Raw genomic sequence first — 60948 nt, 5'->3', positions numbered from 1 at the left:
GACAATCCATCATTTTCTCTCTTTTGTGAGTTCAACAATTTCTTCAGTACAACAAAATTCTATAGAGGAGTTAGACAACGACATTGGGGAAAATAGATTGTTGAAATTCGTCTACCTCAAAATCGAACTCGTCTTTGGTTAGGAGGACTATGATCGTCAAGCATTCAAGTTAAGAGGAGAGAATGCACGACTCAATTTTCCTGAACTTTTTCCCAACAAAGATAAAGAAAAAGAAGAAGAAGAAATATTAGGATTATAAGTATTTTAACTTTGAAATAAAACTTGAAAAGGCAAAGAATAAAATAAATTTATGTGTAATAAATTGTAAATAACAGAATATCACTTTTCAACCAAAATAATTTCAGATCAACCAAAATAATATAATTGAATGTCACATATACACAATTTAACAATTTGTCATAAAAATTAACCAAAAGAGTCAATGTGACTAACCCAATGCATTTTAAGAGATTAAAAATAAATCTTTACTAATTAAGAGACAAAAATAAAACTTTAAATTAAGTTAAGCAACTAATTTGATATCTTTTTTTTTTTTTTTAAAAAAAAAGGGAAAATAAAAGACATTGTGTTAATCGTGCGCATACCAATTTCATTTCCGTTACATTAGCGCCATTTCCATTTACCAGTGGCACGCCTTCAATCACCGAGCACCTCACGGAGCGGATCTTGTTTCTCTAAGCACAAACCGAACGTTTTCGATCCATTTTTCGTTTTCCCGTTTCCACTCCTCAACACTTCTTTCGATTCAAACCGCAACAGAGAGTTACGTGAACCAAAAATCGAGTTCGTATTTTGATTTCCCCTTCGAAAATGGCAGCTTCTGCCGCCAATTTCCTCTCCATCTTCTTCCTGTTTTGTGTTGCACTGTTTCTCATATTTACGTAAGTTCAATTGTTGAATTTCAGCATGTTTAGTGATAGTTTTTCCGTTATTGTTATGTTTGATGCACTTGAGTTGAAGATGTATTTTGTGATTGAGTATTAGTTGTTTGAATTGGAATTTCACACGCTTAGGTTGAAATCAATTGGAATTATAAATGTGTTATTGGATTGTAGGAATTTAGATATGAGTGAAAAGTTCCAGATTAGCAACTTTCTGTTTGTTAGGAGGTTTTAGAAAAAGGTCGCGGTCGCGTAAAGGCTTTCGCGATTTCACTCAATATAGGTGTTGCAACACTGAATGCGGTCGTCGCGGTGTGAATTAACACAATTTGTTCTTTAACAGAAAAACGGTGACTATTTCTTCACGGCCGTTGTTTTCGCAGTCGCGGACCATTATGTTGCTTACATATCTTTATAGAAATATTTACTCACGGCCGTTGTTCTTTATAGAAATATTTACTCAACTAACTATAATTTAAATCAAATACATATCTTAACAGATATAAAGATCGAAGGAAAAAACCTATTAGATTAGACTATATTTTGATAACTAGTTAGCTCTATAAACACTACACATAATCCTATGCAATATGATAGGACCAATCTTTTTGATTTTGATAAGAACTTCATAATGGAGATGTTGGATAACTGCACAATTTGTACACCATGTGCATCTATTGAGATCCTACATTGACTAGACATACGACTAAATAATTCCTTATAAGGCTTGGGGATTCATGATAACAACTTGAGCTAGTTTTTGTGGCTAATTTATGACAAAAACCTAATTCTAGAATAGTTTCAAAGTCTATCTAGATATTTAATTGGACGTCTAGTCTTGGATTTGACAAAACGTGTTAAGATTTTTGTTATTAGGCCACCCACATTTGTTCACACTTTTGATGTCTAGTCGTAAGTGTAACAGATTGTGTTGTGATCCCAAGTCGACTAGAGACATAGCCAATTACCCTTTAAAAGCCTAGGGCAATCTTCACCATTTGAGCTAGGTTTTGTGGTTAATTTAGACTGAATGCCCTAATTCTAAGAGTGTCCATTGAAATCAACTTTTAGGTGTGCTAACTAAAGGATTAATTGGTGATTCATTATAAGGGATGATTTTGTCATTTACTTTGGTATTATTAGTAGTAGCCTATAAAGTGTAAACCATCTGTGTACAATTGTGCACATGTTTAACAATTGGAAAATTATTCCTTTTTCTCTATCAAGTAAACTTCTCCACTATTGCAATATGATTTGACAGAAACTGAAAGTTTAACCAATGGCGTGGGTGTGGTAGGGGGTTTAGCAATCTTGTTTGTCAAGAGAAGCATACCCAGTTGGAGTTAGTGTCCTTATGGAGGGAGATATTGCTACTTTCCAAAATCTGTTGTCAAATTAAATCCCATTGACGACTCTTCTCATTGTTTTTTTGTTCACACGGAAATGATGATAGCTGTGGAATAATTAATACAGAATCAAATGATTCTGTTTGTACAGCTCATTAAGGATTAGGATTAATGTAATTAATTAGTTATTATTTTCTGTTCTTTTCTGTAATTAGAATCAGCATTCATGGGAAATTAATTCCCTTGATTTTTAGGTCAGATTTCTCTTTCAAATTCTGCCTTATGCAGTCTATAAATACAGCATATGTAATTCTCATCAAATAGAAGAAAATATAAAATATATTTCTTTATGGTATCAGAGCACGATCTGAACCATCCCTAACCTAGTGCCGTCAAACGATGGAGGATCCCAAATCTGATGAATCACTCAAAGTGGGGACTGGGTCATTTCCGACCAGTTCACACGAAGGGCTCACTCACCTCATCACAGGCCATAAATTAAATGGTCAAAACTATACCCAATGGGTAAGGTCAGTCAAGATCTTCCTCGAAGGAAAAGGAAGGGAAGGCTACACTACAGGAGATTCTAAATGTCCCGAAAAAGGAGACAAAAAATTTCAGAAATGGAAACTTGAGAACAGCCAAGTAATGTCATGGCTGCTCAATACCATGACAAATGAAATTGGTGAAAATTTCATGTTCTATGACACTGCAAAAGAGATATGGGATGCAGTGAAAGAAACATACTCAAATGTTGACAATAAATCTGTCATATTTGAGATTAAAAGCATTCTTCATGACCTTCAACAGGGAGAATCTTCTGTTACTGAGTATTTTAATATACTTAACAAACACTGGCAGCAACTCGACGTATATGAAGAGGTTACATGGTGTTGTACAGAAGATCAAAAGAAGTATAAGGAGCTGGTGGAAAAAGATAGGATTTACAAATTTCTATTAGGGCTAAACAAGGACCTAGATGAAGTTCGTGGAAGGATCCTTGGAACCAAACCACTTCTCAAAATTCGAGAAGCCTTTTCAGAAGTGAGAAGGGAAGAAAGCAGGAAGAAAATCATGTTGGGAACACCCAACTCAGTTTCGTACAGCGAGAGCTCTGCAATGGCAGCAAGAGGGAATCAGCCTCGGCCACCACAAAAGAAAACCCGCCCCTGGTGTGATCACTGCAAGAGACCAGGCCACACAAAGGAAACATGTTGGATCATACATGGAAAACCTCCGGAGACCAAATTGTTCAAAGGCAAGGAGGGCAGAGGTAACACAACATTTAACAATCAAGAAGCTGAGGTATACTCTAACTCATCTCCTTTTAGCAAAGAACAAATGCAGGCTCTTCAAAAACTCCTTCAGCAAACCATGTTAACTGCAGAAAAAAGTGGTACTGCTGTAGTGGCTCAAAGAGGTAATTACTTACATGCTCTAAGCACTAGTAAGGAAAAAACAAAATCATGGATTGTTGACTCAGGGGCTTCAGATCACATGACTGGTGATTTTACTTTGTTTAGTAGTTATTCTCCATGTCCCTATAACTATAATGTTCGAATAGCTGATGGTACACATTCTAAGGTCATGGGTAAAGGGTCAATTGTCATTTCACCAAATATTACACTTGACTCTGTTTTGTATGTGCCTAAACTGGATTGTAACTTGCTGTCTATTAGCAAGATTACAAGAGATTTGAAATGTGTTACTAAATTCTTCCCTAACTTGTGTGAATTTCAGAATTTGGAGTCGGGGAAGACGATTGGCAATGCTGAAGAGTGTGCTGGACTCTACCTCCTTCAAGTGGAAAAATCATAAGCAAAACTCAAGAATAATTATCATGTTGCAGCTGTAGTTTCAAGTGATGATAATCCTGTAATGATGTGGCACTATAGATTAGGCCACCCAAATTTCATATACTTGGAAAAAATGTTTCCCTCTTTATTCAATAAAAACAAGGAATATTTTCAGTGTGAAATTTGCCAATTGTCTAAACATACCCGAAACCATTACCCACCCCAATCCTATAAACCCTCCAAACCTTTTTCATTAATTCATAGTGATGTATGGGGACCATCACGAGTCCGCAACATTACAGGCTCGAGATGGTTTGTCACCTTTATTGATGATCACACACGTGTTACCTGGGTGTTTCTAATGAAGGAAAAATCAGAAGTAGGGAGAATATTTGAAGTTTATCATAAGATGGTACAAACACAATTCCAAAGCAATATTCAGATACTTAGAACTGACAATGGTCGTGAGTATTGCAACCTTGCTCTAAATTCCTATCTTCAAAAGGTTGGAATTGTTCACCAAAGCTCGTGTGTGGACACTCCCCAACAAAATGGAGTAGCGGAAAGGAAGAATAGACACCTTTTGGAAGTGACTAGATCAATCATGTTAGCCACAAATGTCCCACAACACTTTTGGGGAGAAGCTGTCCTTTCCGCAACTCACCTTATAAATCGAATGCCCTCCCGTATCCTTAACTTTAAGACCCCACTCTCCACACTTCAAAACCTATTTCCAACCAGCAAAATATTTTCCTCTATTCCATTAAAAATATTTGGATGCTCAACTTTTGTCCATAACCTCAACCCTCACCGAAGCAAATTAGACCCAAAATCCATCAAATGCATTTTTCTTGGTTACTCCCCTCACCAAAAGGGATATAGGTGTTACTCTCCCCATACCAAAAAATTTTACCACACTATGGATGTAACCTTCTTTGAAAATCAACCCTATTACACCAAAAATGGTATTCAGGGGGAGCATATCGTAAATTCAGAATACCAACTTTTGCCTCTTGAACTAACCGAACATGACAAAATCTTACCAGACCAAACCGACAACACTCAATCAGCCGAACCTATGCCTAAACCAGCTGAAAAATTACCAGAACAAACCTCTAACATTCAGCCGAGTGAAAGGACAAATGAAGCTATGACGGAAACAGGACCAATTATAATCTCAACCACCTCTCAACAGGATTGTGATCCAAAAACAGGTAATTGGAAGGGTTTTTGTTATAAAAGAAGGAGGAAGGAGGTAGAGTCAAGCATATCTCCAATGCAAGGCCATGAGTCAAACCAGACTCTAGAAAATGAAGTTCCCACAGGTAATATTCTTCCTAACTCTAAACATGTTGATACAGCAGATATTGATATTCCTATTGCTATGAGAAAAAGGGGTTAGAACTTGCACTAAACACCCTATTGAAAAATATATCTCCTATGGAAAACTATCACAAAGTTACAGGTCCTTTGTAGCAGCTGTTGACAACATAGAAATTCCAAATAATATTCAAGAAGCATTGCTGAAACCTGAATGGGCAGCAACTGTAACTGAAGAAGTTCAAGCACTTGTAAGAAATGGCACATGGGAGATCACTGCTATACCAGAAGGGAAGAAAGCAGTAGGATGCAAGTGGATATTTTCAATTAAACACAATGCTGATGGGAGTATAAACAGGTACAAAGCTCGGTTGGTTGCCAAGAGATTCACACAATCATATGGGGTGGATTATGAGGAGACTTTTGCACCTGTTGCGAAGCTCAATTCTGTCCGGGTTCTACTATCTCTGGCAGCAAATCTAGATTGGCCCCTACACCAACTAGACATAAAGAATGCATTTCTAAATGGAGAGTTAGAAGAAGAGGTATATATGCAAATTCCTCCGGGACTTGAATCACCTGGAACCTCAAACATGGTGTGTCGACTTCGCAAATCTCTATATGGCCTCAAACAATCACCAAGGGCATGGTTTGATAGACTAACAAAAGTTGTCAAGCAAGATGGTTTTGTTCAATGTCAAACAGACCATACTATGTTTGTCAAGCACTCTTTGGATGGGAAGATAGCTTTGTTTATTGTCTATGTTGATGATATCGTAATTACGGGAGATGATGATACACAAGTCAACCAGTTAAAGAAAATTCTAGCAAAAGAATTTGAAGTCAAAGATTTGGGACAACTCAAGTATTTTTTAGGGATGGAAATTGCACGAACAAAGAATGGTATTTCAGTTTCTCAAAGGAAGTACACTTTGGATTTACTTCAAGAAACAGGTATGCTTGGATGCAAAGCTGCCAATACTCCCATAGAACAAGTAAAAAGGAGTGAAGACGAGGATGTACCAGCTAATAAAGATAGATATCAAAGTCTAGTAGGAAAACTAATCTATCTAACACACACCATACCAGACATTGGTTTTGCTGTAAGCATGGCTAGTCGTTATATGTCAAATCCAACTGAAAATGACATGAGAAATGTGAACAAAATTCTCCAATACCTGAAAGGTACGCCAGGCCGAGGACTTTATTTTCAAAAGAACTCAAACAGAGGTATTGAAGTCTACACCGATTCTGATTGGGCGGGATGTTTATCTGACAGGAAATCGACTACAGGCTACTGCACATTTGTATGGGGTAATATGGTAACTTGGAGAAGCAAGAAACAATCTGTTGTGGCCAGGAGTAGTGCAGAAGCAGAATTCAGAGCTATGTCACAAGGTATTTGTGAAGGAATTTGGCTTAAGCGAATGCTAGATGAGATCAAAATTCCTACCAATCACCCCATGAAGATATTATGTGATAACAAGGCTGCTATTAGCATTGCTAAGAACCCGGTACAGCATGATAGAACAAAGCATGTGGAGATAGACCGACACTTCATCAAGGAGAAAATTGATCATGAAGTTATAAGTGTTAACCATATTCCATCATGCCAGCAAACTGCAGACATTCTAACAAAAGCCCTTCCAAGGAACATATACGAGAATATCAGATCCAATCTGGGTATGATAGACATCTACTACCCAGATTGAGGGGGAGTGTGGAATAATTAATACAGAATCAAATGATTCTGTTTGTACAGCTCATTAAGGATTAGGATTAATGTAATTAATTAGCTATTATTTCCTGTTCTTTTCTGTAATTAGAATCAGCATTCATGGGAAATTAATTCCCTTGATTCTTAGGTCAGATTTCTCTTTCAAATTCTGCCTTATGCAGTCTATAAATACAGCATATGTAATTCTCATCAAATAGAAGAAAATATAAAATATATTTCTTTAATAGCATACTATGCTTTATGATAGAAAATTGAATGTTATGTTGCTTAGTGCTTTAAAGACTTGTGCTATTTGAAGTCCATGCTGGTTCTTTGTTTTTTTGGTTTAGATCCCTGGTATCCAGAAATCCAATTGGACCCCGACTAATCCTGTTACTTGACTCTGATTGCACATGTTAATTACAGATTTTCTTCTGCATTGCTGTCTTGGATTTTGAGCCGTATTTTGGGTGCATCTGTTGAATTTTGTGTTGGCGGATGTAACAGTTTACGGGATGTGACTGTGAAGTTTGTAAAGGTTTTTCTTTTCCTTCATTCACTTCTTTATTTAAAAGTTTAGGATATTGAAGGGAATCATGGTACATTCAGCCTGAAGCGGGATATACTAAAAATCACTCTTTTATTGGGTTTTATTATGGTAATTCATGTGTATTCCATGACAAAAATTTCTCCTTGAGAATAATAACTGAGTCCCTCAATAGTAGGTTGTAGGGAATAATAACTGACTTTGACTAATTACCTACTTCACTAGGGAAAAACGGACTTATTACAAGGATAAATTGTACAAACAAATAACTCTCGGGGAGAATTTAATTTGAAGTAGCCTAGTACCTTGCCACTCAAGTGGTTTTTTATCATCCTTTTTCCCTATTTATTCCTAAATGAGCTAAAGAAAAGTTTTCCTTCAGTTTCCGAAACCTATGGTATAGAAGCTTAGTTCAACTGATCTGGTTTTCTTTATACACCCAATCTGTATATCATAGTTCAAATTCTTTGCTTATATTCTAGTGAACTGTCATGTTTGTGTCTCTAGGATTCCATAGCAATATATTCTGTTGATTTATGACATGTACAGGGTGCTACTGAATCTGTATCTATTGGTGAAATTAAACTCAGCTTATTATATTCCTCTGTCGAACCTGGTGTGGGTTTTCGTTCTTGGAATCCAAAGTTGCAATTATCAATATGCAACTTAGAAGTTGTTATGAGGCCTACAAGTACAAATAAAAGCTCTGGGAAGAAGAAAACTAAGAAATCCAAAACTCGTTCTTTAGGCAAGGGAAAATGGAAGACTATTGTCAATATTGCAAGATATCTTTCTTTTTCTTTGACAGAGCTGGTTCTAAAGGTATGAATCTCTATATCATTGTAATTTTCTTCTTGTATGCGAAACATGCTGATTTTCAATACTGTTGTTTTTTGGTGTCAGTATGCTTATATGAGATGACTTGGAAGAATGTTTTACTTTGTATGATTGTATAAATACTGTTGAGATATGTTATAGAATGTAGAGATTTGTATGATATATAATTTGTATTTATTATGATAGTCTATCCTTAGTGTATAATGGTAAATAGGAAATTACCATCATATCTTCAGATTTGACTTTATTTCATCCTTATTTTCAGCCTAATCTTGTATCTATAAAATTTGAACACTCTTGTATAGAATTATTAATCAGAAATACAATTTCATCTAGTCTCAATTATTACAATTTACAAAGGTAATTTACATTATACAGACTTGGGTCAGTAGCTAATTGCCTAGAATAGGACTATATTATGGGAAGCAAAGCTGTCCTAGTTAGAGGAAATGAAGCAACAAACCTGTCACTAATGAAACATAAATACCGTTTGACAATAGTACCAATACTCAACGATATGTAATATTATATTAGAAATGATTTCAGATATTCAAATGCAATGATAATTGTGAGAAGTAAAATATAGTTTAATACAACATGTGTACTTATATTTTTAAGTTAGTTTGTATTTACTTTGTTTACTTTCCTAGTGGGACTGGGATATTACTAGAAAATCTTCTTTGGGTCCCTGAGAGTATTTTGATTGTTGCAGACACCTAAAGGTACTGTTGGGATTGGGAAGGTGAATGTTGATATATCTAAAGTTGGTGGGCCCGAATCAAAGTTGTTTGTTAGCTTACATATATTGCCCATTGTCGTTCACATTGGTGATCCTCAAGTTAGTTATGATCAATTATCTAAATTTAGTGTTGGAGGATGCAGTGTTTCTAGCCAGGCATCTGCTGCTCCTGCAGAAAAGCCTTCTGCTCCTTTTATCTGTGAAAAATTCTCCGTCTCATGTGAATTTGGTCATCATAGGTATTTTTCTTTCTTTTATACATTTTTTATAATATTAATAATGTAACTTGGTTTCCCCTTTGCAGTTTCTATCGATGTCCTTGTAGTTCAATTTTTGAAGGAAAACAATATTTTGTTCTATTATATGCCATGTTGCAGTAGGGTTACTTGACTTTAACTTGGATGCTCTAATCCTTTAATGGATTTCTTTTTTTAATTTTACTACGGCTTTTAAGTTGTGTTTTGTCTCTCCTTTTTGAACACAGGGAAGTGGGTATTGTTATTAAGAATGTGGATGTATCCATTGGAGAAGTTACTGTAAATTTGAATGAGCGACTGCTTATAAAAAAAAAGAGGTCATCAGAATCTTCATCTGGCTCTGATAGGTCAAGCGTTGATCCCATGAGCACAAAACAGTCTTCAACAAAGCAAGAAAAACTAGCACGCTTCAGTTCTTTGTTTCCTGAGAAGGTTTGAAATTTAAACATAATTAGATTTTCTAACTGTCACGTATACTTTTCGAGGCTTAGCGCACTGGTAATGTTGTTTCTCTGTGAATTGGTGGTCATGTGCTTTAAGCAATTTGTATGATACATTGGACTTTGGTGCCTTGTTGACGGTTTTAGCATTTCAAGGAGCTTTCATTTTTTCAGAACACTAGCATTTGACTTTGTGGATAGACATTCTTGTGAAATCTCTCTGAATATTATAATTGTATTCTTGGTATTTTTGGTTCTATTTGGGTTATTTAATTTGGAAACCATAATCAAAGTGTTTGCTTTCTTTGTGGTGTATAATTGGACAATCTGTTATTTTTGCGAATATATTGAACCAAAAAACTATTCAAAGATTTTTCAGTTAGATTTATTTTCAGCTGTGGAATTATACCGTGTATTGATAGGTGGCCTTCAATCTACCAAAGCTGAATGTGAGTTTTGAACATAGCGAACATGGTCTTTCTGTTGAAAATAACATCAGTGGTATTAAATTTACTAGCATCAAATCACGCTCCAATAAGGATATTGGGGAGAGTACTCGCTTTCATTTTCAACTGGAGTTCAGAGAAATTCATGTATGTAGTTTGTTTATTGATTTGTTGAGCCTTTTGTGGTATGATTTCCCCCTTTTTAATTTGCTGCTTGCTGACAAATTTTATTCGGTACCATTGACATCGTAGCTTCTTAAAGAAGCCAGCGCTTCCGTCCTGGAGATAACGAAGGTGCATTTGGTCTCCTTTGTTTATGTCCCAGTGCAGGTTAGTTGTTAGCAATCCACATATGCCACCCTTGTATCTATATATTTGTGTCTGTGTTTACCAGACCTGGGAAACTTTAATACAATTAGGAGCAAGAAAAGAGAAAAATACTATTGAGATTATTACAATAATTTTAATAGGCCTTTTATGAAAGAATTTAAGATTTTTCCGAATGCACGGGTCATCTGTTTTATTTCTCTTTGTTGTAAATACTCTTGAATCTGAATATTTTCTCATTGATATGAAAAGGTTTTAACAACTATTTGTATACATGAAAGGTATATAAACTAAATAGGAATGTAATTCTATCATAATCGCAAAGAATACTAACAAATCATACTATCATAAATATCAATATCTCTACAATAAATATCAATATCTCAACATTCCCCTCAAGGTGGAGCATAAATATCGTATGCATCCATCTTGTCACATATGAAAGTTATTCGAGGACTTCGTAGTGATTTGGTAAAGGTATCGGCAAGTTGCTCCTTAGAACTGACAAGGGACAATTTGATGACTCTAGAGAGAATCTTTTCTTGAAAGAAATGACAATCGACTTCTATATGTTTTGTTCTTTCATGAAAAACTGAATTGAAGGAGTGATGTAAAGTTGATTGGTTATCACATAAAAGTTCCGTCTGCACAAAAATGTAGCTCTTGCAGAAAATGTTTCAACCATGCAAGCTCACATGTAGCATGAGCCATAACTCAATACTCAACTTCTGTACTTGATTGAGCAACAAAATCTGCTTTTTGCTCTTCCAATAAATCAAATTTCCATCCACAAAAATACAATAACTAGAAATAGACCTCCTATTACTGTCATCTTCTGTCCAGTCGGCATCTAAATACCCAACAATATTTGAGTGACCTCTAGCAGTGAAAACAAGTTCATTTTCAAGTGCTCTTTTGATGTACTTAAGAATTTGAACAACAAAATTTCAATGAATGATACATGGAGGGTTAATAAATGACTTATGACAATAATTGAAAAAGATATGCCTGGTCTTGTCAGGGTGAGATAAATCAAAATTTTCTACTAGTCTCGGGTATCTGCCTGGATCAAAATACAACTCCCCTAGTCTGTAAGGAGCTTTACATTAGGATTCATAAGAGTATCGGCTGATATACAATCTATAGGAATCATCTCCTCCAAAATATCAAGGGCATACTTCCTCCGAGAAATAACAATACCTGCATTGACCGTGCAATCTCAATCCCAAGAAAGTAACGTAGAGGACCCAAGTCCTTCGTTTGAAAGTTTTGAAATAGGTGTTGTTTCACTGTCTTGATACCTTCATGATCATTGCTTGCAATCACGATGTCATCAACATAAATCACAAAATAGATATATTTATTTGATGATAGCACTTAAGAAAGACTGAATGAATTGATTCACAACGGATCATCCCGAGCTATTGTAGAACTTTGTTGAATCAACCAAACCGTGCGCGAGGTGATTGTTTCATGCCATATAAGGACTTTTTCAATTTGCAACACAACAATTGTAAATAGTTGACAAGATTGCTTGGGATATGTTGACCATAGTAATGTATATGATTATCTCAGAATTTGGGTTGAGCCTAACTCATCCCTACAAATCCGGCTTTAAAACCGGCTTGTAGGATGAGGATTGCCCCCACTTATAAACACAACACATGTCATATCTCTAAGCAATGTGGGACTAAATCCACCCCTTCAAAGCCAAAACAATGAAGGTGTTGGGGGCTGCAATGAGGCAAGCCAAAGTGCCGCAATTAAGGCGACTAGGGGTGGACCGCAATTAAGTCGGAAAGTCCAACTGATTATTCTCTTTTTATTATCATTGATATAGTTTCCATAGTTTTTCAAAATGTTTTTTGAGAGATTTTCTCTTGTATATAAATTTGTACAACCTCATTGTGAAATATTTGCTATTCATTCAAAATTATTCAATAGGAGAGAAGCCCGAATAAAGAATAAAGAAAGTCTGATTCCTAAGCCATTTATTTAGTTGAATTATTTTACTATATTTTCCATTTAGCATATGTTAAGGTATGTATAAATTTAAGTTATATGGTTGAGAAAATCTCTATAAAATTAGGTTTGTTAGTTTATTCATCCCTATAGTCAAGGGATTTGATTATTCATTTGAATTTCTTTCAAGCAACTCAATAATCTAATTTTACTGTCTATAGATTATTGGAATATGAATTGTTCTCTTTTGTATTGTTTATGCAAGCTTATTCTCTTTTCTTTTTCATGGGTTCTTTCCTCCAGTCAACCTCACTTGCTAGAGCTGAAACTGAAATAAAACTTGGACGTTCACAATGCAACATCATAATGAGCAGATTGAAGCCTTGGTTGCGTCTCCACTCCTCCAAAAAGAAAAAAGTGGTACTTCGAGAGGAAGCTTCGGTTGTAAAACCGAAATCAAATGAGAGCAAGACCATCACGTGGACATGTAAATTTTCAACTCCTGAGATAACAATCGTGCTTTATAATATGGCTGGTTTTCCGGTGTATCATGTAAGTATTTGTACATATATAATTTCATTGTTTTATGAACCAAAACTTGCATAACAGCCATGCTATGCCATTGCAAACTAAATTTGATTCTAGTTATATTTAGTATTGTACCGTTTGTGATTGATATAAATTTAAAAGTTCAATTGAAAATGAAAATTAAACAGTTCTGTCCTTATATGCCATATATTTTTGAACTTGTTAGATGATATGAAAGAATCTAATAATAAGTTATGTCAGAGTGTTGTTAGCAATACATAAATAAAGGAGGGGAGTACAAGAAGTGATGTTAGAGTTCCAATAGAATGCATAATAGTTTTGAAAATAAAAGTTACAAAGAAAATATATAATGAAGCATAAAAAGTTAGACTACTAATTTTGAAATATAAAAAAGCCAATGAGACAAGTCTAATAGACTAGTATCTAACATCTCCTTTTAAACCTATGATGCATTAGCAGGGAGCATTAAGATTTTGTCAATCATACAAAAAAACTCCATCCTCAAGCTAAAGCTTAAACTAAACTATAACTATGGGTGTTCGTGGTTCATGAACAACACTGAATCAAACCACATTAATGGTTTGGTTTAATTTTCATAACCACTTCAACAGAAAAACAGTTAACCGCTAAAGCGGTTTTAGTTCAGTTTTAAACCAGTGTAGAACCAATTTGTATCTATAAACCGGTTTATAATCAGTTTGCATTTATAAATCGGTTTTATATTTCGATCTCTTTTAGAACCAATTTTTTTTTTTTTGGTTTTTAGAGCTTTGGCCCACAGAGAAACATAGTTTATAATCTTGGACAATCCTCACCTTACAAGTGAATTTTTTGGATGAGAAATGGAAGGTAATTAATAAAATTAGCGTCAAAATTTATAATTAACATAACTAAGTAATATATAAATGAGGCACACAGTTGCCACTGGTGCTGTTCACTTAAGAATAAAAGGAATAGAGTGAAAGAGGATAAATACAAAACCTAAACGACTAATACCATGTAAGAAAAGTACATTTGAACTAATGTCCAAACGTCAGTCTTATTTATAATAAAGTATTATGGTACAGTAGGATCAATCATTAATACATATAAGAATCAATCAAATCCCTAATTTTTAGTTGTTAAAAAATAATAATAGGATCTTTGTATTTATTGTATAGGCATATCATATCATGTCATGTAAAGAGAATGCTATCTCCTATATACTTATATTTTATGCATTTCCTAGAGTCTATATAATACCGATTCCATGGTGTGGTTGAAACATAGTTTCACCATCTCACTCATCTCATGTTCTCTCTTATTCAACACTAGTAATTTTTATTTACACATTAAATATGTAGACATGTTTTAAATATGCTATATCTAAAACTCTCCAATAGGTGGTTTGTTTGGTACATTCGCTAGACACAATTCTTTTTTTGAAGCCATTATATCTCTAACAGATGACTCTTATTTCTGTTGTTTTGGATCAAGTTATCCTTCTTGTGATTCTTTTTAATGTTAATTTAAATGATTTGAGTAAAGGCATTTACTGCAAAGCATCCATGTACTGCTTTCCAACTCTAGGGTTGCTTACAATCACCGCATCTATTTGCAAACAACATTTCAAATATGGGGACTTCAGTACACATTGAACTTGGTGAGTTCAATCTCCAGTTGGCTGATGAAAATAAAGAATGGTTGAAAGAAAGCATTTTTGGTGTGGAATCAGATTCTGGCTCTATTATGCAGATTACAAAGGTTAGTTTGGACTGGGGTAAAAAGGACATGAAATCCTCTGAAGAAGATGGTGCAATGTCTATGCTAGGTTTATCAATTGATGTTACTAGCATGGGAATTTATCTAACTATCAAGCGTTTAGAAACATTAATATCAACAGCAATATCCGTTCAAGCTTTAATGAAAAGTCTATCTTCAAAGAAAAAATCAACTCAAAGTCGAGCGCGTTCATCAAAATCTTCGGGTAAGGGAACTCAAATACTAAAATGCAATCTTGTACAGTGTTCAGTATATGTATTGGGGGAGACTGGATTGGAAAATACAGACGTTCTAGATCCCAAGCGAGTTAATTATGGTTCACAGGGTGGCAGAGTTATAATAGATGTGTCGGAAGATGGTACCCCGCGCAGTGCAAAGATAGTGTCCACTGTTTCTGCTAACTGCCAAAAACTAAAGTACTGTATCTCTCTTGAAGTTGTTCAAACCAAGTTATGTATAAACAAGATGAAACAATCCACACAGATAGAACTTGAAAGGGCCAGATCTATCTATAAGGAATATGTGGAGGAAAGTATGCCGATGACAAAGGTGGCATTATTTGATATACAAAATACTAAATTTGTAAAACGCTTAGGTGGCCTCAAAGAAAAAGCAGCTTGTTCTCTTTTCAGTGCTACTGGCATTACAATAAGGTGGGAGCCTGATGTTCATCTATCACTAATTGAACTTGTTCTCCAGCTGAAACTAGTTGTACACAATAAGAAGCTCGAGGAATATGGTAATGAATGCATGGGAGACTCATCTAAAGTAAAAGATGCAAATTGCAAAAATGAAGCTACCATGGAATCAAGGAATCTTGAAAAGAAGAAAGGTTCTATTTTTGCTGTTGATGTGGAAATGTTGAATATATCTGCTGAGCTAGGAGATGGAGTGGATGCTATGGTTCAAGTTCATTCAATTTTCTCTGAGAATGCTAGTATAGGAGTGCTCTTTGAAGAATTATTGATTAATTTTAATCAGGCCAGAATCTTGAAGAGCAGTAGGATGCAAATTTCACGAATTCCTAGTATATCTGCTAGTGCATCTGATGCAAAAGGATCCGTAACCACAACATGGGACTGGGTAATTCAAGGTCTTGATGTTCAAATTTGTTTGCCATTCAGATTGGAATTGCGTGCTATTGATGATGTTCTTGAGGACATGTTACGAGCTTTAAAGCTTATCGTGGCAGCAAAGACTAATTTGATTTTTCCTGTGAAAAAAGATAATTCTAAAGTAAAAAAACCCAGTTCAACAAAATTTGGATGTATAAAATTTTTCTTACGCAAATTAACTGCTGACATTGAAGAGGAATCAATTCAGGGATGGCTTGATGAACACTACCAAATGTTGAAGAAGGAAGTTGGTGAGTTAGTTGTCAGGTTAGACTTTCTAGATGAGTTTGTATCGAAGGCCAAGCAAGATCCAAATACTTCTGATGACTTGAATAATTCTTCTCAAGAGGGAAAAATTTATTTTAATGATGTTGAAGTTGATGTAAATGATTCTTCAATTATTGAGTCTATGCGAGAAGACATTTATAAACGATCATTTCGATCATATTACGAGGCATGCCAGAAGTTAGTGTTATCTGAAGGCTCAGGTGCTTGTAAGGATGGCTTTCAAGCTGGTTTCAAACCCAGTGCTTCAAGGTCTTCTCTTTTTACGATATCTGTGTTAGACTTAGATGTAAGCTTGACGAAAATTGATGGTGGAGATGATGGGATGATTGAGTTTCTGAGGAAACTTGACCCTGTTTGTCTTGAATGTGATATACCATTTTCCCGACTGTATGGGGCAAATATTCTTTTGAATGCAGGTTCTCTTGTGGCTCAGATTCGAAATTACACATTTCCTCTTTTTTCTGGAAATTCTGGCAAATGTAAAGGTTGTCTTGTGTTGGCTCAGCAGGTAATTTAGAAAATTATAATTTCTTTTCCCGTTCTATATGTCCACACTAGTTTATTTTGATTGCTTACTGATAGATACTGGTTTAGATATTAGAAGAAAATTCACAAATATATATTTGTTTACTAATTCTTCAGTTAAAATTAATAAGCCGCTGTTACTCAAACTGAACTTCACATTTGTTTGTTTTACCTTATATAGGGGATTGATTAACTGCATGATCATCAACCTGATAATATTTCTTGGTCATTATTCTTCTATTTATTTCAACTAGGCAACTAGCTTTCAACCTCAAATACTTCAAGATGTCTATGTTGGGCGATGGAGAAAGGTGTGCTTGCTTCGATCAGCTAGTGGTACAACTCCACCCATGAAGACATTCTTAGATTTACCATTACATTTTCAGAGGGGCGAAGTGTCATTTGGGGTGGGTTATGAACCAGTTTTTGCTGATCTTAGTTATGCTTTCACCGTGGTGCTACGGAGGGCTAATCTAAGTATTAGGAATCCTGGCCCACTTATATTGCCACCAAAAAAGGAGAAGAGTTTGCCATGGTGGGATGACATGAGAAATTACATTCATGGAAAAATTTCCTTATTATTTTCTGAAACTAGATGGTATATTTTGGCATCTACAGATCCTTATGAAAAGCATGATAACCTTCAAATTGTGACTAGTTCTTTGGAAATTCACCAGTCAGATGGTCGTATTTTCGTTTTTTCCAAAGATTTCAAGATTTTTTTGAGTAGTTTGGAAAGTTTGGCAAACAAACGTGGATCTAAAATTCCAGATCATGTCAATAGTCCATTTTTGGAAGCCCCAACCCTTACAACTGAAGTTACAATGGACTGGGGTTGTGATTCTGGACAACCCTTGAATCATTATTTATTTGCACTTCCAGTTGAAGGAAAGACTCGTGAAATAATATTTGATCCCTTCAGATCCACTTCTCTTTCCATTCGATGGACCCTATCTTTTGGATCTGTTCTTCCTTTGTCAGAAAAGAAACATCCATCTTCCATAGCAGTAAATAGTACCGAAGCAGATGCTAATGTATCTCATCCTACTAACATTTGTCAGAATGTTTCACCTGTTTCCCCAACAATAAAACTCGGTGCTCATGATCTAGCATGGATTGTAAGATTCTGGAACTTGAACTACCTTCCTCCACATAAACTGCGCATGTTCTCACGATGGCCTCGTTTTGGAGTTCCTAGAATTATCAGATCAGGTAATCTTTCACTTGATAAAGTGATGACTGAATTTATGATGCGTATAGATTCCACTCCAATCTGCATAAAGAACATGCCTTTACATGATGATGATCCAGCTAAAGGACTGACCTTCATGATGACAAAGCTAAAGCTTGAATTATATTTTAGCCGGGGACAGGAACATTACACTTTTGAATGCAAACGCGAACTTCTTGATCTTGTTTACCAAAGTATTGACCTTCATAGGCCCAAGTGTTTCCTAAATAAAGAAGAGTGCGGAGCTCTTGCTAAATCAGTTAACGTACCAAAAAGCTCACAATCTGCATCCGAGGAAAAAACTCCCTCTGAAAAGGGTTATCTGGCACAGAAAAACCATGATGATGGATTTCTGTTATCTTGTGATTACTTTACCATACGAAAACAGTCTCCAAAGGCTGATCCCGCTACGTTATTAGCCTGGCAAGAAGCCGGAAGAAGAAATGTTGAGAAGACCTATGTACAGTCTAACTGTGAAAAACAGAGCGAAACAGATGATCATATGCAATCAGACCCAAGCGATGATGATGAGTACAATGTGGTGATAGAGGATGATGGGTATAATGTGGTAATAGCTGACAATTGTCGACGTGTGTTTGTCTATGGTCTAAAGCTTTTGTGGAATATTGAAAACAGAAATGCAGTTTGTTTTTGGGCTGGCGGTCTAGCCAAAGCTGCAGCACCTGCCAAGCCTTCTCCTTCCCGGCAGTATGCACAGAGAAAATTACACGAGAACAACAACCAGCAAGATGGAACTGAAACTCGTCAAGAGGATGCATGTGAAACCCATGAAAAAGACGAAACTGAAATGCAAAGAGATGATGGAGCTGAAACCCATAAAGATGAAGAAGTTGAAACCCATAAAGATGAAGGAGTTGAAACCCATCAAGATGAAGTTGGTAAGTCCCTTCCCACCGGTAACAACTTAGATTCGCCCTCTTCTCTGGCTGCCCGGACGTCTGAATTCCCTTCATTCCCATCCAGTTCACTTAAGATGGACAGCTTACCATCAGGTATGTCATATGGTTCAAGAAATCTTGTAGAGTTTTATCAATTTGGATATGCAGATTAGATTAGTAATACACACCAAAATAAAACATTGTAAACATGCTTTCTGTCATAACAAATATTTTCACTACTTTCCTTTTCTTGTAACGCTAAATTTATTGTTTAGTACTTTTAAGGATAAGTTTGTTCAACCTCTTTTTTCTGTTTGTTTATTTGCCAGCCAAATATGAAAATACAGACGAGGAGGGGACTCGGCACTTCATGGTTAATGTTATTGAACCACAATTTAATCTTCACTCAGAGGGTGCAAATGTAAGCTTAAAAATTAATTTTTCTTTTCATTTTCGGTAGAGCTTACAATACTAAGTAACACGTGTGTTTTAATTATAGTGCTTACCTTTGAGGCGGAAACCTAAACCTAGATAATCAATTCCCTTTGATGCTGGATCTTTTTTAATTATGGGTAAAGTACTCATTAAATGACTTGGGCAGTATTCATATTTGGTAGAATAAAACTTAGAAGAGTGCTTTCGAAATTTTATTTCCTTGAAATACAATTATATAGCAGTTTTCTGAGAATTTGACGATTAGAGCTTGCTTCCATCCACAACTCTGGCTTTTTTGTTTTGTTTGCTCTCTGCTTATGGCCTTGTAATGGTTAGTTTACAGTGTAACAGCTTTTCTATAGATTGAACTTTCTGTTTGTTAGGAATTTCACCTTTCTATTTTTAACTAACCATTGGGACTGGTCTTGTGTTTCCTCTGCTATATATATATATGTATATATATATATATATATATATATATATATATATATATATATATATATATATATATATATATATATATATATATATATATATATATCAGAGAACAGTATCAATCAAATATAACATTCACTCTGAAAAATATGATTTGAAGTTCTTTCTCATTCTGATATTTTCTATCGTACATAATATTCACTATTGAACAATCTGATCAGATAAGAAATTTATAAAACAATGTTTCAATTATGCATGTATACATACATTTACAGGGTAGGTTTTTGCTTGCTGCTGTAAGTGGACGTGTTTTAGCCCAGTCATTTCATTCAATTCTTCATGTTGGCCATGACATGATTGAGCAAGCACGTGGTACAACAGATGAAAATATTAGTGAATACCAGCCTGAAATTGCATGGAAAAGAATGGAGTTGTCTGTTATGTTGGAGCATGTTCAAGCGCATGTAGCCCCAACAGATGTTGATCTAGGGGCTGGGGTGCAGTGGCTACCAAAAATTATTAAAGGCTCTCCAAAAGTAATGCGTACAGGTGCACTTCTTGAGAGAGTTTTTATGCCTTGTGACATGTACTTTCAGTACACAAGGCACAAAGGGGGCACTCCAGAAGTGAAGGTAAGCTCTTTTTTTCCCAATAACAGTAATAGCTAATATAAAATCATAATAATTATAATAACTAATATAAAATTAGATACTAAGACATACTCTAAGATACTCTAAATTAATATAAAAGATATTAAGAGATTTTATAATATTAATAGACTCTGATATCATATTAGAATTTGGGTTGGACATAACTCAACCCTATAAAATCGGCTTATAAGGTGAGGATCACCTCTACTTACAAACATATTTTCAAACCACATTTCATCCAATGTAGGACTCTTAAGACATGTATTTTCAGGTATGCATATCTTTAAAGAGTTTGTATATAGGATTTATATGTCCTTTTTCAATACTATGGTAGTCAATAGTCTGGTTCAAAATCCAAACGTTACATCTGCAGGTAAAGCCCTTGAAGGAGCTCAAGTTCAATTCTCATAATATTACAGCCGCAATGACATCTCGCCAGTTTCAAGTCATGCTGGACGTGTTAAACAATCTTCTATTAGCACGGCTTCCAAAGTATGGATCTCTTGCTTTGTGCACATTATAAATCTACTATTATCAGTTTTCCTTTAGCAAACACACATGTATGTTTACACCATTTAGTACTCTATCAAATTTAACAAGACTATGTAAGTTTAGTCATTCTATGACAAAAGATTATAGTCAAGATCACTATGATTTGTTCACAAGGAATAGAGTCCACTTTAGGGGTTATATTCGGATGGATCAAGCCGGTTATTTGGCATAATCAAAGCATGTAGTCAGCAATAACTGTTATTTGCTATTATTAGAATTTGGGCTGAATTTAACTCAATTCCACAACTGGATTGTAAGGTAATGGATGTCCACTTCTTATAAACACTTTTTTAAAGTTCTGTCACATCTAATGTGAGACTTTCAATACACTTTTCTCACGCCAATAACTGAATATCTATAGTGTGATTCAGTTGGCCTGATAACGAGTGCCCAATGAATCTTGGATAGATAGACTCTGTTTCAGTCTTAAAATTTGGATCGTGCTTAACTCAATTAGATAGATTTGGCTTGTAATGTGAGGATGCCCACCAACTGTAAACACTTTTCTAGACTGTATCCAGGGCCGGTCCTTTGAATTTAGGTGCCTTGGGCGAATCAAATGAGTGGTGCCCCTATAATTTTTTTTAACAATAAATACATAAGGATAAAAAAAATAATTAGATAAAAATACATTTTTATTTGACATTATGCAAAAAGAATACAAGTATGAATCTTTGAATCATTGTTTATACAACATGAAAACATAAACCAGTATAAAGAGACTTATTCTTCTTTTTCTCCTTCTACTTCTTGATCCGATCTTTTTTCCTATAAAAAAATTGACCAAACTTTTAAAATTCTTTAAATATCATCCTCTAGCATTTTTTGTCGCAAAATTATTAATAATTTATTCATAATCAATGTTCTTCAAAAATTATTTTCAACTAAAATCAACGCAAGACTATTTAAATCTATCTCGTGGTATAGTATATCTCAAATAAGATTTTAATAATTTTTAATTTAGAAAAACTTCTTTCAGCAGATGTAACACTGATAGAAATAGACAATATTATTCTATAAGCTATGCATGCAATAGAAAAACAATTAAAAGTCTTTAAAGAAATCAGTATCATATAGCTTGATTTTGATTCAGTTGTTAAAACTTCTAGAATAACTTTCAATTCGTCATGTTTTAAACAAGTTTCTAGATGTTTATAACATGCTTTCAAGTCCCTATCAGATAATGATCTAAGTCTTTCAATACTAAACAAGAATCCAAAAATATTTTTATATGTGCTATACTGCTAAAATCTTTTATCAAGTGAGTCAATTGTTTGATCTACAATATATAAGAAATAGTGTTTTCGAAAAGACTCTTCAGCAGACTCTAGATTCAGTTGTGTGGGTTTAGATGATTTTTCATCAGTGTTGTTTTCTACGAATTTGACGTTTTTGAATACACACACATTCAATCTCCATTTCATTCTCAATCTTTTCAGTACTAGCCTTAACATTTACAAATCCAGATTCTCTTTTAATATATATAGATGTTAAAAAAATATTTTTTTTGGTGCCCCTAAGATTATGGGGCCCTGGGCTCCCGCCCCGCGAGCCCGTGCTCAGGGCCACCCCTGACTGTATCACATCTATTGTGGACCTCTCAACAACTATAAACATCTAAACTATTTTTTATTGTGGATGCCTTCTTGATGCATTGGTAGATACTTGTTAACACTGCAACAGTTTTCTATTTAAATTTATCTTTGTCAGATAAATTTAGATAGTCCAGGTTGATAAATCAGGAGTATTAGCTACCTCATGCAGTCAGTTTCTTTTTTTCTCTTAAAGAAACTTAAATCTAGGACTTTTTGTTCTATATGAAGAGTTCTTCAAATTGACCAAGTATATATCATTTACAACTTAGGCCTCCAAAAAGTAGCCTGACACTTCCAAATGAAGATGATGAAAATGTCGAAGAGGAAGCTGATGAGGTGGTTCCTGATGGTATTGAAGAGGTGGAACTTGCAAAAATCAACCTCGAAAAGAAAGAAAGGGAACAAGAGTTGCTTCTTAATGATATTAAAAAGTTGTCTTTTTTGTGTGACCCTTCCCAAGATCAACATCCAGAAAAGGAACCGGACTTGTGGATGATAGATGGTGGAATAGCCATGCTGGTAAGGAATGAATCTTGTTAACTATCCTTTAAATGTTGTAACTGGATATTGCTGCTTATTCTTCGAATTTAGATGATTCTATCTGCCAAAAACTAATCAGGCTAGTAGTTTACTTAGCCATACTGGCATGGCCGTGTTTCTTAAATTTTTTGTATCACTTGAATGTGAATATTTCTCATCATTGATGAAATATTTCTCATCATTGATGAAATATTTCATACAACTATTTATATAGTATCACTCGGCCTCTCACTTCTTGCTACCACTCCTTGTTTCTTGTTTCTCCAAGTTACAAGATTACCCCAAAACATAGGTACAATGTCCAGAGGTAGATCTTCGATTTATTATTGATCCTGCCTAATTAGCATCCGTGAATATAGGTACATTCCTTTCATTATTCTTCTTAGAAAATAAGCTCTTACCTGGATTAGTTTTTAGATACCTAAGGATTCTGCAAACAACCTCAAGATGTTCTTCAAAAAGAGAATACATAGATTCACGAGCGTTATCACTTTGAATTGAAAATATTTTAATTTATGAACCAAATTGTATGTATATTTCTTAACATAAGGTTTGAAAGATTGAGAAAACATCTGAATAGTTCTCTATCGCCAGACTAACTATTGAACAATCCTTTTTTACTATGAAGATTAGATTGCATAATCAAATGGGAGATGAATGAATGAACGGTTGTCTGATGACTTCTATTGAGAGAGATGTATTCAAGAACATTGACAATGAGTTGATTATCAAAGATTTTAAAACATGAAATCGCTGTAGAGGACAATTATAGATTATGTATATGACTTCTTGAATATGAGTAAATTGAGTACAATGTAATAGATTTTATATATATTTTAGTATGACAAATTTTCATTTGTAATCAAAGTAGTCCAACACTGGCAGGTCCAAGGATTGAAGAGAGAACTTGTAAGTGCTAAAAAATCCAGGAAGGAAGCATATGCATCATTAAGAATGGCCATGCAAAAAGCTGCACAGGCGCGGCTAATGGAGAAGGAGAAGAACAAAAGTCCTTCCCATGCTATGCGCATATTTTTGCAAATTAACAAAGTTGTTTGGAGCATGCTTCTTGATGGTAAATCCTTTGCTGAAGCCGAAATTAATGACATGGTAAGCACTATGTAGCAAGCCTAAATCCTTCTACCCTTTCACCATTTTTCCTTCCAAAACTCATTTAGTCCTCTAATAAAGCTGTTTTCACAAAGTATAAATTGCTATCTCAACATCAAATATTCTTAATTCTGAGCCTGGCTTCAATTATATTAAGACAGGATTTAAAACTTTCTAACTTAAAAACTCAATTTTTCTCAATTATATTATACAAAACCATTTGTAACACCTCAAACAGTGTTCTTCTGCAGTTTCCAAACTATTGAATCTAGAGATTTCTTATTCTGAATGTTATACACTTCAATGGGACAGAGAAAAAAATAGTGTATTTTTGTGGTTTACTTGTTCTTTCTTCTCCTTCCTATGCCTGAACATATAGTCATAGTTTTCTAATTTTCTTAATTCATTTACTTTTTTTTTGTATCAAATTGCAATAATATACTAATTCAGTTTCATTGCTTAACACTTAGATCTATGAGTTCGATCGGGATTATAAGGATGTGGGTGTTTCTCAGTTTACAACCAAATATCTTGTTTTCAAAAACTGTCTTCCCAATGCCAAATCTGATACGATTTTGTCAGCGTGGAATCCTCCAGCCGAATGGGGAAAGTATGTGATTTTTCCTGATCCTTGAACTTGCTGGTGCTTCCAGGTTAATAATTTGGTATTAATCGTTGTTAATTCATGGGATTTTAGGGAAAAGAATGAGAGAAATAATAAGAAATATAACTATAGTGAAATATGCTTGATATTGACTTAATACCAAAGACTAAACACTAATCTCCACTTTAAATGAATACATACTAATTCCCATATAAATGCGAATAATGACAGAAATAATTACATGATTTTACATGATTCTATTTTATATTTTACACTCCTCCTTAACATATAATTCATATGCACCAAGCTTGTTACTTGTATAACTGAATTGAGGACCTCTCAAAAATTCGGTAAAGACATCTACCAGTTGATCATTGAAATTGACAAAGTTGGTGAAGATGTATTTTGATTTGATCATCTCCATTACAAAGTTAGCGGTGATGTAACTCGATTTTTTGCATCTTCAAATTGAAGTTCTTTGAGTAATTGTTCCAACCAAATAAATTCAGAAGTTACTAATTGTGAAAAATAAGAATAATATTGTTTTGAGCGTGCTTGAGATCCAATGCTCTCAGCATAATGCTTAATTTATAATCATGTAGTTACAACTTACAAGGGTAATAAACAATTGTGCAATTTAAAAAAAAAGAAAAGGAATTAAACTAATACAAATGACCATGATACATAGAACTTAGTATGCAATGGATTAACTAGAAAAATGTAGAATTAATTACTTGGAAAATGCAGATTTAAATTATTAGAATTTCCAACACTCCCCCTCAAGCTGGTGAATAGGTATTCTCCATTTCCAGTTTGGACACAATTTTTTCAAAAGTTGGGAAGCTCAATCCTTTGGTGAAGACATCCGTAAGTTAACCTTGTGAAGGAACATAAGGAGTGCAAATCAAACCGCAATCAAACTTTTCTTTGATAAAATATATACTCACTCCAATGTGTTTTGTTTGGTCATGTTGAACTGGATTGTGAACTATACTAATTGTAGATTTATTATCACAAAAGAGCTTCATAGGTCCATCCCATTTAATCTTCAAAACTTCTAAAATAATCTTCAACCAAAGTAATTCACAAATACCTTGTCCCATAGCTCGAAACTCAACTTCAACATTGGATCGGGCCACAACATTATGCTTTTTACTCTAAGTTACAAGATTTCCTCTGAGAAATGTACAATACCCTGTAGTTGACCTCCGATCAATAGCCGAACCCGCATAATCAACATCAATATATGCCTCAAGAGTAGCACTTCCATTCCTTTTAAACAAAATCTCTTTTCCAGGAGTTCCCTTAAGATATTGTAAAATCCTGTAAGCTGTAAATAAATGAACTTTCTTTGGATTATGCATAAATTGACTAACCATACTAACAACAAATGCAATATCTGACCTTGTATGGAAAAGGTAAATTAGTAAAGGTCATTCCCTTCTCTAGCATGTCCAATCTTCCTCCCTGAATCCTTGTCTTGAAATTTACAATGGTTGCTGTGAAAAATTACACTACAAGATAAATCTTTCGTAAGTTTTTGTATAGAGACTAAGTTTGTATACAATTTTGGAGCATGAAGGACATTTTTTAAAAGAAAGGAAGGAGTTATTTGGATGTCTCCAATACCAACCACTGTTGCTAGAGTACCATCAGCGGTGGAAATTTTCTTATTTAGGGTGATATGTGGAGAAGTAATTGGATGAAGGGGTCATGTGGAAATTTTGATTATAAAGTTGATGTGTTAATTTTTCTTTGATTATAATGAGTGGGGTTTTTACATTTTCCTTACCTTCTAGGTATCTTGATATTGCATGTTTTCTTCATTTGTATCTTTTTATAGAAAAGTCATGCTTCGAGTTGATGCCAGACAGGGAGCTCCAAAGGATGGAAGTTCTCCCTTTGAACTTTTCCAGGTAGGTTTCTTTGAGGTTATTTTGTTCTTTCAAATGAGGGTAGTTTAGTTCAGAGGAATAGAATCCATTTGATATTCTAATTTAGGTCTTTTCTTATATTATTTTTATGTGATGATATTTCTAAATATATTTAGAATAGAATATTCCATAACATATTTAAATATACCGTAATACATTTTTTTTTTATATTTAGTACACTTAATTGTGCAATTCTCTATATAATCACTTGTTCGGTGAATAATTTTTTTAAGAATATGTTTGTTTTAAAGATTAAAACTATAATTTTAGAAATATTATTTTCAGAAGCATTATTGTTAGTAATTGATGATATATAGAGGTTAAAAATATATATATATATATATATATATATATATATATATATATATATATATATATATATATATATATATATATATATATATATATATATATATATATATATATATATATAATTTTCAGAAGCATTATTGTTAGTAATTGATGATATATAGAGGTTAAAAATATTTGTACATAGAATAATCCCACGATGACTATAGTATGTATTAGTATGTATTAGCTGTAAATATCTCTATATATAATAAATTCTTCGTAGTGCTTTTCAAGACACACAGTTTATTCAAATGTCTCTTAGTCTCTGGTATTTCAACATGGTATCTGAGTCTGGTTTAGGATCCGGTGTTCCACCTGCTATCAGGTTTCCGCTATCGGGTCACCCACCATTTATTTCCACGCTCCAGTTGTCTAGTCCTAAGTGTTATGGTGTGTGTTAAGAGTATCACATTGGACAATATATAGTCTGAACATGTCTTTATAAATGGGAACAATCCTCACCCTATAAGCCGGTTTTGTAGGGATGAGTTAAACCCAACCATGTATTAACAGTCTTACATTAACTTATTTTATACTATAGGTAGAGATATATCCACTTAAGATCCATTTACAAGAGACAATGTACAGAATGATGTGGGGATATTTCTTCCCAGAGGAAGACCGAGTTTCACAACGCCGACAGGTAGGTTTAAAATTTCAAATCCCTAGATAACTTCTTTCCACAACCAAGACTAAAGTTCGCAGATTTATCATGTTAAAATAATGGTTGTCTATGCAGGAAGTTTGGAAGGTCTCAACCACAGCTGGTGCAAGGCGTGTTAAAAAAGGTTCTTCAGCCAGTGAAGCTTCCACCTCAAGCAATCAGTCGACAAAGGAGTCTGAGGCCTCATCCAAATCTTCCATCTCTTCGTTTCTATTTCCTACTACCAATCAGTCTTCTGCACAGGTGAGTACTTAATGAATTGTTTGGTACATGTTTTTTTTGGATAACCATGTTATAGGTGTGAAATATTTATCAGCTTTAATGAGACTAGTATCTGCTATGGAATCTAGCTGCCCACCATTAGTGGGGTCTCCCTTCCCAACCATTTTTTCTACCCACAAGACTCAAATCCAAAAACTTATATCTAGTTCTACTCGAACCAATGCATTGTTGGTGTGCACGATTCTAAAATAATAAGAGAAATGTAAACACGCTTATTGACACTCCTCTCTCAATTACATTCTATACTATTGGGTGAAATCTCTGGTTAGCCTCACTATCAAGAAGTGAGTCCAAGTTATTTAAAGCCGGTATAAGACTTCACCCAATAATAGAAAAAGTGTTGAAAATAAGTATTAGATCTTTTGTTGCTAGCATTCCTTTATGAAAAATACATGAAAAACATCTCATAATCTCACTAGAGCTTTTTCTTAGGATTATTTTTCGTGTTTTCTTATATTGTGATTTGTTTCTTTAGTTAAGTTGAATTTAAGAGCCTCATATGGGGGATTAGTATTTCTCTCTCTCTCAATCCAACCTTCATATCAATACAATTCAATTATTTTGAATATCTGTTTCCTCTCTTCTTCCCTTACCTAAAGTTCCTTTAATTTCAACATTCTAATACTAACAAAATCAAAGGAAGCATGTGCCAAACTTCATGGGTAGTAGATCTAGAGAAGAATATATAGCCTCTTCTTTCCCTTCTGCTTTTCTTCTTGTCTGAGTTTATAATAGGCTAATATGCAAGAAAGATCTTCCATAAGAAGTTTGGCAACATATATGCAGGCATCCAAAGCACAAAATGTCAAAGTAGTTCCTGGTTCAACCCCCGAGTTGAAAAAGTCATCTTCTTTTGATAAGTCATGGGAAGAGACCGTGGCAGAATCTGTAGCTGATGAACTCGTCTTACAAAGTTTAGCTGCGAACAAAAATGGCCCATTTGACTCTACTGAGCAGCAAGATGAAGCTTCCAAGAGTAAATCAAAAGATCCGAAAGGTGTAAAAGCTGGTCAATCATCTATTGAAGAAAAGAAGGTAGCTAAGCCACAAAAGATAATGGAATTTCACAACATCAAAATTAGTCAGGTTGTTGTTACTTCTTTAGAAGTTGTTACCTGTTATTATCTGTTTGTAGTTCTCTTATTTGCTTGTGTTGAAATCGTGCCAATTTCAAGAAATTCATGTCTTTTTTCTTGCAGGTGGAATTGTGTGTTACCTATGAAGGGCAAAGATTTGTTGTAAATGATATGAAATTACTGATGGATCAATTTCACCGGGCCGAGTTTACCGGGACTTGGCGAAGACTCTTCTCACGAGTTAAGAAGCATATCATTTGGGGAGTTCTAAAGTCTGTGACTGGCATGCAGGTGATAAGTAACCTTAACTTTACTGTTAGTAGGATAACTTTATACTCTTGATATTTTACATTGTAGACATATGCTACTCGTACCTAGGGCTGTTTTCGGTCCGGTTCGGTCCAGGTATTTGCTATCCCGAGAGCCGGACCGAAATAGTATCGGGTAAATCCGGACCGGACCGAAACAGTGATGGATCAATTTTTTAGACCGAAACCGGACCATTACTTCGGATATCCGACAAAAGTATCCAATAAGTATCCAATATAGTATCCAATTTTGGTATCGGATAAAAAAATTACCCATTCCCGGACCGAATAACATTTGGTCGGTCCAATGGACCGGTTCCACCGGTCCGGTTTCCGGTCCGGTTCTCGGATCCTATGGACCAAATACAGCCCTACTCGTACCTGCCACTTCCAAAGCAAATCTACAAAAACGTGAATAAAAGAAATTTTTGAAAGAACCTATCTTTGAAACGGCCTTTGTAAATCAAGAAAAGCATACTATGCTAATTTCCTAGACCTATTTGGTGACAATCTTTATAATTCATTTAATTGTTTCGTTTTCATGGATCTAGGGGAAGAAATTTAAAGACAAAGGTCAGAATCTGCCAAGTGGAACCATTGTTCCAGAAATTGATCTTCATGTTAGTGACACTGAAGGCCATGCAGGAAAAACTGATAAGCTTCCACCATCTTGGCCTAAGCGCCCTACTGATGGAGCAGGCGATGGATTTGTAACATCTGTTAAAGGTCTATTTAACACTCAACGCCGTAAGGCAAAGGCTTTTGTACTTAAGACAATGAAAAATGAAGCAGAAAATGAAGCTCAAGGAGATTGGAGTGAAAATGAGGCAGAGACTTCTCATTTTGCAAGAACGCTCACGATAGTAAAAGCTAAAAAACTTATTAAGCGGCACACTCAGAAGTACAGCAAAGAACCGAAAGGTTTGTCTTATTCCGATAATATTATAAAAATTGTCCAAATCAAATGAAGACATATTTTGATGCTTTGCTTTCTAATCTTGCTGACTTATGTATGCTCGTCCATTCCTTTCTTGTTGATTTGATCGCTTGAGGACTTAATAGTCAATTTTTATAGGTTCGGCCGCAACAGCCGCAATTCCAAAAGAAGAATTACAATCATCATCTCCAAAAGAGGAAGCTATATATGACAGTGATTCGTCAAGCGGATCCTCATCCTATGAAGCTTTTCTTGAATAGAAACGTCCATTTAGAGGAATTCTCACTTCTCAGCTGAGCATGACGTTTCATCTGGTTCTTATATGACTAAAAGGAGGCAAGATCCTGACAACTGATCTTTCTCAATCAGCAGGTACCACTAATGAACACTTAAAAGAAGACAAGAAATTGGGATTCAACATTGGACATTGCATGATTGATGTGGATTTCTACTTAGATAATATGTTCATGGCTACCTCAGTCGTTGTAGATAATTGTATTTGTCTACTGTCTTGCTTTTTCTATCCTTTGTCAACCACATATACAAATCTATCATGCTGTATTTCCTGTCAACCCCAGTCACTAGTGTCAAGCCTTGGGACTTTTCAATGTCAAACATTTTCTTGTTGTATATTGTTGTAGCTTCCAGTGAACGTGTAATTTTGGGCTTTTTTATTTGAAAGAAAATAAAAGCATAAAAGATTGACAATGATTACATATAAATAATGAGCACCTTAGTACTTGTTTCACACAAAACGAACCTATGGTGAAAAAAAACAAGAATAAAGAAAAATGGTGCAATCTTCCAATGGAGATGATAGGGATTGAGAGAGGTTATAGATGTTTAGGAGCATTTAAACTGATGCAAATGAGGGTGTAGGTCATCGTCTTTGATTCCCAGAGTTAACCACGGATAATGACTCTCAACAGGACAACCCGGAGTAAGCTTTTAAACCCGGAGTAAGCTTTTAAACTAAAACTAGTCAGAAACCCGTGCTGCTGCACAGGTAAAAGTAATTTGTATATTATGTAAATAACTATAAAATGTTGTGTATTTAAGAATCTTCCAAAAGAATGATATGGTAATAAAATGACAAATAGTTTTCTAATAATGTGAATAGACAATAATGAGTGTTATTCCTAATTGTGGACCTCCGTTTTTTAATCCCGGGCCATACCTCTGATCTGTAGAGATACGTGAACTGACTCTTTTTTATCGCTTAATGCTTTCGCATTTTGAAAATTCACAGAGTCGCCACCGACCTTTTATTTTATCCATTTAAGGAAAGGTTTATAAAAGAAACAGAAAAAAGACCTTTAAGAAATTCTGGGTAAGGGGGTAGGTTATACAAAGGGAAGGTGTTAGCACCCTTTGTATCCATGGTTATCCATGGGCTCTTAAGTTTGCTTAGCTCACTTGTTTTTCGATCACTTTTCAATTGCTTTAGAATGCTCATATGTGGTTTCAAATACTTTTGTAAATTGAATTTTGTAATGATCCGTGTGCGGATGTATACAAAATGCTTGTTTATCTTTCGAAAGATGTTTTGAAAAGAACGTTAACTTTGTAATGATCCGTGTTTGGATATATACAAAATATTGTCTTTTTGGAAAGTTTTGTTTTGAAAAACAACAGTGTATGAGAATTTTGTTTGTTTTGATTTGAGCAAGCAAATTAGGAGGTCTACCCCGAGTTGTAAGGTCTTTATCCTATTTCCTTTCACCGGATATAAACAAAAGGTTCGATTTTGTACTCGAAACAGTATAATTTTGACTTTGATTTTGAAAAGAATGAGAAGGGATTACCTTAAGAGGTGCAAGTGTGATTGTGTTTGTATTCAGATATTTTATCTTTGAAGTTAGTGATCTAACGGTTCAATTTTATCTTTGACATACACGCAGTTTATATTTGCTGGAAATTAAAATGCGGAAATGTAAAGTGCGGAAAGTAAATCTACGCTATTACATCGATTGTGCAGGAAATGTAAACTAGCCTATTTACATGAATTTGACATCCTATACATTTATCTAGGAATTTAAATTGCAAGAAAAATAAAAGGCATGTTTTTGGATTTTTTTATGATTTATTTTAATTATAATTAATGTATGATTAATTAAATCAAAATGAAAAAAAAAAGATGAAAATAGATTTAAACCTAGAAATTAAGTTTAAAATATGTACAAAATATTTGTTAATTAATTTTAAAACAAAACTAATTTTTTTGGAATTTTTGAAATTGATTTGAAATTGATTAAGCTAATTAAAACATAATTATGCAAATAATTACACAAATAATTAAAACTTAAAGAGAAAATTATTCAAAATATGTACAAAATTAGTTTATAATATATAAACAATATTTAACATTAAGAACAATTTTTTTTTTATGATTTTTTGATTGGTTAGAATAATTAAGAAGCAAATATATAAATATATATTAATTAATTATGCAAAATATTGAAATTTCGAAGAAAAATAAAATATTTTTGTTTCAGAAAATAATATATTATTTTAGAAGTCTAAAAACATTTTTTGTGTATTTTTTGGATTTTTTAAACCATTTTTAATTAATTTTGCAAAGAAATTAAAATAGAAATAAAAAATAAAAGGATACTGATCAGATGTGGAAATTGAATGAAGGAACATGATGCAGCTGCATGATCTGGCGCGTTGGATTGGATGGATAGTGGATCAGATGGTTCAGATTTTGAGGCGCATGGCACTCAGTGTACCTGCAAAACACTTGATTAGTGGGAAATTTAAAAGAACTGCGCGCGCGTGCCAGCCAATAGGAGGAGGACACGCATCATCTTCAACCTCCAGACGCCACTTTCAACAGCGCTTTTATGCAAAAGCGCTATAATTGATGAACCCTAATTCTGCAAAATAACGAATAGGGGTAAACAGGCATAGAAATTAGGCGCGATGGTACCATTCAACTCGTCTTGTTCCACTGAATGTAACCATGCCCTTAATTTGCTTTAATTTTGGCCCTAATGAAGAACCCTAATTTTGAGCTAAGAAAACCCTAAAATGGTACATGCTACAAACAGCCATTAAATTCCAATTGAAGCTCCAGAAACGACCAGAGCTTCAAACCAAACACAATTATGCATCTACATCTTGTTAAATATGCGTGTGTTATGAGATATAAGTTGGTTTTAGTTTGAACAAACCGTGGCCTATATAGCTCGATTCAATGAGGTTTAAGACTTGGAAATGATTGGAATGGTTTCAGTGAAGCTCAGAGATGATGTTTGAATGTTTATTTTGTATTGAAATTGACTGAAACTTAAAATTCGAATTTCAAGTTTCTTTGAAAATTACAAGTTGTTACAAGAGTGCTATGTGCTTATGAATGCTACTGAATTCGTCCTCTCTCCCTTTGTTGGAGTATGCTAGCCTATTTATAAGCCATGGAGTGCTTAAAAACTAAGCTAAGAAGCCTTAATTGTCTTTGTTGGAATCTTGACTTTTCAAGCTTAAAATTTAAGCCACCATTGCTTGATCTCCACACCTCTTGCCTTAGGCTTTCCTTGCTGCATAATTAAGTCACATGTGGAGGCTTTAGCTTAGAAAATAAGCTATGCTTTATCCTTCCTTTTTTTTCCTTTTTTAATTTAATCTTAAATGATAAAATTAAATCAAAAAATGGAGAAAAATGTTATGGGCTTGGTCTTGGTCGTGGGAGGCCCATAATAACATGGCATACATGTTTGAACCATGAAAACTTGGCCCCATTTGGAAAAAATGCATTTTTGAGCAATGTTGGTTTTATGCATTTTCCAAAATTTATCCAACTTCAACAAGGTGTAAATCCCTCAATTTTTGTCATATGAAGGATATCTTGCACTTTTTGGAAACCTCAAAGAGTCCTCTAACCAATTCCTTTGGTCTCATGTCAAAATGATTTTTGATTCTCCTTGTGTGTCCTTTTGAAAAAAGTGTCTTTTTGTTGACTTTGAAAATGACCTGTAATGTCTTTGATCATATTTTTCAAATGGTGAATGCAATGACCATGGGATCAACTGCATTTGAAAGATAATTGAATTTCCTTCAAAATGAGCTTTGGTTTGAATTTTTTGGATGAAGGATGAGAGAGTTATGACCAGTCAAAGTTGAGTTGACTTTTCAGGTAAAAACCCTAATTTTGAATCTTAGGGTTTTGTTAATTTTTGATCTTTCCTTGATGAATTATGATCATCCAATGATCAAATGATGAATCCTTTGACAAAATATGGATTTTGACAAAAATTTCATTTTTGACTGTCTGTTGACTTTTTTGGTCAAACGGGTCGTCTGTTGACTGTTTGAGCTGCTGACGGTGCGTCTGAGTGAATTGAAGTTTGAAAATTTGTATGATGGTACTTTGAGATATATGGATGTGCATGAAATCCATTTGAGGTCTCAAAAACTTGTTTCTCCTGTAAAAACAAGAAAACCCTAGTCAGGGACTGTTTGTGTAGGAGACAGTTAAGCGTACCTGATTTTTGTGCAGTGTTGAGTCTTTGCTAATCGCGTGATATTCAGAAGACTTCTAGAACAAAAATCTTGGAATTTTGAATTGTAAAAGATTGATTTGAGTGATGGTACAAAACACTGAGAATTGTACTGCCAGCAGTTTGACTGTCGACTGACTGTTATCAGTACAGTCTGAGTTTCCTGATTCTGCGCCTGCAAAAAGATTTAACTCTGTACCAATTGTGTCAGTACTATTTATCTGTAAATAAATAAATAGCATGTGTGAAGTAATAAACAGTATTTGGCGTTTGCGTAAGAATAAATTCAACTGCAAGCCAAATTACTGTATAAGAAAAATTCTAAAAACTAAGTATTTCATATGTCAGGATATTTGTTGAAATAAAAATCCATGATTATATGAGACTCTTAATTTCCAGATTGGAGTTTTCTTGAAAAAAGATGCGGGCAAATTTTGGGGTATAACAGTTGCCCCTATTCAATCTTCTTAAACCTGAAGAGATTGTCTGAAATCTGAAGGTAGAAGATGATTGAATATTTAGATGCCCTGAAAATTTGCACTTACCTTGATCAGAAGAGATGTTGGAAGTTGCATTTGAATGTCGTCTGCGAAATGTTGTTGGCAGATTGACACATTACCTGAGATGGGCTTTCAGATGCCACCTGGTGAATGGGTTGAGGGTTTGTTCATCAGAATGAATCCATTGATTATATCTTGATGAAGGATTTGAAAGTCTTTGTGTTGACTGTTTCGGAACCGTCCAAGGTTACCGCTTTAAGTCTTGGAGGATGATTGCTACGGAACTTGTCCAAAGTTTTTTCTGCTTTAGATTTTGAAAGTTGATCATTGTGGAACCGTTTGAGGTATCGCTTTAGATCTGCAATGTTAGATCGTTCTGGAACCGTCTGAGGTATCGCTTTAGATCTTTGATGCTAGATCGTTCTGGAACCGTCTGAGGTATCGCTTTAGATCTGCAACGTTAGATCGTTCTGGAACCGTCTGAGGTATCGCTTTAGATCTGCAATATTAGATCGTTCTGGAACCATCTGAGGTATCAACTTTAGATCTGTGATGCTAGATCGTTCTGGAACCGTCTGAGGTATCGCTTTAGATCTGCGATGTTAGATCGTTCTGGAACCGTCTTAGGTATCAACTTAGGTCTGCGATGTTAGATCGTTCTGGAACCGTCTGAGGTATCAACTTAGATCTGCGATGTTAGATCGTTCTGGAACCGTCTGAGGTATCAACTTAGATCTGCGATGTTAGATCATTCTGGAACCGTCTGAGGTATCAACTTTAGATCTGTGATGCTAGATCGTTCTGGAACCGTCTGAGGTATCAACTTTAGATCTGCGATGTTAGATCGTTCTGGAACCGTCTGAGGTATCAACTTTAGATCTGCGATGTTAGATCGTTCTGGAACCGTCTGAGGTATCAACTTTAGATCTGCGATGTTAGATCGTTTTGGAACCGTCTGAGGTATCGACTTTGATCTGCAATGTCTGTTTTTGAGTTGGTAAGTGATCAGAATGAATCTTCGGCTTGATTATATCTGAGAGAACTGTTCATGGAATTCAGGTGAACACTGCATGTGATTGAGAACATCTTTGTTGAAGATATCCGTCTACCTGAAAAATCAAGTTAGTGATATGCAATGTTTATGATGCATGTAATGTGAGATATTCCCGGAGAAATATGCATGTTATGTTGTGTATGAATATGCGTATGAATATGCGCATGATGCATGATGTATGATGTATGAATATGATGTATGAATATGATGTATGAATGTGAATATGTGATGTATGAATGTGAGATGTCAAGCTTCTATTTGGGAAAATAAATTTCCGCCAGTCATCTGGATATGACTATATTGTGATCGTTGATGATCTTTTGTCTTGTTTGAGTACCCTCGGCTGGGGAAATTCTTTGAGAACCCTGGTACTCTGTTGAAGGATCTTTGAATATCTCTTGGGAATGAAAGGTAGCTGGAAGTTCTGATGCCCTTTCAAATGGGAATGAGGAAGATGCATAATCCTCCGATGCACTATCTGACCAAGTCCGGGTGCGGGGATCACACCTTCTGAAGATAGTAATCTGGAACAACCCTGCTGGGGGATAAGACTTCTTTTGAAGAGAAAATCTTTTTGAGGAATTTGCTGAGAAATGCGTTTCTCTTGGGGATTTTCTTCTGATGGGATGATGTCCAGATAATTGGGACATTTCCTGAATGCTATTCCTGTTTTTCCTGGTAAACATCAATCATATTCAAATGCACATGTTCATTCAAAATTATCATTGGGACGTTTACGTATTTAAAACAGAAAAAGTGAAAATAGTGATTTTTGAGCCTAAGCTGCATTGATTTTTGAAAAAGAGCCATGATAGGCTGGTTAGCACAGGGAGACAACAATCCTAGAAGTAGGAAATTGTCAGAAAGTTTTGGAAAATATTTATAAAGATAAATAGCTATGTGAAAACAATCCAGTCAAGTTTCAATTCTGCTATTGCCAATCTGTCTTCGAGCATCTCATCCCTCACTTGTTGGAGAAAGTGATTGGACTGATCGGTGTCTTTGAGGTGTTGAATCTTGATGGTGAGTAGGCAGCTGAACGGAACATAGTTGTATGCTTCATTCCCTAACTTTTGCCTAGGCTGCCCTTTCAGGTTTTCAGCCTACCGGGATAGTATTTGTTTAGTCTCTAATTTTTGCCTGGACCGCCCTTTCGGGTTTTCAATCCACCGAGACGCTCATTTTTTTGCCTAAGTTGCCCTTTCAGGTTTTCAACTTAGCGAGCTGTTTTTTTTCTTTTTAAGCGAAGTATTTTTTGACTATGTCAGCATTCACAGGGTGTGGGAAATCCTCGCCATCCATGGTGGTAAGCAACATGGCGCCGCCGGAGAATATTTTCTTGATTATGAATGGTCCCTCGTAGGTGGGAGTCCATTTGCCTCTGGGATCACCTTGTGGTAAGATGATGCGTTTGACAACCAAGCCACCAGTTTGGTATGCTTGACTTTTGACTTTTTTGTTGAAGGCTTTGATCATACGCTTTTGGTATAGCTGACCATGACAAATAGCTGCGAGCCTTTTCTCATCAATCAAGTTTATCTGGTCCAACCGTGTTTGAATCCAATCGTCTTCGTCTAGATTGGCTTCTTTCATAATCCTTAGGGAAGGAATCTGAATTTCAATTGGAAGAACTGCCTCCATACCATAGACTAAGGAGAATGGAGTTGCCCCTGTTGAAGTACGCGCAGATGTGCGATAACCATGAAGAGCAAAAGGCAACATCTCATGCCAGTCTTTGTAGGTTACTGTCATTTTTTGTATGATTTTCTTGATGTTCTTGTTGGCAGCTTCCACCGCGCCGTTCATCTTTGGTCGATATGGAGAAGAATTATGATGTTTGATCTTGAACTGTGTGCAAAGTTCAGTAATCATTCTGTTGTTTAGATTTGTGCCATTGTCCGTGATAATCCGTTCAGGGATGCCGTACCGACAAATGAGATTGTATTTGATGAACCGGGCCACCACATTCTTGGTAACAGAAGCAAATGAAGCTGCTTCTACCCACTTTGTGAAGTAGTCAATAGCGACCAGGATAAAGCGATGTCCGTTGGAGGCAGTAGGTTTGATTTCTCCAATCATATCAATACCCCACATTGCAAAAGGCCAAGGAGCCGTCAGGACGCTTAATGGAACTGGAGGTACATGTACTTTGTCAGCGTATATCTGGCATTTGTGACATGTTCGGGAGTGATGATGGCAGTCTGTTTCCATGGTAGACCAGTAATAACCTGCTCTCAGGATCTTTTTAGCCATTGTATGTCCACTGGAATGAGTACCGAAGGCACCATTGTGTATTTCTTCCATGATCTGTTCTGCTTCCTTCTTGTTTACACAGCGAAGTAAAGTCGAGTCATGGTTGCGTTTGTATAAGGTTCCATTGCTTAGAAAGAATTTGGCAGCAAATCTCCTTAGAAACTTTCTGTCGTTAATGGATGCCCCTTCAGGGTACTCCTGAGCTTCGAGATATCTTTTTACTTCATGGAACCATGGTTTTTCCTCGGTTCCTTCGGTATTGATCTCATTGCAATAGGATGGTTCATCTTGCCTGTAAATGGTGATCATAGGCGCCTCGTTGTCCCACCTGACTTTGAACATGGATGACATGGTAGCTAAAGCATCAGCTAGTTGATTTTCCTCGCGTGGGATGTGTTCGAAAGTGATTTCTTCGAAGTAAGGAATCAAACTCAGCACATATTCTTTGTAAGGAATTAGATTCGGGTGCTTCGTGTCCCATTCCCCTTTGACTTGGTAGATTACCAAGGCCGAGTCTCCGTAGACTTCCAGGAATTTGATTCTTAGATCGATTGCAGCTTTAAGACCCAGAATACATGCTTCGTATTCGGCTATATTGTTAGTGCAATTGAAGCATAACCTGGCAGTGAATGGTGTATAACCTCCTGCGGGGGAAATGATCACAGCTCCGATGCCATTGCCAAGTGCATTAGAAGCTCCGTCAAAAACCATAGTCCACCGGGATCCTGGCTCGGGTCCTTCTTCTGGTCCTGGTTGTTTGTAGTCATTGACTAGCATAATGTCTTCGTCTGGGAAGTCAAAGTTCAATGCTTGATAATCATCCACTGCTTGATGAGCCAGATGATCAGCTACCACACTTCCTTTGATTGCTTTTTGTGAAGTGTATTGAATGTCATATTCTGTTAAGATCATTTGCCATCTCGCTATTCTTCCAGAGAGAGCAGGTTTTTCGAACACGTATTTGATGGGATCCATCTTGGAGATTAGGAAAGTGGTGTGATTTAGCATGTACTGTCTTAGTCGGCGAGCCGCCCAAGCTAAGGCACAACAAGTTTTTTCGAGTAGTGAGTATCTTGTTTCACAATCGGCAAACTTTTTGCTAAGATAGTAGATTGCGTGCTCCTTTCGGCCGGATTCGTCATGTTGTCCTAGTACACACCCCATTGAGTCTTCTAACACAGTTAGGTACATTATCAGAGGTCTGCCTTCCACAGGTGGCAACAAGATTGGAGGTTTTTGGAGATATTCTTTGATTTTGTCAAAGGCTAACTGGCATTTGTCATTCCACCTTTCCACTTGATCTTTCTTCAACAGTTTGAAGATCGGCACACAAGTAGTAGTCATGTGGGCAATAAATCGGGCGATGTAATTTAGACGTCCCAAGAATCCTCTGACTTGTTTCTCGGTACGAGGTATAGGCATTTCTTGAATGGCTTTAACCTTGGCGGGATCAACCTCAATACCTTTGCTGCTGACGATGAAACCTAAGAGTTTGCCGGATCTTACTCCAAAGGTACACTTATTTGGGTTCAGTCGCAACTTGTATTTCTTGAGTCTGTCAAACAACTTGTGTAAATGACCCAGATGTTCTTCCTCGGTGTTGGATTTTGCAATCATGTCATCGACATACACCTCTATTTCTTGATGAATCATATCATGAAATAGCGCTACCATTGCACGTTGATAGGTTGCTCCTGCGTTTTTCAGACCAAAGGGCATTACTTTGTAACAAAAGGTTCCCCAGGGTGTTGTGAAGGTTGTTTTTTCCATGTCTTCGGGTGCCATCTTGATTTGATTGTACCCTGAGAATCCGTCCATAAAGGAGAATACCTTGCATTGTGCGGTATTGTCAACCAGTACATCGATGTGTGGTAAAGGGAAATCATCTTTGGGGCTTGCCCGGTTCAGATCTCTGTAGTCCACGCACATTCTGACTTTCCCGTCTTTTTTAGGTACAGGCACGATGTTAGCTATCCAAGGAGGATAACTTACAACTTTTAGGAATCCGGCATTGAACTGTTTTTCAACCTCGTCTTTGATCTTTTTTGACATATCAGGCCTACTCCTTCGTAGTTTCTGTTTGACTGGAGTGCTACCTTCTTTGATTGGCAGGCGATGAACTACAATGTCCGTGTCAAGGCCTGGCATATCTTCATAGGACCAGGCGAATATCTCGACGTAGTCTCGCAGCATTTGAATCAGTCTTTGCTTGATGCTGTGTTCTAAATCAGCCCCTATTTTGACTTCTTTCTTTTCTTCGTTGCTGCCCAAGTTGATGACCTCAATTGGCTCCTCGTGAGGCTGTATGGCCTTGTCTTCTTGTTCTAGCAGCCTTGCAAGTTCTCTTGGCACTTCACAATCTTCCTCACTTTCGTCCTCAGTTTGGTAGATCGGACTTTCAAAGTCATGACGGGCAATAGCAGAATCGTTGTTGACTGGATCCAGAGTGTATGTGAATCTGCATGTTAGTTATGTGAGTGTGTGTGAAGAAAAAACATAGCTATTTGAAAGCGAAGAAAGAAAGAAAAAGGATCACAAAATTTAAATATGCAAGCGTCCCATGATTTTATTGAATGCACATGATCATGATATGATAAGCCCTTATAGAAGGACCAGTGTGCTAAGGCACACGGCTTTCAAGCTCATGGTTCGATTGTTCAGGAACCATTTTTATCTTTGCACAATATACACAAAGAAAACAGGAAATGGCATTTACTCCTGGTCAAAGGAGATCACATCCTCAGCTTTCCAGTTGTTCAATCCACTGTTGTGAGCAGGGAGTATCCAGCTGTTCCAGTTGCAGTTGTCTTCTTCATCTTCCACAGCATTGATTTCATTAGTGGGAAAATGAGCCGGTGATCCTTCGGGATAAGGGATATACTCTGCTGGATACGAGAGCCCAGGCTGAGATATCTCTGTTGGCTGAGCGAGATGCTCGATAAGGCCGTCCCATGCAGTCGGGATGATGTTTTGAATAGAGACTTGTGCATCCTGATGAGGAGTGTATGCTGACAGAAAGCAACCCTCGTTATTTGGTATTTCCCTGGCTTCTTCAAGAGCGAAATTGTCATCGTACTGTTCATCCCATCCAGTTGGGACAATGTCCTCCATAGCAATTTGTGAGCTCGGAGGAGCGGAATATTTCACCATATAGTCATATTTGCCGCTGGGTTCTCCTAGCGTGTCCCATACTTCTTTGGGTGGATTTTGATATTGCTCAGTGACGGGACTTGTGAAACTTTCGTCATTTCCAATTTGATCACCCCATCCAGTCGGGGTAATGTCTTCCATAGCAATATAAGAATTCTGAGGTGCGGTATACTGATAATTATACCCGCCATTTGGTTCTCCCACAGCATCCCACATTCCCATGGAAATGGGTGGAATCTCATCTGGATATGGCTGAATGATATGGTTCAAGAACACTCCTTCATCTTCAATAGCGTTTACTTCTTGGCTGACGAAGTGTGACATTAATCCTCCAGAACGAGGACCTTGATCATTCTTTTGATTTTCACTATCATAGCCCAGGCCTAGCTTGTCAGACTTGTAGGGTATATCGGGAAGCTGTCCCCATACTGTGCAATCACCCTGTTCAATCATGGCTTTGGCATCTTTGAGAGAAGCCATAGTTGTAGTTGGAGTAGCAGGAATATGCTTGGTGGTAGAGACATCTGGGGAGACCACCTCAAATGATTGGCATGGAGTTTCGATGAATTCGTCCTCCAACTCAACATATTTGGAATTGCTTAGGTGACTAACCACATATTCCTCTTCGCCATAGACTGTGACAATCTTTCCTTTTACTGGATATTTTAACTTCTGATGCAGGGTAGAAGTTACAGCGTTTGCCCCATGTATCCAAGGGCGTCCAAGTAAACAGGAGTAGGCTGGGTGAATTTCCATTACGTAAAAGATAGAATCAAAGATTTGAGAACCCACTCTGATTGGGAGATTCACTTTTCCGTATACCGTTCTGGTTGACCCGTCAAAGGCTCTTACCACAACATCACTTGGTTGTAACACAATTCCTTCGAAGTCAAGCTTTTCTAGTACTGTTTTCGGTAACACGTTCAAAGAAGAACCGTTATCTACTAGCACATGAGATAGAGTGGTGCCATTACATTCAATGGAGATATGTAGGGCTTTGTTGTGATTTTTTCCAGCAGGGGTTAGATCCACATCAGAGAAACCGAGACCATTGCTCACGGTTAGATTGGCAACACAATTCTCAAATTGGTCGACTGAGATCTCTTGAGGCACATGCGCAGCTTTAAGGAACTTCATCAGAGCTTTGGCATGAGCTTCTGAATATTTTAGCAGAGATAGCATTGAGATTTTTGAAGCGGTGTGCCCCAGTTGCTCAACAATATTGTAATCACTCTTGCAGATGATTTTCAATATTTCCTCCATTTCTTGCTTTGATGGATCCTCAGCAGTGATCTCCACCGGGGTTTGAACTTGTTCAACTTGTGGCTCTTTGCCTCGAGCGCTGTTATCTTGATTAGGAACTGGGACTCGGACTGGACCAGCAGCAACATTTGGAGAAATTTCTGGTGAAAAGATTCTTCCACTTCTCGTGATCTTGCTGGTACCCACAATATTACCCACAGTTGGAGTAGTTAACTTTGCGGTCTCTTCAGTCGAGGTACCCTGCTTAACTCCATGAACGTAAACATTAGTGTCGTATCCCCATGGGACAGCTTTGTCTGAGGAGTATGGAAATGGAGTTGGACTAGCAATGACTACTGATGCCACTTTGAGTGTAGCAGAAATTTTGAATGGAGCCTTGGCAGAGATTTTGAATGGTAAGCTGGAGATCACTGAGGCATCCTCTATTCTCATCCCGTTTGCAAAGACTTCGCACAGCACGTCCATAGAAGGGAGCCTCTCAAACATAATGATACGGCGATCCATCCATTTTTGAATTCCCATCCTCAGATTTTCACAACCATTGGGCAGGCAGGAGCAGTAAAAGCAGTCGGGGTCACATCCTGGGAAGTAACCAGCTCGGATTAGCTTTCCTTTGACTTCGCAGAGTGGAGTTGATAATTCGTTCACATCATAGATGTAAACAGTGTCCAGGATAGCGTTAACAGTTTTGTCATGCTTTGGCATAGGTGCAGTGATGACATTTGGAGTTTCTGGAGGATCGAACTCAATTTCCCCAGCATCTATCATATCTTGTATTTTATTTTTCAAGGCCCAGCAGTGATCTGCGTCATGTCCTGGAAAGTTTGAGTGATAGGCACATGTCGCATCAGGGCGATAATTCGGAGAGGAAGTGTTGACATTCTTTGGAGGACCTTTTAATGTGATCAGATCTGCTTTTAGCAAGTGCTGCAATGCCTGAGAGATTGGCATGTTGATTCTGGTGAAATTTCTTCTTGGTGCATCTGGTCGATGCGTATATTTTGGCTGTTGATCTTTTTGAGGTGCAGATGTGGAGATCAGAACTGCCCCTACAGATTGATGCTGCTCACTTTTGCGACTTTTCTGAATTTGTGTTGCATTGACCTCATTTCTCCCGCTGATGGGCCTTTTTGTAGTACCAGAGGAGGAACCTATTTGAATTTTTCCATTTTGAATGCCACTTTCGACACGTTCTCCGGTCAGTATCAGGTCAGTGAAACCTGATGATGAGCTTCCCAGCAAATGGCTATAGAAAGGGCCAGTTAAAGTGCCCATGAACATGTCGACTAGTTCGCGATCAGATAAGGGTGGTTGAACCCTTCCAGCCATATCTCTCCACTTTTGTGCATATCCTTTGAAACTTTCTTTTGGTCCCATAGACATGCCCCTTAGTTGAGTACGGGTTGGCGCAAGATCAGCATTGTATTGGTACTGTTTGTAAAAAGCAGCAGCTAATTCTTCCCAAGTATGAACCTTGGTATTTTCCAGCTGGTAGTACCACTCGAGTTGTGTACCCGACAGACTTTCTTGGAAGAAGTGAATCCACAATTTGTTATCTGTTGTATGAGGTTGTATCTTCCTCACATAGGATCTCAGATGTAGTTTCGGGCAAGAAACTCCATCATATTTTGCAAAGACAGGAACTTTGAATTTTGGAGGGATAACAACATCCGAGATGAGCCCCAGATCATTGAAATCTAAGCCAGGTATTTTTTGTATCTCCATAGCTTTCATACGGTCTTCCAGCTGTTGGTATTTGTCATCATCCGGTTCGTCCCCAGAATGATCATCTTCTTCATTTGAAGAGAGAGAGGGTTTAGCAGAACCCTGGTTGCTTTGATTGTCTTCTTGTTCATCATCACCGACTGTTTCAGGGATCGGTGGCTTTTTGAACTTTTTGACTGGGATTTTGATCTTCCTTTTCAGGTGACTCACGCCTACAGATCCTTTGGGCTTCTTTTTCTTCTTGATTATCAGGGCTTTCAGTTCTTGTTGCCCCTTTGCCAGTTCCAGAATTGCCACTTGAACTTGGGCATTCTGTGCTTCGAGGTTCTTGATGCTTGTCTCAGATTCCATCTCTTCTGACTGAAATAAACAGCGAGGAGATGAGAAATCCGTCATGTGAACCTGTTATGCAATGTGTATGACTGGATGCATGTGTATGCAATGTATGAAATGTATATGCAATGTATATGAATGCAATGTATGAAATGTATATGCAATGCATGAAGTGAAATGTGTGTGCAATGTTTCAAGGATCTTAGAGTTTAGATTTGTTAAAGAAGAAACAAACGTTAGTTAATCAATTTATTCTTTTTTTTTTGCTTTTTTTTTCTTTGCCTCATTTGGGCTTACAAGACAGAAATAAAATAAATGATCCTTCAGGTCTCCCGTGGACGCTTTCTCTTTGCCCCCAGGAATGTGTTGATCTGCTGTTCTTCTTGAAGCTGTCCGGTGAGCTCCAATATCCTTCTCTCATAGTCCTGACAGTGTGCTTTGAAGGTGTCTCTTTCCTCTTTGAGTTGAACCCAAGATTTTTGCAACTCTTCTAGGTCAGTTGGCATATCCGGGTGTAGAATAACTTGAGGTTCGTATCCTTCGACCTCTGGTTCAATAGTCACAGGTAGAATAGCGGGATATGGCATAATGAGTTTCTGAGCATGAGTGCGGACCCATCTGAGGTAAGGTTCCATAGGGATAGAATTCCATTGCCCCAAAGTTTTGCTTTCTATTCTATAGACACTGTCCCATGCATGTATGAACCTTCGTCGGTGTCTATGAGAATCATTCTCGTAATCAAACACAATGCCACGGATAATCATGTCATGAGGACCGTTGCTCCTTGCATATCCGAATTGGCGTAGAGCTAAAGAGGGATTGTAAGTGATGCCTCCTTTGATGCCAAGGAGTGGCACATTAGGGTACTCTCCACAATGATCAATGATAGTAATGTCTCTTTGAAAGAAGTTGTTCCACCGGATATCTGAATGAGACAAAGACATAATCCTGCGAGACCATTGCATTCTTTGTTCATTTCTCAACACTGATCGGGGAAGATGAAATGTAAACCACCTAGCCAGTAGTGGTATACAGCACATGAGAGTTCCTCGTTTCTTCATGGTACGAGTGTGTAGAGAATGTAGAATGTCTCCCAGCAATGTTGGTACCGGGTTACGGATTAGGAAAAGGTTGATGATGTGTACACTTATGAACTGGTCGGGATTAGGGAATAAAACCAACCCATAGATCAAAAGTGCCATAACTTCCTCAAAAGCTGGATAACTTTTGTTTTCTAGCAGTAGTCGAGCCTTTTCCAATAAGAACTTGGCAAGCAAACCCTTAACTCCACTCTTTGTTTCCCAATTGGACTCGATTTCTGATTTTCGCAGATGTAAAGCAGCAGCAATGACTTCAGGTTTTGGAATCCTTTCTAAACCAGTGAAAGGTAATTGATTTCGAACAGGCAATCCAATTAGTTCAGAGAATTCTTCCAAAGTGGGTACCAACTGGTAATCAGGAAAGGTAAAGCAATGATGTTCAGGGTCAAAGAACTGGAACAGGACCCGTATCATGTCTTCTTCAAATTTTGAGGTAACCAAATGGAGTAGGTGACCATGCCTTTCGGTGAATTGAACATTCCTGGGGAATTCTGACACTAAGTCTTTTAGTTCAGATGGTACCGTTGAGATGTTGATTCGGATGTAATCTCGGGTGGCGGGAGCCATTACCTGCAAAAACAAAGGTAAACTCTTTGATCCTTGAAGTGTTTTGTGAGAAAATGATATGCTTATGATGCAAACATGTGGCACACAAAAACAAATCAAACAATAGCCTTAGGTTTAAAGGCTTGCATGGAGCTGATAGGTGATACCCTCCCCACTGAAGTTGAGTTGGTTAAAACCTGTCCTAGAATAGTATTCGGGTTCTATGATCCTTGGAAGTAACATCTCAATACGGCGCTCGAGCGGCCGATCAAAATATTCCTCGAGGATAACTAACTTCGATCAATTTCAAAGCTAGCCACTTAATAGGCCATAAGTCAAGTTCAACTAAAAAGGTTCTAAGACAAATTAGTGTTTAATGACATTTCGGAAGCCTAATATACTCCTTGATCGTTTTCAAGGGACATCAGTATAAACCAAAGTATCGCACTAACGATGACTACCAGATCAACCGTATCGGTACATGCCGTACAGTTTCCTTGGTCTATTGTCATATACTTAAGGTATCTCGAGATTCGGGTTAGAATCTTTCACACAAGCAAAATACCCAAACAAACCTTTGAAAAATAGAGCAATCAAGTCAAACAATTGAAAACATCGAAGTGATCTATTCTCTTAAGGTAACCCCTTTTGAAAACATTTTGTTTTTTTTGAAAGTATCTCCCCAGCAGAGTCGCCAGTTCTGTGGACCTCCGTTTTTTAATCCCGGGCCATACCTCTGATCTGTAGAGATACGTGAACTGACTCTTTTTTATCGCTTAATGCTTTCGCATTTTTGAAAATTCACAGAGTCGCCACCGACCTTTTATTTTATCCAATTAAGGAAAGGTTTATAAAAGAAACAGAAAAAAGACCTTTAAGAAATTCTGGGTAAGGGGGTAGGTTATACAAAGGGAAGGTGTTAGCACCCTTTGTATCCATGGTTATCCATGGGCTCTTAAGTTTGCTTAGCTCACTTGTTTTTCGATCACTTTTCAATTGCTTTAGAATGCTCATATGTGGTTTCAAATACTTTTGTAAATTGAATTTTGTAATGATCCGTGTGCGGATGTATACAAAATGCTTGTTTATCTTTCGAAAGATGTTTTGAAAAGAACGTTAACTTTGTAATGATCCGTGTTTGGATATATACAAAATATTGTCTTTTTGGAAAGTTTTGTTTTGAAAAACAACAGTGTATGAGAATTTTGTTTGTTTTGATTTGAGCAAGCAAACTAGGAGGTCTACCCCGAGTTGTAAGGTCTTTATCCTATTTCCTTTAAAAATCTATCCTTTCACCGGATATAAACAAAAGGTTCGATTTTGTACTCGAAACAGTAGAATTTTGACTTTGATTTTGAAAAGAATGAGAAGGGATTACCTTAAGAGGTGCAAGTGTGGTTGTGTTTGTATTCAGATATTTTATCTTTGAAGTTAGTGATCTAACGGTTCAATTTTATCTTTGACATACACGCAGTTTATATTTGCTGGAAATTAAAATGCGGAAATGTAAAGTGCGGAAAGTAAATCTACGCTATTACATCGATTGTGCAGGAAATGTAAACTAGCCTATTTACATGAATTTGACATCCTATACATTTATCTAGGAATTTAAATTGCAAGAAAAATAAAAGGCATGTTTTTGGATTTTTTATGATTTATTTTAATTATAATTAATGTATGATTAATTAAATCAAAATGAAAAAAAAAGATGAAAATAGATTTAAACCTAGAAATTAAGTTTAAAATATGTACAAAATATTTGTTAATTAATTTTAAAACAAAACTAATTTTTTTGGAATTTTTGAAATTGATTAAGCTAATTAAAACATAATTATGCAAATAATTATACAAATAATTAAAACTTAAAGAGAAAATTATTCAAAATATGTACAAAATTAGTTTATAATATATAAACAATATTTAACATTAAGAACAATTTTTTTTATGATTTTTTGATTGGTTAGAATAATTAAGAAGCAAATATATAAATATATACTAATTAATTATGCAAAATATTGAAATTTTGAAGAAAAATAAAATATTTTTGTTTCAGAAAATAATATATTATTTTAGAAGTCTAAAAACATTTTTTGTGTATTTTTTGGATTTTTTAAACCATTTTTAATTAATTTTGCAAAGAAATTAAAATAGAAATAAAAAATAAAAGGATACTGATCAGATGTGGAAATTGAATGAAGGAACATGATGCAGCTGCATGATCTGGCGCTTTGGATTGGATGGATAGTGGATCAGATGGTTCAAATTTTGAGGCGCATGGCACTCAGTGTACCTGCAAAACACTTGATTAGTGGGAAATTTAAAAGAACTGCGCGCGCGTGCCAGCCAATAGGAGGAGGACACGCATCATCTTCAACCTCCAGACGCCACTTTCAACAGCGCTTTTATGCAAAAGCGCTATAATTGATGAACCCTAATTCTGCAAAATAACGAATAGGGGTAAACAGGCATAGAAATTAGGCGCGATGGTACCATTCAACTCGTCTTGTTCCACTGAATGTAACCATGCCCTTAATTTGCTTTAATTTTGGCCCTAATGAAGAACCCTAATTTTGAGCTAAGAAAACCCTAAAATGGTACATGCTACAAACAGCCATTAAAATCCAATTGAAGCTCCAGAAACGACCAGAGCTTCAAACCAAACACAATTATGCATCTACATCTTGTTAAATATGCGTGTGTTATGAGATATAAGTTGGTTTTAGTTTGAACAAACCGTGGCCTATATAGCTCGATTCAATGAGGTTTAAGACTTGGAAATGATTGGAATGGTTTCAGTGAAGCTCAGAGATGATGTTTGAATGTTTATTTTGTATTGAAATTGACTGAAACTTAAAATTCGAATTTCAAGTTTCTTTGAAAATTACAAGTTGTTACAAGAGTGCTATGTGCTTATGAATGCTACTGAATTCGTCCTCTCTCCCTTTGTTGGAGTATGCTAGCCTATTTATAAGCCATGGAGTGCTTAAAAACTAAGCTAAGAAGCCTTAATTGTCTTTGTTGGAATCTTGACTTTTCAAGCTTAAAATTTAAGCCACCATTGCTTGATCTCCACACCTCTTGCCTTAGGCTTTCCTTGCTGCATAATTAAGTCACATGTGGAGGCTTTATCTTAGAAAATAAGCTATGCTTTATCCTTCCTTTTTTTTTCCTTTTTTAATTTAATCTTAAATGATAAAATTAAATCAAAAAATGGAGAAAAATGTTATGGGCTTGGTCTTGGTCGTGGGAGGCCCATAATAACATGGCATACATGTTTGAACCATGAAAACTTGGCCCCATTTGGAAAAAATGCATTTTTGAGCAATGTTGGTTTTATGCATTTTCCAAAATTTATCCAACTTCAACAAGGTGTAAATCCCTCAATTTTTGTCATATGAAGGAGATCTTGCACTTTTTGGAAACCTCAAAGAGTCCTCTAACCAATGCCTTTGGTCTCATGTCAAAATGATTTTTGATGCTCCTTGTGTGTCCTTTTGAAAAAAGTGTCTTTTTGTTGACTTTGAAAATGACCTGTAATGTCTTTGATCATATTTTTCAAATGGTGAATGCAATGACCATGGGATCAATTGCATTTGAAAGATAATTGAATTTCCTTCAAAATGAGCTTTGGTTTGAATTTTTTGGATGAAGGATGAGAGAGTTATGACCAGTCAAAGTTGAGTTGACTTTTCAGGTAAAAACCCTAATTTTGAATCTTAGGGTTTTGTTGATTTTTGATCTTTCCTTGATGAATTATGATCATCCAATGATCAAATGATGAATCCTTTGACAAAATATGGATTTTGACAAAAATTTCATTTTTGACTGTCTGTTGACTTTTTTGGTCAAACGGGTCGTCTGTTGACTGTTTGAGCTGCTGACGGTGCGTCTGAGTGAATTGAAGTTTGAAAATTTGTATGATGGTACTTTGAGATATATGGATGTGCATGAAATCCATTTGAGGTCTCAAAAACTTGTTTCTCCTGTAAAAACAAGAAAACCCTAGTCAGGGACTGTTTGTGTAGGAGACAGTTAAGCGTACCTGATTTTTGTGCAGTGTTGAGTCTTTGCTAATCGCGTGATATTCAGAAGACTTCTAGAACAAAAATCTTGGAATTTTGAATTGTAAAAGATTGATTTGAGTGATGGTACAAAACACTGAGAATTGTACTGCCAGCAGTTTGACTGTCGACTGACTGTTATCAGTACAGTCTGAGTTTCCTGATTCTGCGCCTGCAAAAAAGATTTAACTCTGTACCAATTGTGTCAGTACTATTTATCTGTAAATAAATAAATAGCATGTGTGAAGTAATAAACAGTATTTGGCGTTTGCGTAAGAATAAATTCAACTGCAAGCCAAATTACTGTATAAGAAAAATTCTAAAAACTAAGTATTTCATATGTCAGGATATTTGTTGAAATAAAAATCCATGATTATATGAGACTCTTAATTTCCAGATTGGAGTTTTCTTGAAAAAAGATGCGGGCAAATTTTGGGGTATAACACTAACTGATATTGATTGTCTCAAAAGAAGGTGTAAACTACAATATTCCTTACAAAAGATTATAACAAAAAAATTGCAACATGAGTCTTCAAAATGTAGTCGAGGCTTGAACCTGAAAAGTACACAAAAGTCAAATGACATGTCCTAATAATAAGTAAAGAAAGTCATTATAATATAGTTAGTATGGAATGGTAAAAAATTACAAGCAAAAAATACCTTTCACAAGTTTTGGAACACTTCTTTGAAAACAACGTTAGTGGTGTTACACATTGGTTCTATATCCTTATCATGAATAAGAATCTTTAATCCTTTTTTTGACTTAACTCTTGAGATCGCGACATATAATTGACCATGACTAAAAACCTCTTTTGGCAAATACAAACCAACATGGTCAAGAGACTGTTCTTGAGACTTGTTAATAGTCATGGCAAAGGAAACCATAATGGGGAATTGGCGTCTAACCAATTTAAATGGCCATGGTGACTGTGATGGAAACAATGACATCCTAGGAATATAAATGATGTTACCAACATTTTTTCCAGAAATGATCTTAGCTTCAATGACATGAGATGCAAGTCTGGTTACAGTGAGTCGTGTACCATTGCACAAGCCTTCAGACTGATCTAAATTGCGCATTAACATTATTGTGACGCCAACTTTCAACCTAATTGAATGATTAGGCAATCCAGAAGTTTTGAGAGCATTAAGGAATTCAGGTGTGACATGCTCATATGCATCAAAATTAGTAGCATCAGATTTATCTATAGAATCGCTACTGAAGTATTCTTTGTCTTCTCCTACAAAAGTTGCAAAAAGTTCAACATTACATAAATGATTTCGATCAGCAAGTAATTCCTATGTTGTAGCACAAAATCTAAATAATTAATTATTTGTTACCTGGAAGAAGGTTTGTGATATATTTGTTAATATGATCAACTACTTCAATTGTTGAAGCTAAGATTGCACGACTTTGGAGATAGTCCGAATCAAGATAGTTATGAATAAGATCAAGGTAGGTATCCTCCACAATTGCCTTAATGGGATCTGAAAAGTTTGAAATTAAAAACTCATCTGGAATACAAATATCAGCATAACCATCATTCGACTCACACATGGTCCCATCCCCAATATTTAAAATCCATTCTGAAAAGCTCCTAATGTCATCAGTAGTAGAAGCACTTATACGAGATTGTAACCTCATGTTCTTTGTAAGCTTCAAGACTTTACAGTGGTCCCAAATATAAGAAGAATTGATTGTTGCATGGATGATATCAGATCTAGTGCCTCTTGGTATAACGGGTAGAATTTGTCTAAAATCACCACCAAAAACGACAACCTTACCTCCAAATATTTTTTGAGATGCATTAGGCATTCCGCTCATAATATCTTTCAAGGATTTATCAAGAGATTCAAAGCAAAATTTGTTAGCCATAGGAGCTTCATCCCATATTATAAGATCGGTCACCTTTAGAAGCTCAGCAAGATCATCTTTTTTGTTAATGCTGCAAATAGAATTTTCTAAAGTAGGGACAGGAATCTTAAACCTAGAATGAGCTGTTCGGCCACCTGGTAACAATAAACTTGCAATCCCACTTGATGCAACCGGCAAGACAATTTTTTTCTTAGACCTAAGTGCAGCTGATAAAGTGTTCCACATAAAGGTCTTACCAGTTCCTCCATAGCCATATAAGAAAAAGACCCCACCTCGCTGCTTTTCGACAACATCCATTATTTCATGAAAAATGTTTCTTTGTTCATCTACAAAACGAACCTATGGTGAAAAAGAACAAGAATAAAGAAAAATGGTGCAATCTTCCAATGGAGATGATAGCGTTTGAGAGAGGTTATAGATGTTTAGGAGCATTTAAACTGATGCAAATGAGGGTGTAGGTCATCGTCTTTGATTCCCAGAGTTAACCACACATAATGACTCTCAACAGGACAACCCGGAGTAAGCTTTTAAACCCGGAGTAAGCTTTTAAACTAAAAAATGCGTTTAAAAAATGTGTTGGTGTATGAATTATTTCATATGATCCATGAATAAACTCACATTAGATAATAAATTTATTCAAGAACACCTGAAGGACAACAGCTTCTTACATCTTGAATTAATTTGCATGCAAAATGATCATCAAAGTATGCTTAAATAACCCAATTAGGCTTGATGCTCTCATTGAAAGAAATGTAAAAGTAAATGTTAGAAAGTTAACAGATTTGCTTTCATTTCGTACGACCTTGTATAGTATAAAATATGTTTAAAACACGAGAAATCTACATGCAACCCCTCATATTATACATGGCAGCCTTCATATTTCTTTATTTCAATTTTATCTTTGGTGAAATATAAAGAATTTTTGGACAAAATTTCTGGTATATCTTGCCAAATTTTCGGTACAAGATACCGGAATTTTAAATTATCCTGAAATTCCCAGTGAAACATATCGGAAATTTTAGTTATATTGAAATTTCCGGTATACCGTTAATTTCAAAATTTCCAGATATTATCGGAAATTTCATTATAACTGGAATTTCCTGTATGTTTCAATATTAGATTTTTTCAACGGTTGAAATTTTGCCGACACTTTTGAAGGGTCCTGGTTGCACTGACACATATGTATGGTCTAAAATGCATCACCATTTGTATAAATAGGTAGGGGTGTTCAAAACCAAACCAACCCAATAGAAAACCGCAAACCAAACCAAACCAAACCGAAACCGCAAAAAATCGCATTTGGTTCGGATTAGTTTGGGTCATTTTTTAACAAAACCGCACGGTTCGGTTCGGTTTGCGGTTTGTATTTTGTAAATCGAATCAAACCGCATTATGTTACAACCTAAATTTTACTTAACTCACATTCAATCCAAACTTAAACCTATTATACATTAGCCTTATGATTACGAACAATTTTCTCATCCTTATACATATAATTTCAGTCCCGATCTTCTCAAATCTCTAATAACATTATTGCACCTTCTTTGCCACATACATCTTCCCTCTTCTTCTATAATATCTACTCTCTTATATTCTTTCTTTTTCACCTTCTCATTTTTATGTAAATGTTTCGTATTTCAGTTTCGTTTTTATCGCACATCTTCTTCTCTAATTTCTAACATTTTTTTTCTTTTTCACCTTCACTAATCTTTCGTCTCTTCTATTTTTTGTTTCATTATAATAATTTTTATATTATTTTATGCTATTATTTTATGTTTAATATTCCACTTTTGTTTAATTTAATTTTTACATATTAAATGGAAAATTGCTGTCAAAATACGACGAGTTTTGTTATTATTTGATAGTGTATGAATGTCTAAAAACAAAATTATGTTGTCATCTATATGTGTATGTATGGCTCAATAAAATATTTGTAAAAAACCAAACCAACCGAACCGCATTAGTTTGGTTTGGTTTGGTTCGGATTTTTTTTAAAAGCCAACCGAACCGCATTAGTTTTTCTCTAGCGGTTCGGATGATTTTTTTCGTCAAAACCGCCCAAACCGCACCGCGAACACCCCTATAAATAGGGGTCTTAGAATTATTGGATAACATTTCTCAACAAAATGCCTCCTCCTCAGTATTTGATTAAAGTATCTGTGTATTTCAATGGCCGCAACTCTACTGTTCAAACCAAGATTCCAGATGACGCCGAATCCTTTGTCTCCTTGAAAGAAAAGTTGAACAAGTTGCTTCTTGATTCTGGTAACAAAAGGATGACAAAGATTGTGTTTCAGGAGGACTGAATAGATACAAATGGAAGGGTGAAATACAACTTAATCGAGTTGAAGAATGATGAAGATATGAAGGCCATGTGGAAATCATTTCGCCGTAGGATAACTAAAGGTCTGATCGAATTAGATGCGCAAATCCAAAGATCCGTGGACGACATAATGAAGTGTCTGAAACGTCCAGAGTCATCCGTTAGTGTCTAGGTTTTCATGTTTCGGAGTACTGTTTATGTTTGTTGTTTGTCATCTGATGTTTGTTAACTATGTTTATTTTTTATTGATGTTATTTTTTTATCTACTTGAAATATGTACTAGCAAAAAAGATTATGCAAAAAAAAAGATGTTCGTACAAAATATACATATAATACAATCATAAAAAAATAAATCTATATAGGCCTTCCACGGGCAACATCGGTCAACCTAGCTAAAATACTATGAACCTTACCATTAGGGTTCATCAAACCCATGAGGTTATCTAAGTGAACGACGATGAACTGTAGGCGGTTGTCCTGGTCACCTGCGGGAGGTGGACGCGGTAGTGGTGATGGAACGGAAGAATCCCTGGTACGTGAAGACCCTGGAACATTAGATGTTGCGGCATCTGGTATGACCATAGGGTGTGATACACTGAGGAACCACTCCATGTATTCATCCTCGCACTGCCCAGGCTGCTGAACCTCACCGGCTGTATCAGTGATCTCACGGTGGAGCTGATGATGTGACTCTGAAACCATCGATCAAGCCACCTGATGGAGCCTGTGGGACCGAACGTGGGATGTCCTGTATATAACCATACTGGCGTAGACACCTCTCAGGCAAGTGTCTATCCATACGGCTCTCCCATCTGACATACTCTAAATATAAGGAAAATACATCAAAAGGACGATGAGGGAGGTGACCTGTATATGGTGTCTAGATGACATCATCCAGCGTCAGAGCATCTAGCCTCTGTATGTACTCAATCAACCCTCCTGGCAACATGCTGGATCATCCGCTCACATGTGTGAGGGAAGTGCTCGTATAATCAACACTGCATAAATAAAAATCATCAAGCTCAGATAAATTATAATAAAAGACAAAAAACCATGTAAAAAATTATAATATACCTGTAACAAGCTCAGATAACCAACAAGTTGTCTTGTGTCAGGACGAGATGTAGCATAAAGCGCCTTGTACAACATCGTCAATTCCGCCACTCTCCAAGCCCAACATAGGGTGTCAAGGTCGCTGAATAGAGAAAGATAGTGGACACGCGGGGAAGTTCTCCAACTTCGACCCGTGAGAAGCGAACTTCAGCACTAGACGCTCCTATAACAAAAAATATATAATTAAAAACATTAGTATAATTAAAAATATAAGCACTTAAGCAATGTCAGATACCGCGCCCTGCCATATCCTAGAAGCGGCATGGTCATCATATCCTGTCAAAATGGACCTATCAGAAGGTCCTCATGGAAAAGCTCCATCAGTGTGTACTGATGGCTCCGTAGATGCACCGGTGGTGGTGTTTGTATCATGCACCACCCGCTCCTCAGTAACCCCCTCCTCAACCACAGCCACTGACTCCTCAACTCTAGGCAACTTCTCCTCAACAATAGTCATCGGCTCCTCAGCAACAGCCACCGGCTCCCGAACAACAGACACCGGCTCCTCAACAACAGCCATCGGCTCCTCAGCAACAGGCATCGCCACCTCAACCTCAGCAACCTCATCCTGAACCACCTGCTCGTCCACAGCAGGGGATGCTCTACCACCCCGACGGCGAGGTGCACGGTGTAGCAACTCGATTTTATTCGCTATTATTTTAGTAATTATATTATTTGATGTTGTTAATAATTATTTATTTAGTTATTATGTGATATAATAATTATTTAAGTATTTAATTATGTGTGTGTTTGTGTTATTTGGCTTAATTAAGTAATTAGAGAGGTTTTAATGATTTGGGCCTAAGTGATAGAATATAACAAAATAGATGGATTATGGGTTAAGCCCATTAAGATAAGAGATAGTAAGAGTAGAGATTAGGGCTGGAGAATCATAACTCATTTTGGGGGAGAAAGAAGAAATAGAAGAGAGAAAAGCTCAAAGGGAATAGCACTTGAGGGAAGAAGAAAAGTTATAGAGGAAGCCTCAATTTTCGCAGCAAATTTCGGCAGAAAACCACCTTGGCAAATCGGGTGTATCTCTCAATCCAACCGTTGGATCATTCCGATACTTGGACACGGCGTTCCTAACTCGTAAAGGTAAGTTCTAACCTGAGCAATTTTCATTTTGAAGATTTTAAGTTTGTCTGGTAAGCCGATTTCTGAACTTTTTTTTAGGTGTGTCTCCAAATGATGTTAGGAAGGATTTCTTTTGGCGAAAAGCTTAGAGCTATGGTGAAAGAGTCCAAATTTACCAAGGTAAGGGTGGGGTTCTTTCATGACAAAGGGTTTTATGATAGTATGTTATGGTGGGTAGATTCTATACTTGATATCCATGTTCTTCTATGTGCAATTTTGGATATGTGATGGTTTGTTGGAATGTGATGATATAAATGTGATAAGTTGTGTGCAATTGATAATCTATGTGCATTAGATTTTTGTGCTTGTTGCGGGTAAATTATTGATAGTGAAATAATGAGTTTAGTTGTGGAATTGAAAATGTTAGGGTTTATGTTAGATTCTCATGAAATTAACTCTAATCATGTTTTGAATGAATTGTCGATAACATGTAATTATGTTTGTGTGAGCTATGTGATGAATTGTTGATAACATGTTATCATGTTTGTGTGCGTTATGTATTGATGAATTGTGGATAACATGTAATTATGTTTGTTGTTAGTACGTTGAATTTGTTGTTGTTGTTGTAGACCTTATGGTCAAAGTTGATAGGTTGTATTGTGTGGATAAGCATGAAGTGGATATTGTTGTATAGTTGGAAATAATTATGTTTGAAATAACATGATGTATGCTCTTTATGACGAATAGTTGTTGTTATGAAGAGGATGATTATATGATGATACTTATATGATGATGATGTATTGTGAAGTTGAATATGTTGTTATTGTTGAGTTGTTGTTATTATAACTTGTTATTGATGCGTTGATGAAGTTGTGGGCCTATGGCCAATGTTGAATAAGTTGAATCGTCCCAATATATGGACATGTTTGATTTGTAGGTCGAATGACCAGTGTAGATTTAAGTTGATGCAATTGATGCATGTTTAAGTTGTTGTTGTTATACTTGTGGATGTTGCATCATTGCGTTGCATGGCATACATTGCATTATTAAGTTGGCATAGATTGGTACCACGCTGGACTGGATTGATAGATTAAGTTAAAGGCTTATGCCTTGTTAATGCCTCTATTAATTGGCAATGTTTAAGTTGGGAGTTTACTCTGAATGGTACCACATGCATTTGCATAGTTTGAGTTGCATAATGAGTCGCATATCGAGTTGTTGTGTTGATGAATGATTGTTATATTAAGTTGATTATGTTGTTGTCTAAGTTGGATTAAGTTGATTATGTTGTTGTTTAAGTTGGATTCGTGGTTGTGAATTCATTGTTATGTTTTGTTGATGTTTTGTCGTGATGATAGTTACGTTGATTCTCGTTGTGATTATGAAGGAAATGTTGTAGTTGTGGATGACTTAGTTGTGAATTTGAATATGTTATTATGATTGATTATTAACATTGTTGTTGTGATGCAAGTTGCTTTGAGATGAGAAGTGGTGAATAGTGTATGATCTTATCTTTGCTATAAGTATTATCATACATTCTTTTATACTGTTTGATATCTCACCCCTTCTGCTGATGTTTCCCGTACCATAGAAAATGGGCAGGTACTCAAGTATAGGTGTGGAAGTTTGTAGCTTCATCGAGTCTAGTTGGTCTGTCGCTCTGATACGTAGCACTCAGGGGAATGTTTATTTTGTTGTTTCATGTAGTTAATATATACGTTGTTGAGTTCTAAGTTGAATAATGAGAAGTACTATGATGTTTTAAAGTTGTTTCTGATTGAATAAAGATGATTTATTTATAAAGTTGAATGTTATGATTCCGCTGCATATTAAATAAAAGTTTGTTTGTTCTTAGAGCTGATACAAGTCGTTTGTGATCCTCTGAGATTGAAGTGTTGCGTATCTGATTATGTGTTGTTTATATGAAGTAAATGTAATATCCCAAATGAATTGTTGATAGATTTTAAAATACTCCGATTTCTGCATTATAATTTCGAGTAGAATTTGGGGTGTTACACGCGGAACCCCCTCCACGCCTGCTCAGCCCTCTGTTTCTGATTAGAACTGGTCGGAGAAACGTGTCCAGCACGTAACGCTGAGGTATCGGTCTCATCAACAGCCGCTTGAGCAAGAGCATCGGCTTTATCAATGGCTCGTCTGACAACAATACCATCTGTGCCTCTAGTCCTCACTGAAAAAGTTAAAAATATAAGAAAAATAGCATCTTAAAGAAATAGAAATACCGGAATTTTCAAAATTTTCGGTATATGAATTTGTACCGGAAATTTCAAAATTTTGGGTATTTTTACAACTTTATAAGGATACCGAAAATTATGAAATTTCCGGTAAAAAATACCGGATATTTCACAATTTCTGGTAGAAAATACCGAAGATTTCACAAAATCTACCGTAAAATTTGCTTGTTTTCGCCAAATTTCTTATATGCACGCAAAATTTCCGGTATCGCCTAAAGATTTAAAAAATACGGTATCTCACGTAGATTTGCTAAAATGTAATAATAAAAAATCTTTCGACATTTAGATCATTTCATACCATTTAGGAGATGCCAAATCTAATTAGGGGAGTGACATGTAGATTCCTCGATAGTCTTGGACAGAATCTATTTTAACAAATTTGGTGCATATGACATGTGTGCTCCATTTTGAGGGGGCGTGTTAGAATTAATTAGAGCATAAATATCGCCACTTTTTCAACGTTCACACACAGTAACCAAAGTTTCAAGTGTCAGAAACAATGGATAATTGAGAAAAAGTAACGTTTTTTAGTTTGTAAACGTTCTCTAGTTTGTGAACGTTTTCTAATGCCAGCTGGATTATCAATAGAATGAAAATTGCAATATGGGGGTATATTGTAGGATTTGATGGGACCCATTTTTGAGTTTTTGATGAGTTGGATGGATATTTGAAAAATATAGTTGAGTTGTTTAAAAAAGATAAAAGTGTAATATAATATAAAAAAAATGAGTGGACCCCATTTAAAGAACCCAAATGAAGATGATGGATGTGGATGCTCTTATGATGGTAGATATAATAACTTTATTGTTAGTATTCTTAGACTATACAACCTCCTAGGCTAGTGCTTATCGATTAATATTCAATGTATTTATTGTAAGACTATTATAAATACTACTAGTTTGATCCAACTAAGAGACACATAAATTTTACATATGTTACTGTCCCCATTTAGTAATCATCTTCCGTGAAGATTAAATTGTGACTAAATGACATTCACCGTGAAAGGTTGAGCTCATCTAAATCATCTATGTTCTCAATCTTTTGATGGAGATTGCTTTAAATCTCCCAAATTGATATGAATTAGATCCAAAAAAATTGATTGACGTTGCACGAGTGGGCATGTCTTTTTGATTAATTTACATTGAGCACAAACAACACATTTATTTTGTCATTTATATCTAAGAAGAGTTATACCAAGAGATTCTAATTTAAAAACATGCAAATATATTAGCTAGCATGCCAAATATATCAACATTTTGTGAATCACCAATATACACAAGTTCTTCTCTATTCCCTAAGATAATATTAAGATAATATAGGATACAGGTTCTTCACCAACATTT

At 36.0% G+C, this 60948-nt stretch overlaps 2 protein-coding genes across 7 annotated transcripts; one reads left to right on the top strand and one right to left on the bottom strand.

Moving 5' to 3' along the window:
• The first annotated feature begins 583 nt into the window (after positions 1-583).
• On the top strand, positions 584-31803 carry LOC131620678 (protein SABRE-like). Of its 6 annotated transcripts, XM_058891815.1 has the most exons (23): positions 584-902; positions 7508-7619; positions 8178-8450; positions 9178-9443; positions 9689-9893; positions 10324-10494; positions 10600-10677; positions 12940-13188; positions 14755-16857; positions 17129-19118; positions 19334-19425; positions 20150-20506; positions 20898-21016; positions 22941-23190; positions 24097-24321; positions 24792-24931; positions 26769-26845; positions 27756-27853; positions 27950-28117; positions 28943-29242; positions 29356-29523; positions 30092-30461; positions 30616-31803. In XM_058891815.1, exons 1-23 carry the CDS (start codon positions 832-834, stop codon positions 30735-30737), a joined length of 8004 nt encoding a protein of 2667 aa, XP_058747798.1. In that variant the 5' UTR covers positions 584-831; the 3' UTR covers positions 30738-31803. The 6 variants fall into 6 exon arrangements, 4 of the variants coding, with proteins under 4 accessions (XP_058747798.1, XP_058747801.1, XP_058747799.1 ...); XM_058891818.1 differs by lacking the exons at positions 30092-30461; positions 30616-31803 and adding an exon at positions 29922-30065 and having other exon boundaries at positions 29356-29606; XM_058891816.1 differs by lacking the exon at positions 584-902 and having other exon boundaries at positions 8219-8450.
• A 19821-nt stretch (positions 31804-51624) lies between these two features.
• Positions 51625-53134, bottom strand: LOC131619260 (uncharacterized). Its single transcript, XM_058890375.1, has 2 exons — positions 52303-53134; positions 51625-52202 (listed from the first exon to the last, which is right to left on the bottom strand). Exons 1-2 carry the CDS (start codon positions 53132-53134, stop codon positions 51625-51627), a joined length of 1410 nt encoding a protein of 469 aa, XP_058746358.1.
• Positions 53135-60948: the final 7814 nt, after the last annotated feature.

This window comes from Vicia villosa, linkage group LG7, assembly GCF_029867415.1.
Source record: "Vicia villosa cultivar HV-30 ecotype Madison, WI linkage group LG7, Vvil1.0, whole genome shotgun sequence".
Classification (NCBI taxonomy): domain Eukaryota; kingdom Viridiplantae; phylum Streptophyta; class Magnoliopsida; order Fabales; family Fabaceae; genus Vicia; species Vicia villosa.
The sequence above is the reverse complement of the archived record's forward strand: the minus strand, read 5'-3'. Positions and strand labels throughout refer to the sequence as shown.

Coding starts and splice junctions, on each gene's coding strand:
- LOC131620678 (XM_058891815.1), top strand. CDS start 832: ATGGCAGCTTCTGCCGCCAATTTCCTCTCCATCTTCTTCCTGTTTTGT. Junction 16,858..17,128: donor GTCTTGTGTTGGCTCAGCAG/GTAATTTAGAAA, acceptor TATTTCAACTAG/GCAACTAGCTTTCAACCTCA. Junction 28,118..28,942: donor CCAATCAGTCTTCTGCACAG/GTGAGTACTTAA, acceptor ACATATATGCAG/GCATCCAAAGCACAAAATGT.
- LOC131619260 (XM_058890375.1), bottom strand. CDS start 53,134: ATGGATGTTGTCGAAAAGCAGCGAGGTGGGGTCTTTTTCTTATATGGC. Junction 52,203..52,302: donor TATCACAAACCTTCTTCCAG/GTAACAAATAAT, acceptor CAACTTTTGTAG/GAGAAGACAAAGAATACTTC.